General features: G+C 45.9%; 4 non-coding genes across 4 annotated transcripts; 1 reads left to right on the top strand and 3 right to left on the bottom strand.

Moving 5' to 3' along the window:
- Window positions 1-29,092: 29,092 nt before the first annotated feature.
- Window positions 29,093-29,174, bottom strand: trnas-gcu (transfer RNA serine (anticodon GCU)). The gene has a single exon. It is a non-coding gene; the product is annotated as a tRNA-Ser (tRNA).
- Window positions 29,175-40,723: 11,549 nt separating this feature from the next.
- trnap-ugg (transfer RNA proline (anticodon UGG)) lies at window positions 40,724-40,812 on the top strand. The gene is given in 2 exon segments: window positions 40,724-40,759; window positions 40,777-40,812. It is a non-coding gene; the product is annotated as a tRNA-Pro (tRNA).
- An 11,610-nt stretch (window positions 40,813-52,422) lies between these two features.
- On the bottom strand, window positions 52,423-52,505 carry trnal-cag (transfer RNA leucine (anticodon CAG)). The gene has a single exon. It is a non-coding gene; the product is annotated as a tRNA-Leu (tRNA).
- Window positions 52,506-56,220: 3,715 nt separating this feature from the next.
- Window positions 56,221-56,303, bottom strand: trnal-uaa (transfer RNA leucine (anticodon UAA)). Its single transcript has one exon. It is a non-coding gene; the product is annotated as a tRNA-Leu (tRNA).
- Between the last annotated feature and the right edge of the window lie 15,786 nt (window positions 56,304-72,089).

The following is a 72,089-nucleotide window of genomic DNA, read 5'->3' as shown; positions in this document are numbered from 1 at the left end:
TTATCTGTTTAATCTCACAACCTGAAATAGGAACTATCCTTTTTTTATCTTAGAGCTTTAATATCTTGCGCTAGGGGGAGTTTGAGGATTGGCTGCACTCACTTTTGCTCTGTCTCATGCTTTCCCTGTGTTATTACTATTCCCAAATAAGAAACCTTTTCCTTCATTATCGGTGCCATTTTCAGCCTAACTTTCACTCTGACCTTCTGAAGGAAGGTGGAATATCGATGGATTATTATAAAATCCCTGGGAGAGACACGTCCAGATGTACTGTTGTCCCTTGAACTTAAACGCAAATTTATATTGACACTCTAGTGCCAACTGTATGGACCAGAACCCATTACTAATGTTCAAACACTGATTTTGTTATTTTCTAAAACTTTGATTGTCCTCTTAAATATCAGATAGATTTCCCTTTGAGTGCTTTAAATAACCACTCATATCAATTAAATTTTGTTTATTGATTCCAATTTCTTATGCCCAGACTTGGTTGTGCTTTTTGTACGTTAAGGACAGAAATGCTTGCAACTATCTTTCCTTCTCAAGCATTTTGTCTCATTGATAAGGATGCTGTGATATTTAATGTCTGCAATTAAGTTTTAAATTCTCAAAGCTGCTGGATCTCTTGTTGTGGCATCAGTTCTCATGTGGCCATGGAACCTGCCGTCACCTGCTTAAAAAGAATCCATTGTGCTTCTGCCCCTGAGCCCAATGGGTTAATTTGTCCAATTCTATCTGGCAACTTAGAAATGTAAAATTTGGCAATGTCCAATATGTATAAATTTGACTCTCAGCAATGCAAAAAGCTGCAGCGGGTTAAGTTCTTTGTTTGTCTCCAAGGGGGCGGAGCAAAACATTCTCAGCTACGTCACTTTACGAAAAAATAAATTTGATCAAAAAGAACTATCCATTTTAAATTTTTTTCAATCCTTTTGGTATCCTTAGGGTTTTTAAACAACAAAATCATGTGTAACATTTTCAACTTCAAAGGAAAGCATCTCCATCAGGAAAGACAGCATTTTTAGATTAAACTCCAATTGTTTCCAAATTCCAATTCACTGCAATAAATATTTTTTTAAAAAATCAAAACTGCCGATGTTACATGAGTGAGTCCCACGTCCGGAACTTAAGACTCCTCCAAAACATGACATAATAAACTTGAAAGTTCATTGTTGCAACAAATGAAATTTCCAGTTCTTCAACTTAAACAGGTCAATTAACCTTAACAGTATTAATTCAATTCAGACTTATTAACTTATAATACTTATTAACTACACACAACAGAACAGAATAGCACGTGCCTATTTTAAAAGATAGGTAAATTACGTCATTTTTCTTGCTCTTTCTTCAGGTGCCAGCCTGTAATAAAACCAAAAACTAAAGAAAAAGTTATTTAATATTCTTACAACAAAAAATTTAACACCAGCTTTTTAAACAGACAGAATCTTTCCTATATCTCCTTTGTTTATTTATCTCTCCTTTAAACAATATAACAGTCAATAAAACATGTCTTCAAATTAAGACTGTAAAATAAAACAATAGCAAAGTTTCCAATTAAAACAATGTTCCAAACCCCAAATTAGATTTCTGCCGGACATCTTCAGACCTTCAAGGCCGAAGCTTATCCCTCAGAAAATTGTTCATTGCCTTTTCACAGTTGCAAAAACAACTAAAAATAAAACTTTAACTTAAAATATAATTCAATTTTATATCCCAGTCCTGGGTGCACAATCCTAAATCGAAATGAACACACTCAACAATCACTTTTCACACTCATTCAATTCCAAACAACTTAATAGACTCATGCTTTTAACATTAAAGCCAGACAACAAAGAGTTAACGACAGTCAGTTTTGCAGAACACAAACTGTAAAATCCAGATATTCAATTCATTCGCGGAAGCTTCCTACATTCTCACAGTCGCATCAAAGACACAGTTACTTGTTTTACTCTAAAACATACCTATCTTTAAAACACATATTTACCGTGGCGCTTCTGCGTCTTCTTCGAGGGGGGAAACGGACGTGGGTCGCCTTTCTCCAGAGGACATGGAATACTCGTCCCTGGGGGCAACCCTTCCTTCTTGGAAGCCATTGAGTCCACTCTTACTTCTACTTTCTCAAAACCTTCTAATTTTATGAGTTAATTTCTATGGAATAAACAGCATTAACACAAGGAGACAAACAGGCGCAGTTAATGTTAAATTCTCAAGGTCAGCTAACCGGCTCATCCCTGTCTCTTCAGGTCAATGGTATTTTCGTTCTCCAACTCTTGTCACCCGCATCTTTCTCTAGGGCCTGATCAGCGGGTGTACTCAGGAGCCCCGAAAATGTGCCTGTTGGGTCAATTTGGTAATTTAGTTACAGCCCCAGTCATCTCTGTCCCATATCTTGTCACCATATTTTACTCACTTCCCATGTGTGAGAGTTAACTTCGTATACTCAATGGGATCAGGTATTAGCCCCAGCCGACTATGCCTGATTCCTAAATTTACTGCATTTTCCACTTATCTACTTTTCAACTTCCCTTCGCAGAATTACTCACTTCCCATGTGTGAGCTTAACTTCCTCAATTTTAGACCTTTGCTGATCAGGTTTCAGCCAATTCTTCCTTGACCCCTTTGTTCCCTTCGCCCATTTAATTCCTGGCCTTCACGTGGGACCCAATTGTCCTCTTAATTCCGGCTCAGGCTGGGTGATTGGGATATCAGGGATGCAGAAAGGTTGACTTACCCCTGATCCTGTTGATTATTTTTTCACTAGGTTCTTTTGGATCCCGTGAACTCAGGGATCCTGCCAACTACGCCAAACTGTTGGAGAAAATCCAGATTGTGCCCAATTGTTGAACAAATTCTCCGGACTCAGACGTTGAGAACTAACACTTTATTGCATGATGTCATGGGATATAACACCTTACCTAAAGGCGGTCCAGTGCTACTCCCAAAAAGCTACAGATCGCCGTGGACTTATATAGTATAAAAGAGGCAGAGCTAACAGTTTCACAATTAGATAAGCACCCACAAGACTGCCTACGTAACGGTGCACCATGCAGGGTCCGAGGTCAGCAAAACATCAGTTTCAACAATAACAAGCTAGTTCCTTAATTCAATGCCCACTTCAGACACCATATCTGGCCGTAACGTCTGAGTGTGGTTAGCTGCTCTGTCTACATTTTACGACCGTTGGTTGTGGTTAGATTAGCTACAAGCTGTCTCCTGCTTTTCTGCTTCTACAAAGTTAAGTAATAATTAGCAAAGCTAAGAACATTTCTCCAACATGTCACAAACACAAAAAAAAACCTCTTGGGCTGTTTCCTTGCTCATTTTTGAAGAAAACATCAGATGAGATACGTTGCTCCAAAATTGGAATACAGTCTAACTTCTGAGTATAGGTAGACAGGTCACTAGGGTATTTTAGAACAGTTCTTTTCAGAAGGCATTGAGAATTAATTTGAGCAGGCATTCTTCAAAGACATGCGATAAGATGAATTAACTCAGTGGACTTCTCAGGGTCTTTTAAAGATTTTCTGGAAAACAAGCTGGGTTGTGGTCTTCTCTCCTTCCTTGACACTTCTTCAGGCTAACTTTATCAGCTGCTCACTCCAGCAGGTAAAACACACTGACTCTACAACCAAAAGCTTGTGAGTTTTCTGCTGTCTAAGGTGTACGCTGCTGCTGCCGAGCTTGTCCAATCAAGGGGTGTGAATGACTTCACGAACCACATCTCCCTGTTACCATGGTTTCTGTTCTATATTTAACTTGAATTATGTGACAAACAGTAAACATAGTTGCCAAATTGGCTCTTTTGGTGCTCTCTTGAAAAAGAACTGGTCCTACATTTATTCCGTTTGATTATGACTTCTTCAAAAAATATTTTAACAGAAGAAACAGAATCACTTCCATAACAGCATGTACTTTCCCTGAGCTACAGGTTATTGTAAGACTCTCTGGCTGTGTTTATTTTAGGTGATTTTGTATTCAGGTTCTTTCTGAATCCATGTGTTTGCAGATCTTTGTGAGTGAGAGATGTGGAGATATGCTTAAAAAATTTCCCTATAAATTATTCATATCTCCGTCTTTCCCCGAACTTTGTGCAAACACATTAATGAGGGAATCACACACATCAAGCCGTCAAACCTGTCTGCTAAACATTGAAAGGTGACAGTGTTTATTGTAACGGGGTTCCATTTATTCAGACACATCTTGATGATTCACACATGTAATGTATTTGTATATTATATTCATGACATAATGGCGTAAATAAACACTTCCTTGCACTTGCCATGCTTGGTGAACATTTTCTCTGCTGATGCCCCCTGAATATATTAGAGAACATGGTGACGAGGTTGAGATAAAAGTCTGTAAATATAGGCAGCAAACAGCAGCAGGGACTGCAGTGAACAAAATTTACGTGACATATTTGTGCTTCTATTGGTGGGTGAAATAAGATAGTAAACACACAAAATCCTACATTTGAGCTCGCTTATAAGATTGCTCTGTCTATGGAGATAGCATCAAAGAATGCTCAGGAATTTTGTCCTATGCCAGTGATAGTAACACACTTCAGGGGAACTTAAAAAAAACTGGTAAAATCGGCTTTCACATAACAGATGAAATTTTGCACAGAGAAGTGTGAAGTGGTACAATTTGGAAGGAAGTATGAGGAGAGGCCAGATAAATGAAACATTACAATTCTAAAGTGGGTGCAGGAGCAGAGAGACAATGTACACCAATGTAAGAAGGATTGAAAAGGTAACTAAGAGCAAACAGGACACTTGGCTTTATTACTAGAGGCATAGAGTAAAAGCATATAAGTTATGCTAAACCTTTATAAAATGCTGGGAATGAATGGCCTCTTCCTGTACCTCCACAGAAAGTTTCCATTCCAGGTTTACACACACTCATCAGGATCACTCTCCACAGATCCCGCCATTCCAGGCTCGGATACCCGCTTCAGGATCACTCTCCACAGATCCCGCCATTCCAGGTTCGGACACCCACTTCAGGATCACTCTCCATAGATCCCAGCACTATGGGCTCGGAGACCCTCTTCGGAGATCCTAACACTCCAGGCACAGACATCCTTTGAGGACCACTCTCCACAGATTCTGCCCTCCAGGCTCAGACATCCTCTTCAGAATCACTCTCCATGCATCCCACCGCTCCACGCACTGATATCTCCCTCAGGATCAGATCAAAGAATGTTGCTTGTCACTTATCAGCTCAAGCCTGAATGTTGTTCAGGTCTTGCTGCTTGCAGGCACAGACTGCTTCAGTATCTGAGGAGTTGTGAATCATCTGAGAACATTCCCACTTCTGACTTATGTTGAAGAGAAAGCCATCAATGAAACAGCTGAGGATGGTTGGGCCTAGGGCACTGCCCTGAGAAACTAGGTATCCAGTCATGAAAGGTGGAGGACAATTAAATAACGAACCAGATGAGGAGGCTCCAAAAACATCCCTATCCTCAATGTTGGTGGAGCCGAGCACGTCAGTGCAAAAGATGAAGCTGAAGCATTTGAAACCATCTTCAGTCAGAAATTGCTCAGTGGATGATTCACCTCGGCCTCTTGAGGTCCCCAGCATCACAGCTTCCAGTTTTCAGCCAATTCGCTTCACTCCACATGATAGCAAGTAACAGCTGAAGGCACTCGATACAGCAAAGACTATGGGCCCTAACAACATCCCGGCTCTAGTACTGAAGACTTGTGCTCCAGAACTACCTGCGCTCTCAGCCAAGCTGTTCCAGTCGAGCTACAACACAGGCGTCTACTCAACAATGTGGAAAATTGCCCAGGTGTGCCCTGTCTGTAAAAAAGCAGGACAAATGCAATCTGACCAATTGCCGCCCCATCAGTCTACTATTAATCATCAGCAAAGTGATGGAAGATGTCACCAACAGTGCTATCAAGCACCACACACTTAACAATAATCTGCTCATCGATGCTCAGTTTAGATTCTGCCAGGGTCTCTCAGCTCCAGGAAATAATTTGGCAGATAGAGTAGAATGTGGGAAAATGTGAGGTTATCCACTTTGGTAGGAAGAATAGAACAGGAAAATATTATTTAAATTGTGAGAGATTACAGAATGCTGCGGTGCAGAAGGATCTGGGTGTCCTCGTACATGAATCACAAAAAGTTACCATGCAGGTACAGAAAATAATTAGGAAGGTAAATGGAATGTTACCCTTTATTGCAAGGGGGATGGAGAATAAAGTAGAGAAGTGTTGCTGCAAATGTACATGGTGCTGGTGAAACCACACCTAGAGTAGTGGGTACAGTTTTGGTTTCCTTATTTAAGGAGGGATATACTTGCATTGGAGGCAGTTCAGAGAAGGTTCACTAGATTTATTCCAGTAATGAAGGGGTTGTCGTATGAGGAAAGTTGAGCAGGTTGGACCGATACTCATTGGAGTTGAGAAAAATGAAAGGAGAACGTATTGAGACATATAAGATTCTGAGGGGGCTTGACAGGGTAGATGCTGAGAGGACGTTTCCTCTCGTGGTGGAATCTAGAACTAGGGGACACAGTTCCAGATTTAGGGGTTTTTCATTTAAGAAGGAATTTCTTCTCACAGAGGGTCATTAGTCTTTGGAATTCTCTACCGCAGAGAGCAGTGGAGGCTGGGTCATTGAATGTCTTCAAGATTTGTATCTACAAGAGAGCCAAGGGTTATGTGTGCAGGCAGGAAAGTGGAGTTGAGGTCATGATCAGGTCAGCCATGATCCTATTGAATGGCGGAGCAAGCTCGAGGGGCCAAATGGCCTACTCCTGCTACTAGTTCTTCTGATCTTCTGTTCTTATGATCTCATTGCAGCTTGGTCCAAACAGAGACGAAAGAGTGGAATTCCAGAGGAGAGGTGAGAGTGATTGCCCTTGAGTGAGTGTGGCATCAAGGATCCCTAGCAAAATTGAAGTCAATGGGAATCAGGGGGAAAACTCTCCACTTGCTGGAGTCGTACCTCGCACAAAACAAGATGGTTGTGGTTAGTGGAGGCCAATCATCTCATCCCAGGACATTGCTTCAGTAGTTTCTCAGGGTAGTGTCGTAGACCCAAACAAACTCAGCTGTTTCATTGACGACTTTCTCTTCAAAATAAGTCAGAAGTGGGAATGTTAGGTGATGATTCACAACTCCTCAGTTGAAGCAGTCTGTGCCTACAAGCAGCAAGACCTGAACAATATTCAGGCTTGAGCTGATAAGCGACAAGCAACCTTCTGGACACACAAGTGCCAAGCAGTGAACATCTCCAATGAGAGAGAGAAAAAAATCTACCTTTTGATATTCAGAAGCATTATCATCATTGAATCCCCCACCATCAATATGTTGGGGGTTACCATTGACCAGAAACTAAACGGGACCAGTCACATCTATGCTGCGGCTATAAGTGCAGGTCAGAGATTAGGAATTCTGCAGCAAGTATCTCACCTCCTGATACATCGAAACCTGTCCACCATCTACAAGGCACAAGTCAGGAGTGGGATGGAATACATCCCACTCAACAACACTCAAGCAGCTCAATTCCATCCAGGACAAAGCAGCCCACTTGATCGCCACCTAACCCACCACCTTAAACATTCACTCTCTCCACCACCAGTACACAGTGGCTGCAGTATGTACCATCTCTATATGCACTGCAGTAACTCGTCAAGTATCCTTCAACAGCACCTTTCAAACCCTTAAACTCTACCACCTCGAAGGACAAGGGCAGCAGATGCATGGGAACTCGCCATCTGCAGGTTCCCCTCCAAGTCACTCACCATCCTGACTTGGAACTATATCGCCATTTCTTCACTGTTGTTGGGTAACAATCCTGGAACTCCCTCCCCAACGGCAGTGTGGGTGTTCCTGCACCACATGGACTGCAGCAGTTCAAGACGGCAGCTCACCACTACATTCTCAAGGGCAATTAGGGATGGGTAATAAATGCTAGCCTTATCAGCGATACTCACATCCAAGAATGAATAAAAAACAAATCACTCTCCACAGATTCCCCACAATCTGGGCTTGGACATTCGCTTCAGGAGCACAGAACTTTATATAACTGCAACATGAGTTCCAAACTTCATATTCCGTTCGCTTTTCCCATTATTTTTCTACCAGTCCACTAGCTTTTAGTAATTCTGTATTCGGGTCTCGGCTCCTCCACAGTTTCTAACATCTCACCTCTTACAAAAAAACACTCTGATCTATCTTTCGTCGGTACTACATGACCCCACATTTTAAACTTCATCTGTCAAAGCATTGCTCATTCACTTAATCTATCAAGAAGATTTGAAAATAAATTTCTTGCCAAAGGATAATGTTCTGCTTCTGCTCCCTCGCCGTTTGCTTTTCCCGTTAGTCTTTCACTTGGTGTAAATCCACAGAAAGTAAAGATGGAAGGATGGGAGGGAGGGAAAATCTTGCTCCGTTTCGTGATCCCAATTTGATCTTCATTCCAGTCCAATTTGGGTGAAGAATCCCAATTGTCTGTCTCAATTTTAATAAAGTATAAACAATTCTGGAATCACCATCTGGAAATTGACAAGAACAGGTTTCCAGGCTGACTTTATGCAAAAAGTCCCCCATTGGAAACAATGCACCAAACAGCTCACAAACTAACAACAAGGATGCGATTCAAACCCATGCGTGCAGAACACAATGGATTAGCCATCGATTGCCTTAAACTTGCAAACACCTTAACAGTTGCACAAGCATGGCTGTCACCTTCAGTGCAACTCCTGGCTGTGCAGCCAGCTGCAGTGACCTAATGATTCAGGCATCTGAGTGATGTTAATCATAATGTGATCAAATGATTGCATGTTCCACTCTTTCCGTGGTGGGTTTGCACACTGAGTGGAAACGTGTTGGACATGGTCTGGAAATTTTTCACACCGCTCCATTCCCTGTTTCATTTACTTACAGAAGGTATATTTCCATCATTACACAACCCATAAGATGAACTTTTTTCAAAAGACTTCAGTGTATTTAACTCTGTGTCCAACACTGTGAGGCAGCTTTCTGTGTTTATAAAGAGTGTATTTTATTGACTGGTCTCTTGGATCTTGGATCAAACAGGGTAACAGACAGAGGTATGTGTGCAGAGGGTTTGGAGGTGAGCTCTGATTCCTCACCCTTTCTGGATTGTGAGGAATAAAGAATGAATGAGAGAGAGGGAATGTGGGAGAAGGGATGATGGAAGAATTTTTCCATGAACCTGAATGAAAGTGTCTCAAACACAAGATATCAAGAGCAGAACATTAACATAATCTGAGTTCCGCGATCTGGTCGGGTCCCATTCCCCTGAAGTGAGGAATGAACGCGTGAGGAAATTCCGCCTGGAGTTAGATTTGTCTCCAATGAAGATGAGTTCACAGTGAGGATGGAATAGCTCAGTTGGGAGAACACTAGATTGAAGAACCAGGATACAATCCCTGGTTTCATCAGTTTTAATTTGGTGTCTCCATCAATTTAAGTAGAGAGAATCAGAGGGGAGATTTTCCACTCTTGACCCCATGGGCTGAATTTTAAACTAACGGTGCGGCTCTCGGCAGAGACACCATGAGTGGGTGTCGTCACCACACAAGTGAAATGTGGCCGACCGACCCCGATCATGGAGCAGCCGACCAATTAATGAAGGGGAGGCGTGGGGCCCATGTAAACAAGGACCAGAGGTAGGGAACGAGGTGCCGATGGCACCGACATCTGACACAACGGCAGGTGCTGGCACCATATTTAAAGGGCTGCCAGCCCTGCATTCACTGCTGCCTGGTTTAAAGGAGTGTCTTCCTGAGAGCCCTCTGCTGTCCCAGAACCCGTTCTGCTGCCTCTGCTGTCCCAGGACCCATTCTGCTGCCTCTGCTGCCCCAGGATCCGTTCTGCTGCCTCTGCTGTCCCAGGACCCGTTCTGCTGCCTCTGCTGCCTGTTGAGTAAGGAGCTGAATGCGAGCCTGCAGTGACCATGGTCCCACGGTTTAGCGATGCTTCCCTGCAGGTTCGCCTCCAGGTGGCAAGAGAAAGGTGGAAGATCCTCTTCCCAAGGGATGGGAGGTGGAGACCTGTCCACCAGACCAAGCAAAGCTAGCTGGAGATAGTCGGTGAGGTCAGCAGACGTGGGGTCACCCCCAGAACATGGATCCAGGACAGGAAGTGGGTCAATGACCAGATCCGGGTTGCTCAGGCGACAACTCAAAACACTTTGGACCCTTTGGACATTGCATGTGGCAGAGTGAGAGGGAGTGTTTGGTGGAAAGGGAGTGACCACCCAGTCATGTGTATTGGGGAAGGGCAGCAGGACATGCTGCCTGAGGCTTGGCTGCATTTCGGTGAGAGGCGCACGTCAGTCATTGTATAACCTCACACAGTCCCTTGAGAGGGGCCACATGCAGGAGGAATACGTGTGTCCCCATCATGGACTGCTGGATATCACCATCAGAGATGTTGGGTTTGTCCCCGCTGGGAGACTAACTTTGTTCATCATTGTGGCTGCAGGAGAAGACATCCCACAATTGGAAAGAGCGTGTCAAGACTGGCGGTGGAGTGCCTTATCTCCATGTCCTCATCCCGATGGAGGAGGAGGCCATAGAACTGGCTGGGCAGCAAAGCAGCTGCTCCACAGCTGATGGAGAGACAGGGTCACCTACCCAAGAGAGTGAGTGAACATCTCCTGGGGCACAAGGGAGCATCCTCTGCAAAGGAGCCACACTGCTCATCTGTTCACCACTGCATCAATGGAGCTGCACAGTAGGGGTGGTTGGAATGTCGTGATGGGCAGACCCTAACATTTCAATGTCCCTGTTTTCACATGCAGGCCCGGATGAACGACAAAAGCAAAGAGCTGGAGAGACTGGGGGACAGCCGGACACGTCTGAGGAGGAGGAGCAAGCCTCAGAGGGTGCACCATCACCTCATTCCCCTGCACCCTCCACCAGCACAGAAACCCTCATGTTGGTGGGTATCCGTTCGCGGTTAGATTCTGGCATACAAACTGATGAGCACACCACAGACAGGCCCGGGCAGCTGGCGGAGGCTGTGACAGCCGAGGCCACTGGGAGTTGGTGGTCTGTGGGAGGCCAGGCCCATGCTGTGCCCCAGGCTGATGACGTGCCTGTGGTGTCACCAGCAACACGGGAAATGCTGCAGCTGCAGTGAGAGGTCAGGCAACATCTGGCAGAGTTGCCGGAGGTTATGTGTACCCAAGTTCGGATGATGGAGGAGTCCATCCAGGCCTTGCATGCTGTACTGTCTCTGATGGGGGTGTGTCTGGCTTCCTTCCTTGAGAGATTGGTGACTCTGATGGAGAGCCAGATCCAGCCGACCAATCAGTGGCTGCCGGAGATGTGCGCAGACCTGCACTCCATCACTTTGTCCATGAGCTCCATCCAGCGGTGACAAGGTGAGAGGAGGGACGAGGCACCTGAACTCTTCACCAGGTCCACATCCCTCTCAGGTCAGCAGGGAGGTACAAGTGTGTCTTATAAGGGGGAGGAGCAGCTGGCTGCTACATCTGGGGTCTCCTCTCAGGGTGCTCCTGGTGTGGACAGTAATTCCAAAGTCCCTCTGCCAGTGACACCAGTGATGCCAGCACCTCCATCATCCTTGATGACAGAGGGGGTCCCTGTACCTGTGCAGGAGGCGCTCAGTGTGCCAGGGCCCTCCAGGCCTCAGGCAGCCAGAGGACGGTCGCCAATGTCATCCCAAGCCATGGAGCAGCAAGGTCAGCAGCCTGTCTCCACCTCAGCTGACAGAGCAGGGGGAGCACCACGTAGGAGCACCCGGAAAAGATTTAAGAAGAGCACCTAGATTCACTAAGGGGTTCACGGGTGAATGTACATTCCAGATGGATAGGGTTGTGTTTGGTGTCACACAGAATAAAGAAATGATGTTCTCTCACTATGTCTCCTTCCTATTGTTGATGCCCTTTGGGACTTCATTTAAACCCTTCCTCCCAAGGGGCTGGAAGTGAGGGACCAAGCCCTGAGTTCACAAAGCTTCAGCCTTGCCAGTGTGCGATGTGTACCTGGGCACTGTAGTGTGGAAGGAAAGAGGTGACAACAGGGCTGCTTAAAGCTCAGGCTTTATTGCCTTGGTTCCAGAAGGTGGTAAGGCTGAAAGGAAACGTGAATGTATAAGGGTGTCTCGTGTCTCCCTTGTGTGTATCTCATGGTGGCTTTCCTGCTGTGCCTGAGGTCCTTCATCTGGCACTGCCTGAGCAGCATCCTCCTCCACATCCTCATCATCAGAGGAGCCATCACGCTCCATGATATCCTCACGAGTCAACACCTCACCCCTCTGTAATGCCAGATTGTGCAGTGCACAGCAAAACACCACGATATGCGAGACCCTCGCCGGGACATACTGAAGGGCACCACAGGAACAATCTAAGTGCCTGAATCTCATCTTCAGGAGACCAATGGCCTCTTTGTTGGTCGCTCGGGTTGACCCGTGGCAGGTGTTGTACCTCTCCTCTGCATTCTTGTGTGGGTTCCTCACAGGCGTCAGTACTCATGTTCTCACTGGGTTGCCCTTGTCTCCAAGGATCCATCTCAGAAAGCGCATGGGGCCACGGAAAAGTTCTGGTACCTGCGACTGCCTTGGTATGCAGGCGTTGTGACTGCTTCCCGGGATTTGTGCAAACACCTATGGGATCCATTTGCAGTGGTCGCAGACCAATTGCACACTGAGCAAGTGGAAGCCCTTCCTGTTGAAGGCTGCTGGCTGGTCTGCGGGAGCCTTTATGGTCACATGGGTGCAGTCAATGGCATCCTACACCTGGGGGAATCCAGCGATGGCCACGAATCCTGTAGCCCTTTCAGCTTGACTGTTTGGATCAATGTGCACATCGTCACCGGCCCTCCTGAACAGGAGATTGGTGACCTCCTTGATGCACTGATTCACCACAGACTGTGAGATTCCACACATATCTCCAGTGGATCCCCGCAATGATCTGCTGGTGTAGACGTTCAGTGGCACGGTGACCTTCAGTGACACTGGCATCAGGTGCCCACCAAGTCCCATCATGGCAGAAAGATCAGTGACAACCTCCGTTGAGAGGCGCAGTCTGTGGAAACACTCTCACTCGGACATCTGCAGGTAGTTGAACCTCGGCTGACGTGTTCCTCTGCCTCCTTCTCCAGCCTCCTGTTCGAGGCTGGCCCTCCTGTGGGCCCCCAAGCTGCTGTGGTGTCCCTGCTGGTGCCTGCACCTCCCTCCCTCCCTCTCTACTCCTCCTCCTCTTCAATGGGAGCCTCGAATCCAGGGTGAATGAGGGCCATGACAGGTTGCCCCTCCCTGAGTGCAAGGCCTTTACAGTAAACAACACCCAGCCACATTTACCTCACTTGTCACCCTCAATGAAGTGGCACTGCCCCAATGGCACCCTGGTGTTGTTCCCTCTGCAGAGCTGGCACATTGGCCCCCACTCCTGACAGTGTTTCCCGATGCCCTTTCCCCCTCCACCCTTGCTGCCAAGTTACGCTGCCTCACCCGATAGCTTCCCAGTGAAGCCAACACTCAGCTCCCACCTCCCAGTCACCTCCTTTAACCAGGCGAGGCTCTGAAGCCCCAGGGTTCCCGTGTGCTATTAGTTCAATTGGATCCAGTGAATAAAATTGCTGACAATTGGACTCATAAATACTTGAAATGCCTTCTTGCCGTGTGGATGTGCGAAGCCTGCCCTCCATGTCAGCCGCCGACAGAAAAATCCGGTCCGACGTCTTCCATCCCTATTTTATACACCCCCCTCCCCCTCCCCAGCCTCCATTCCCGTCTCCAACGGTCCCTTAAAATTCTGGCCCATGTCTCTAAGACTAATGGGAGTGAAACTACATCTGCTCCTTAGACTGAACAGGGAGAGCTGCTCTCTCTGTGTTTAAAGTGAATGAATCTGATCTTTACCTTGTCTTACTGGAACGTTCACTGTCTGGAGATGTCTGTTTGAAAATGTTTTCCTGTTATATTAATGGAGCAGAGGAGCAGATGTGAGGTACTGTTGAACAGAGAGGTTTGGAAGTGGGTGAAGGGGTGGAGTGACGGTGTGTGTGAGAGGTGCAGTGAGTTGGCCATTCTCAATAGAGTGTCAGGAATGAAGGTCAGAGGAACAGACCAGGCTGGAAACACAGAAAGAGCGAGGAGAAGCTGGTGTGAAAAACAGAGATTAAACAACAGGCTTGTTCAGTTGGTTTGGGTCTGGTGTTTAGAATACCCGGAATCTGGGTTCACTTCCCTTCCAACTCAAGCAATTGTACCAACATTATGTTCATAAAACCATAGAATGATACCCAAAGAAGGAGACCATTTGGTCCATTGTGTCAATGCTGTCTCTTTGGTTGTGCTATGCAATTAGTTCTGATGCTCAGCTTTTTCCTGTAATCTGTACATTTTCCTTCCAGTATTTATCCCTATTGCTTTTCAAAGTTACTACTGAATCTGCTTTCAAGTCCTGATCAGACAGTGCATTCCAGATCACAACACATCACCGGATAAAAAAATAATTCCTCATTTCGCCTCTGGTTCTTTTCTCAATCACCTGATAAATACATCCTCTGGTTACTGACCCTTTTGCCACTGGAAACAATTTCTCCTTATTTAACTTATTGAAAACCTTCTTGATGATGTCACATACTGGACTGCCAGTAAAACTGAAGCCCATGGAATAAAAGGGACAATGACAGCATGGATATGAAGTTTACAGACTGATCGGAACATAGGAGCAGGAGTAGGCCATTCAGCCCATTGAGCCGACCCCGCCATTCAATATGATGATGACTGATCGTCCACTTCAATGCCTTTTTCCCACACTATCTCCATATCCCCTATGTCATTTGTATTTAGAAATCTGTCAATCTCTGCTTTAAACATACTCAATGACTGAGCTTCCACAGCCCTCTGGGGTAGAGAATTCCAAAGATTCACAACCCTCTGAGTAAAGGAATTTCTCCTCATCTTTGTCCTAAGTGACTTTCCCCTGATTTTGAAATTGTGTCACCTGGTTCTAGATTCCTCAACCGGAGGAAATAGCTTCATCTACCTGTCTATCCCTTTAAATACATGGTCAGTTTCAATGAGATCACCTCTCATTCTTCGAAACTCTAGAGAATACAGGCCCAGTTTCCCCAAAATCTCTTCATAGGACAGTCCCGCCACCCGGGGAACAAGTCTGGTGAACCTTCGTTGTACTCCCTCGATGGCAATGATATTCTTCCTAAGGTAAGGGGACCAAAACTGCACACAGTATTCCAAAGTGCAGTCCAACCAAGGTTATATACAATTGAAGCAAGACTTCACTACTCCTGTACTCAAATCCTCTTGCGATAGAGTCTAACATGTCATTCGCCTTCCTAATTGCTTGCTGCACCTGCATGTTAGCTTTCAGTCACTTACTGACAAGGACACCCAGGTTCCTTTGTCCATCTACACTTTCTGATCTCTTACCATTTAAGAAATAATCTGCACATCTGTTTCTCCTACCAAAGTGGACAACTTCACATCTTTTCACATTATATTCCATGTGCCACTTTCTTGTCCACTCACTAAGTCTGTCCAAATCCCCTTGAAGCCGCTTTGCATCTTCCTCACAACACACATTCCCACCTAGTTTTGTGTCATCTGCAAACTTGGAAATACTACATTTGGTCCCCACATCCAAATCATGTGAACAGCTGGGTCACAGTATGGTGGTGAACAGTTGTATTTCTGTCTGGAGGAAGGTTTACAGTGGGTTCCCCATGGTTCCTCATAACCTCAGTTATGTGCAGAGACTGGAAAAGCTGGGGTTGTTCTCCTTGGAGCAGAGCAAGTTCAGAACAACTTTGACAGAGTTAGAATCAAGGAATCAAATGGTTACAGTACAGAAGGGGACCATTCAGTCCATCATGTCCATGACAGCTCTTTGCAAGAGCAAATCAGCTAATTCCACTCCTCTGCCCTTTCATTGTAACCCTGCAAATTTTCTCTATTCAGGTGTTTATCCAATTCCCTTTTGAAAAGCACGATTGAATCTGCCTCCAGCACACTCTCAGGCAGTGTATTCCAGATCCGAACCACTCTCTCTGTCCCACACCCCTGGTACCATTGCAGAAAATCTCTTCTGTTCATTTCATCCCTCATAAATAATTGAAATGAAATGTTTATTCGGAAATGCACAACATAAAAAGGAGAGAGAAATAAATGCTGAGCAAAATATAAGTTAATGTTTGGAAGGTAAAAAGAGCAAAAGATGTAACTTTTATTCTGGTTGAGTGAGAGGAATATATCACACTTTGGGGCTTTTGTAAGAGGATTTATTGATAAACCTGGGATTTGAGAGGAAGCTGGTTCATGGTTTACAGAACAAATTCAGCCCCTGGGATGGAGCCAACAGCTGCACTGTCCAATAACAGACAGGACAGGGACACTGTCTCAGGCATGGTGAGCTCAGTCAATGAAAGCATGAAACTCTGAATCTCAAGTTTTTGGGTTTGAGCCCCACGGTGGGTGTCTTTTATTTCCTTTGTAGGCTGATTTTACAGTCATTCTCCATCTCTGAATTCTTCGGCAGAGAGTTCAAGGAGTGTTTGAAATGAGATTCAACAGCAGGATGAGAAAGTCTCTCCTTGATTCAGGACTCTTACCTCTCTGCAGCATCTCGCTGCTGAAGTCTGAACTTTGTCTCATTTCATTCTCAGCTCAGGGTCAGTGTGGACCAATGGGACTTCTGGCTGTCTCCCACTTCACAATCCATCAGTGCTGAGAAAGCAATGGGGAATATTACTCACATGTTGTAATGTTTTATAAATACTTGAATGTATTTCACACCGTGTCTAACAGTGTGAATCTCCCCTGGTATATCAGCTCACCAATAGTTCAACAGAACATTCACATAATGTGAGCTCTGAGATCTGTTCGGATCCCATTCCCAACACCTGGAAAGTGGGATTGGGCTGGATCGCTCTTTTTCAGCTGGCACAGACACGATTGCTAAATGGTCTCAGTCTGTGCCATAAATTTTCTCCATTTTCTTTGTTCTGTGAAGTGAGGTGTGATTGGGAGGGGCAATTCCACAAGGGTTATATTTTCTGCCAAAACAATGACACAAGGGATACTTCACTTTTTTATTCATTCATTCATGCGATGTGGGCGTTGCTGGCTAGGCCCGCATTGACCGCCCATCCTTAATTGCCCTTGAAAAGGTGGTGGTGAGCTGCCTTCTTGAACCACTGCGGTCCATGTGGGGTAGGTACACCCACAGTGCTGTGAGGAAGGGAGTTCCAGGATTTTGACCCAGCGACAGTGAAGGAACGGCGATATAGTTCCAAGTCAGGATGATGTGTGGCTTGGAGGGGTACTTGCAGGTGGTGGTATCCCCTGCATTTTCTGCCTTTGCCCTTCCAGGTGGTAAAGGTCGCTGGTTTGGAAGGTGCTGTCGAAGGAGTCTTGGTGCATTGCTGCAGTGCATCTTGGAGACGGTACACACTACTGCCACTGTGCGTCGATGGTGGAGGGAGTGAATGTTTGTAGATGGGGTGCCAATCATGCGGGCTGCTTTGTCCTGGATCATGTTGAGATTCTTGAGTTGGAATTGCACCCATCCAGGCAAGTGGAGAGTATTCCATCACACTCTTGACTTGTGAATTGCAGATGGTGGACAGCCTTTGGGGAGTCAGGAGTCATGGATGAGTGAGAGGAATATATCACACTTTGGGGCTTTTGTAAGAGGATTTAATCATAAACCTGGGATTTGAGAGAAGCTGCTTCATAGTTTCCAGAACAAATTCAGCCCCTGGGGTGGAGCCAACAGCTGCACTGTAATTACTCACCTCAGGATTCCAAGCCTCTGACCTGCTCTTCTAGTCACGTTATTTGTATGGCTTCCCATTGTAACCCCCATGATGTTGATAGTGGGGGATTCAGTGATTGTAATGTTATTGAATGTCAAGGGGAGATGGTTAGATTCTCTCTTGTTGGAGATGGTCATTGCCTGGCACTTGTGTGGTGCGAATGTTACTTGCCACTTATCATCCCAAGCCTGTGAGACTGAAATAGCTCAGTTGGGAGAGTGTTCGACTGAAGATCCCTGGTTCAATCTGGGGTTTTGGCAGTTCTCCTTTATTCTGCATCGCCATTTAGTTTTGACTCTCGAATTGCACAATTTACACTGAAATTATTTACCCAACTCTGAAGGTTGGATTGGAATAGAGAGATATCAAGGATGGGAGATATTTACATTGTCTGCTTTAGCTTATTCTCTATCTCCTTGTGTCCTTTTCCCCAGTTTTTGACTCTCTCGGGGCAGGGTGAACATTTGATTTGCTGCATTTGTCCCAAACTGAAGCCTTTTCCACATCTCTGGGGGGTCAGACTCACTCTGTCTGTTTTTGCTGCTCGTGACCATGAACGAGAACAGGCCACGAGTTCAACGTTTATCAGCAAACGGAAGATAATTGGAAAGAATTCTGTGTTACTCCAGACCAGTGACAAAGATACAATGGATGTTATTCAAAATAAGTTTCCTCTGACATTTTATGTAAACTTGTTTGCATCTAAAAGTTGGATTTTAAGTGTTACAAAAATGTGTCAAATTAATGACTGACCATGTGACAGCGCACATGGGGATCAAATCCACAGCCTTGTTGTTATCAACACTGCGTCCTAACCAACTGAACTAAGCGGCCTATAGACAGAGCCAGGTATGGGTTTGAGCCGCACGCTGGGCGGTTTGTGTTTTATTTCTCACGCTGGGTGACAGAGCGATTGTACAAACAATGGACACATCACATCCCTGAAACATTGTTCTGATATAAAACAGTGTGAAATAAGAACTGAGCATGGAAATGGAACGGAACCAGAAATCAGGACTTTAATCTATTAAAGTTGATCTTGAAATTCAAACATTCACTGAACATTCCAATAGAACGAACTTTCTTCTGAGATAAAATCCAGGAACTTGAGCTGCTGTAAAACATAACTGAGCCTGATGTGATTTGAACACACAATCTTCTGATCTAGAGTCAGACACGCTACCGTTGCGTCACAAGCTCACAGATAAAGCAAAGTCTTCCATTCCTGACAGATTTACTTCTTGTTTAGATTCAGTGATTGAAATTAATTCAATCCTCATCTGACCTCCGCTCTGGAAAGGCCTGCTACCCGACCTGAACCCGACGGGACCCGACGACCTGTGTCGGGTTCGGGTCGTGTCGGGTCGCTCTTCCGGGCTTTCAGGTTCGGATCAGGTTGGGTCAGGTTCAGGTCAGGCTGGGTCCAGGTTAGGCTAGGTCCGGGTGTGACACACACAGTAAGTATTAAATTTTGCTCTGCTGGGAAGTTGAGTTTAATAAGTGTCAAAAGTTGAAAAGCCAACCTCAGCTGGGAGTCTGGGACGTCAAGGAGGGAAAGTCTGAGTCTGCTCAGTGAGCAAGTGAGCATCTCTATGATGTCATTGCGCTCATGCTGCAGCTTCCTGTAGATTCGGAATCGGGAGGTAGGTAAAGTGAACATTCCGGTGGTCGGGTAAGGCTCGGGTTAGTTTGGGCGTGGGAATAAATGGAGATACTCGGGCCGGGTCGGGCTCGGGTCCAATGTGGTTCTGTCAGGTTCGTGTCGGGTTTTTTTCCTGACCTGAGCAGGCCTTTACCGCTCTGTCAGTTCAGTGCCTTATTTAAACTATTACTTGGAGTTCTGTTTTACAGGGTCTCGGCTGTTTAAGTGTTTCCCAGACCCACTACTCTGATTAATCAGACATTTTGCTGCTAAATGCTGCTGCTACAATTGAAATGTAAAAAAGAATTTCCAGTGACCTGCAACCAAAGGGCAAATACATTTCAGAAAGATAAAGCTCATTCACCAATCCACAAATGTGTCTTTCTGCTTCTATTTATAAACAACTCCTTCTCTCCACTATGAGAACTATACAATCACTACAGTTATTTGAAAGTTAGTATAAGATGTTCCAGTTCATCAATTTTAAAACTGCAGCAGGTATTTTCCAGAAAACTTCTCTGTTGGAACCTCAGTCCCATTTAGATTGAAAGTGGACAATTAATGTATTCACTTGTTCATTGTGGACAGGTGTCTGACTTAGAATAAATCTCATTAACTTTCAATGAGGTGGCAGTATTTCTGTGCTCCCATTTTACACAGTCTGTCCTGTTCATGCACCATGTTTTTATTCTCCTCTCCCATTCGCCACAGGATACAGATTACAAGCATCATCAATCTAGCTGTTGAAAAGCATTGGAAGAATCTGGTCACACAGGTATTGAAACATTCATTATCTGCCATTTTACAAGTTGGTTGCTTTAAACACAATACAATGTGCAATCATCTTGAAAAGAGATTCTCTTCAATATCCAATACAAATTGAATTACAAACCTGACAGACAAACACAGGAGAACAAGTGACGAGTGAACAGAAACCTCATGGTGCTCATTTTCAGATTTATTGCAGTCATCTTACAAAACAAGTGAAAGAATATTCCTGTGAAATGATTTGGAACGTAGGTGTGACTTTTGTTGGTGCCTTTCTTTGCTCTGTTGGTGAAACTTTCTTGCACCTGACTCCTGTTCATGTCTCTGTTTCCTCTATTGAATGAGGAAGGAGATATTTGATCAGAAATCAACTGGATTGTGTACCTTTGAGAGGGGATTTCTGCACCATCAGGGCTGGAAACAGGAGTGAGTGAAAGACAATGTGTGGAGTTTGATTTTGTACAGAGGGAGAGCAAATCTAACAGGGCTGTGAGACATTGGCCTGGATTTTACAGCCCCATTGGCGGCGAACACTGAGACTTTCACTGCTATTGAGGGTCTGAACAGCACTGCAAATGCCGGTACATGCACACACTAACACCAGCATCTGGAAGTTGTGGTGGTGCGAAATGTGCTCAGAAGGAGCCTCTGATCATAATCGCACCAGCCCACTCTTTAAAGTGACAGGGACCTGTAGTTCAGCAATTTGGGCTCATTGCCCACAATGAATCCTGATTTTTACCTTGGTTGGATTGGAGCCGGTACCAACAGGCTCAGGGCCTGTTCGGGAAGGACTTTTCTGTTGACACAACAGCTCCACTATTCCAGGAGGACACCGGTAGCAGCAGGGGTCAACTTTCAGAGGGAGTTCAGACATTTTAAATGTTGTATTTTGTTTCTTAGTTGTATGTAACTTTTTAGCATTGCCTTATCAGAGTTCTTAAATTTATATCTGACTTTTTATTAACAAGATTGAAGTGCTTTTAAAAGATCTCGAAATGTATATGCGTTTTCATCAAATATTTACCTGGCTTCTTTGTAAAGACTCGAGTAAGATTGAAGTGACTTTTAAAAACTACATCTTATCCTTTAAAATCCCGCTTCCATGTAGATGACATTGGAAGATGGCTTCAGAATAACTTCGACTATCTTTCTAACAGGTACTGCAACAGCTTAAGTCCTACTTTCTGCAAAAGCTGGTGAATTACGAAGTAACAATGTATTGGACATTTTATAAACTGTTGATGCAGATGGGATTCAAACTCATACATGTAAAACAGATGGAATTAATAATCCATCATCTTAACCTCTCAAACACCTCATCACCCAGCTTTGTGCCAGTAACCCATCACATGTCTTTTTTGCCTCTTTGGAAATTTGGGCAGGACGGTCACCTTCAGCTCAGATCCTGACTGTGCAGCCAGATGTGCAATGATGGAAATGTAGCTTCTGTAAGTAAATGGAATTTCCATCACATCAGGTGATGGCCTGTTGGGAATGGAGCGGTGTGAAACATTTCCAGACCATGTCCAACACGTTTCAACTAAGTGTGAAAACCCACCACTGAAAGACTGGAACATACAATCAATTCATCACATCATGATTAACATCACTCAGACACCTGAACCATGAGGTCACTGACGAAGTCATGATAACTTCTAATTTCTCATGAAATGACAACTGAACTAACTGACTGGAAGAATTGCTTTAACTCCACGTGATCAGAGAGGCACAGCCTCAGACTGACTTGGGAGATGAATATTGATTGAATAATTTCAGTGTGAGGAATGTTCCAGCATCATAAACCAGGGGAACGTTCTGACTGAGCTGTGTCTTCATCTCTTCTGGGCAGTCGGACAGTTCACCCTTCATTCTGCTCTGATTCACTTTCCCAAAGTGGATCTACAGATTCTCAAATCTGGAGACTGGGTTTTCTTATTTTGTTCCTTTTGATTTTTCTTGCTCCTGAATGATAATATATTCTAAACCTCGGATCAACCCACCCCTTTGCGTCGTGTTATAGTCTTGGTTAAAAGAGACACAAAACGACACAAACACTCTGAAACATACAACACGGTCACACTTTCCTTCAGTGAGATTAATGTTGAGCTGTTTTCCAGGTTAAATGCAACTGCAAATACATTGCTCTCAAAGAAATTGTAGCGGATTGAGTTGCCGTTGAAATATTAGCACTGAACATCTGTCCGAGCAGGAACAGCCATTTCCAACTCACATCCTTCACAAAGGCAACCACTGAGCTGTTTTCTTTTGTGAATAAAATTCATAAGAAAAGTTAAAGTTCACAAGAAAACATATGTAAACGATTGACAGCTAAACTTTTGAAGCAAGGATATGAATCCAAGATTTTCTGATTATTAGACAAACACTCGAACCAATTAAGCTACTGAGCCAGATCACAAATGCTGTGACAACTAAGGGCAGAGGAGGGCACTCTTTATTCTCATCCCACTTCTCCACAGGTCACAACATCTATTTTAACTTTTCCCACTTACTGATACAGTCAGTCATGTACTCTATTTTTCCCAGAATAGAAGACACTGACCAGATTTCTTTAATGAACAACAAAATTATCCATTTATTGTCGAATAAGTTTTAACTAGTCATGAAGTGAAGCATAAACACACAGGTGGAAATTTTAAAAGTTCCTTTTTCACCTTGAACAACTTTTAAAGTCCTTTTTTTTGTCTTCGAGCCACACGCACACACACACACACACACACACACACACACCGGATAGCTGAAAAAATAAAAGGGATTTTTTTTTTAATTCAGCACTCTGTTGCAGACAAAAACAACCTCTTGGGCTGTTTATTTGCTCATTTTTGAAGAAATCATCAGATGAGATAGGTTGCTCCAAAACTGGAATACAGTCTAACTTCCGAATATACGTAGACAGGTCACTAGGGTATTTTCGAACAGTTCTTTTCAGAAGGCATTGAGAATTAATTTTAGCAGGCCTTCTTCAAAGACATGCGAAAAGATGAATTAACTCAGTGGACTTCTCAGGGTCTTTTAAAGATTTTCTGGAAAACAAACTGGGTTGTGGTCTTCTCTCCTTCCTTGACGATTCTTCAGGCTAACTTTATCAGCTGCTCACTCCAGCAGGTAAAACACACTGACTGCTTCAATCAAAGGTTGTGAGTTTTCTGCTGTCTTCGGTTTGCGCTGCTGCTGCCAAGGTTGTCCATTCAAGGGGCATGACTGACTTCACTAACCACATTTCTCCCGGTTACCAGGGTTTCTGTTCTATATTTAACTTGAATCATGTGACAACCAGTAAACATAGTTGCCAAATTGGTCCTTTTGGAGCCCTCTTGAAAAAGAACTGGTCCTACATTTATTCAGTTTGATTATGACTTCTTCAAAAAATATTTTAACAAAAGAAACAGAATCCCTTCCATAACATCATGTACTTTCCCTGAGCTGCAGGTTATCGCAAGTCTCTCTGGCTGTGTTTATTTTAGCTGATTTTGTACTCAGGTTCTTTCTGAATCCATGTGTTTGCAGATCTTTGTGAGTGAGAGATGTGGTAATATGTTTAAAAGATTTCCCTGTAAATTATTCGTATCTCCATCTTTCCCCGAACTTTGTACAAACACATTAATATGGGAATCACACACATCAGGCCGTCAAACCTGTCTGCTAAACATTGAAAGGTGACGGTGTTTATTGTGACGGGGTTCCATTTCTGAAGACACATCTTGATGATTCACACATGTAAAAATTTGTATATTATGTTCATGACATAATGACATAAATAAACATTTCCTTGCACTTGGTGAACATTTTCTCTGCTGATGCCCCCTGAATATATTAGAGAACATGGTGAAGAGGTTGAGATAAAAGCCTGTAAATATAGGCAGCAAACAGCAGCAGGGACTGCAGTGAACAAGATTTACGTGACATATTTGTGCTTATATTGGTGGGTGAAATAAGATACTAAACACACAAAATCCGACATTTGAGCTCGCGTAAAAGATTGCTCTGTCTATGGAGATAGCATCAAAGAATGCTCAGGAATTTTGTCCTATGCCAGTGATAGTAACACACTTCAGGGGAACTTAAAAAAAAATGGTAAAATGGGCTTTCACATAACAGATGAAATTTTACACAGAGAAGTGTGAAGTGATACAATTTGGAAGGAAGAATGCCATATAAATGAAACGTTACAGTTCTAAACTGGGTGCAGGAGCAGAGAGACAATGTACACCAATGTGAGAAGGATTGAAAAGGTAGCTAAGAGCAAACAGGACACTTGGCTTTACTAATAGAGGCATAGAGTAAAAACATATAAGTTATGCTAAACCTTTATAAAATACTGGGAATGAATGGCCTCCACCTGTACCTCCACAGAAAGCTTCCATTCCAGGTTTACACCCACTCATCAGGATCACTCTCCACAGATCCCACCATTCCAGGTTCGGACACCTACTTCAGGATCACTTTCCATACATCCCAGCACTATGGGCTCGGAGACCCTCTTCAGAATTCCTAAATCTCCAGACACGGACATCCTTTGAGGACCACTCACCACAGATTCTTCCCTCCAGGCTCAGACACCCTCTTCAGAATCACTCTCCATACATCCCGCCACTCCACGCACGGATATCTCCCTCAGGATCAGATCAAAGAATGTTGCTTGTCACTTATCAGCTCAAGCCTGAATGTTGTTCAGGTCTTGCTGCTTGCAGGCACAGACTGCTTCAGTATCTGAGGAGTTGTGAATCATCAGCGAACATTCCCACTTCTGACTTATGTTGAAGAGAAAGCCATCAATGAAACAGCTGAGGATGGTTGGGCCTAGGGCACTGCCCTGAGAAACTAGGTATCCAGTCATGGATGGTGGTGGACAATTAAATAACGAACCAGATGAGGAGGGTCTAAAAACATCCCTATCCTCAATTTTGGTGGAGCCGAGCACGTCAGTGCAAAAGATGAAGCTGGAGCATTTGAAACCATCTTCAGTCAGAAATTGCTCAGTGGATGATTCATCCCGGCCTCTTGAGGTCCCCAGCATCACAGCTTCCAGTTTTCAGCCAATTTGCTTCACTCCCCATAATGGCAAGAAACAGCTGAAGGCACTCGATACAGCAAAGACTATGGGCCCTAACAACATTCCGGCTCTAGTGTAATTCTGAGTTATATTTGCCTTCAGTCTGGTTCAGTGAATATACTGAGTCGGATGTGTAGGTAAAATCAATTACTTTATTTGCGCATTTATCCGGCTGACTTACTCTAATGCAACGACACTGACTCCACCCAGAGTCTGTCTGGTCCACTAGAGTAAGTGAAGTTTTTTGATACGGGTACTACTGTTTATACATTAAGATTCATGCTATACCCCCTTGTTTAACCAATCAGTGCGATACAATTCGACTTCACCCACGTGGTGACATGCAGTACATCTGTTACTGAGGTTACAATACACTCCATTCTCAATACATACTTGTTACTAATAAAATATTGTTTTGTTCCAGCAAGATAAAACAAAGCAGACAAGCAAGCTAATCAGCAAGAGCATAGGAATCATTTATAATCATTCGAGTCTCACTCCCTACATGGATCATGAGTCTGTCTCTACCTTGTGACAAGTAATTGCGGCGCATCCTGCTATCTCTGTTAGGTGTACATTCCTGAGTGTTTCGTGCAGTCTGCAGCTACATCAAGTAGCGGCAGTTCACGAAGATAAGAGGGGCCCAGCACTCCTTATCACTCACACAGGGATGGACATCATTTGATTCACAGGAGTCCATTTGTTCCAAACCACAGGGAGTCACACAATCAGGCCATAAAGAACAGATGTCTTTGCAATTACCAGTGTCGGCTAGTCTTTACAGTCTCACACGCTCTGCCTTTACTTTTAACTATTTCATTGTGATTTCTGCCACTTAAAATCAAAGCTCAGCAAAGCTACTATTCCTAACTTGGCTAGATTTCCCATTAAGCATAGTGCCATGCCTTTCTGCTCACTTCCACACTCGTACTGAAGACTTGTGCTCCAGAACTAGCTGCGCTCTCAGCCAAGCTGTTCCAGTAGAGCTGCAACACAGGCATCTACTTGACAATGTGGAAAATTACCCAAGTGTGCCCTCTCCATAAAAAAAATGCAGGACAAATCCAATCTGACCAATTGCCGCCCCATCAGTCTACTATCAATCATCAGCAAAGTGATGGAAGATGTCACCAACAGTGCTATCAAGCACCACACACTAAGCAATAATCTGCTCATCGATGCTCAATTTAGGTTCTGCCAGGGTCTCTCAGCTCCAGGAAATAATTTGGCAGATAGAGTAGAATGTGGGAAAATGTGAGGTTATCCACTTTGGTAGGAAGAATAGAAAAGGAAAATATTATTTAAATTGTGAGAGATTACAGAATGCTGCGGTGCAGAAGGATCTGGGTGTCCTCGTACATGAATCACAAAAAGTTACCATGCAGGTACAGCAAATAATTAGGAAGACAAACGGAATGTTACCCTTTATTGCAAGGGGGATGGAGTATAAAAGTAGAGAAGTCTTGCGACAAATGTACATGGTGCTGGTGAAACCACACCAAGAGTACTGTGTACAGTTTTGGTCTCCTTATTTAAGGAGGGATATACTTGCATTGGAGGCAGTTCAGAGAAGGTTCATTGGATTAATTCCTGTGATGAAGGTGTTGTCTCATGAGGAAAGTTGAGCAGGTTGGACCGATACTCATTGGAGTTGAGAAAAATGAAAGGAGAACGTATTGAGACATATATGATTCTGAGGGAGCTTGACAGGGTAGATGCTGAGAGGATGTTTTCTCTCGTGGTGGAATCTAGAACTCGGGGACACAGTTTCAGATTTAGGGGTTTTTCATTTAAGAAGGAATTTCTTCTCTCAGAGGGTCATTAATCTTTGGAATTCTTTACCGCAGAGAGCAGTGAAGGCTGGGTCATTGAATGGCTTCAAGATTTGTATCTACAAGAGAGCCAAGGGTTATGTGGGCAGGCAAGAAAGTGGGGTTGAGGTCATGATCAGGTCAGCCATGATCCTATTGAATGGCGGAGCAAGCTCGAGGGGCCAAATGGCCTACTCCTGCTACTAGTTCTTCTGATCTTATGTTCGTATGACCTCATTGCAGCTTGGTCCAAACAGAGATGAAAGACTGGAATTCCAGAGGAGAGGTGAGAGTGATTGCCCTTGAGTGAGTGTGGCATCAAGGATCCCCAGCAAAATTGAAGTCAATGGGAATCAGGGGGAAAACTCTCCACTTGTTGAAGTCATACCTCGCACAAAACAAGATGTTGTGGTTAGTGGAGGCCAATCATCTCAGCCCAGGACATTGCCTCAGGAGTTTCTCAGGGTAGTGTCGCAGACCCAAACATCCCAGCTGTTTCATTGACGACTTTCTCTTCAACATCAGTCAGAAGTGGGAATGTTAGATGATGACTCACAACTCTTCAGATACTGAAGCAGTCTGTGCCTGCAAGCAGCAAGACCTGAACAACATTCAGGCTTGAGCTGATAAGTGACAAGCAACCTTCTGGCCACACAAGTGCCAAGCAGTGAACATCTCCAATGAGAGAGAGAAAAAATCTACCTTTTGATATTCAGAAGCATTATCATCGTTAAATCCCCCACCATCAACATCTTGACCAGAAACGTAACTGGACCAGTCACATCAATGCTGTGGCTATAAGCGCAGGTCAGAGATTACGAATTCTGCAGCAAGTATCTCACCTCCTGACACCCCAAATCCTGTCCACCATCTACAAGGCACAAGTCAGGAGTGGGATGGAATACATCCCACTCAACAACACTCAAGAAGCTCAACACCATCCAGGACAAAGCAGCACACTTGATCGGCACCTAACCCGCCACCTTAAACATTCAATCCCTCCACAACCAGTAAACAGCGGCTGCAGTGTGTACCATCTCCATATGCACTGCAGCAACTCGCCAAGTATCCTTCAACAGCACCTTCCAAACTCGTGACCACTATCACCTCGAAGGACAAGGGCAGCAGATGCATGGGAACTCACTACCTGCAGGTTCCCCTCCAAGTCACTCACCATCCTGACTTGGAACGATATCGCCATTTCTTCACTGTTGTTGGGTCACAATCCTGGAACTCCCTCCCCAATTGCACTGTGGATGTTCCTGCACCATATGGACTGCATCAGTTCAAGAAGGCAGCTCTCCACCACCTTCTCAACGGCAATAGGAATGGGGAATAAATGCTCGCCTTATCAGCGATACTCACACCCAAGAATGAATAAAAACCAAATCACTCTCCACAGATTCCCCACAATCTGGGCTTGGACATTTACTTCAGGAGCACAGAGCTTTATATCACTGCAACATGAGTTCCAATCTTCATATACTGTTCACTTTTCACATTATTTTCGACCAGTCCACGAGCTTTTATTAATTCAGTATTCGGGTCTCTGCTCCTCCGCCGTTTCTAACATCTCACCTCTTCCAAAAAAACGCTCTGATCTATCGTAGGTAGTAGATGACCCCTCATTTTAAACTCCATCTGCCAAAGCATTGCTCACTCAATTAATCTATCAAGAAGATTTGAAAATAAATTTCTTGCCAAAGGATAATTTTCTGCATCTGCTCCCTCACCATTTGCTTTTCACATTTGTCTTTCACTTGGTGCAAAGCCAGAGAAAGTAAAGATGGAAGGAAGGAGGGGAAGAAAAATCCTGCTCCGTTTCGTGATCCCTATTTGATCTTCATTCCAGTGCAGTTTGGGTGAAGAATTCCAAATGTCTGTCTCAATTTTAATAAAGTATAACCAATTCTGGAATCACTATCTATACACAGACAAAAACGGGTTTTGAGGCTGACTTTACACATAAACTCCCCCAACATAAATAGTTTATAAACAAGCGACAAAGATGGGATTCGAACCCACGCATGCAAAGCACAATGGATTAGCAGTCCATCGCCTTAACCTCTCGGCCACCTTGTCAGTTGCATAAGCATGGCTGTCACCTTCAGCACAGCTTCTAGCTGTGCAGCGAGCTGTGTCATGATGGAAATATATCTTCTGCAAGTAAATGAAGTTGGGAATGGAGCGGTGTGAAACATTTTCAGACCATGTCCAACACATTTCTACTCAGTGTGAAAACCCACCACGGAAAGACTGGAACATACAATCATTTCATCACATCGTGATTAACATCACTCAGACACCGGAACCATGAGGTCACTGACGAAGTCATGATGACCGAATTTCTCATAAAATGACAACTGAACTAACTGACTGGAAGAATTGCTTTAACTCCACATGTTCAGAGAGACACAGCCTCAGACCAACTTGTCGGGTGGTGTAAACAGATATCATTGCTTCTGATCTTCACCAGAACAGAGAGTGAGATGTGACATTGATCATCAAACAGACTGTGAGAGAATACAACAGAATAAAACACATGGAGAGACACTGTGGAATAACAAATAGATTTGATTGGAATGTTGAAATTTTGATTGGAATGGATAAAACACCAGAAACAGCAGATTAAATTGGGATTCTCATCATTATATTGATCTGGGACAGAAAAGAGAAACTGATGGAAAGAAGAGAAGAAGGAAGAAAAGAAAGGATGGAACTGTTCCATTTTTTCAGTTTTTTCACTCACCCATCAAAGCTGATAAAAAAAGTTGCAAATAACAGAGAATTTCACCAAAAAGGGAGATTAAATGTTGCTGAAACCTTGGATCGAAGGATGCCCCAACAGATCACCTGTTTAACTGTCTCCTCACTGGGAGATTTCAATCAGTGAGCAATATTATTCTCTACTTTTTTTGTTAATTGGTCCCAGAACTGTCACTTGGAATTAATATCAGTGTTCTGACTCCTGAATAATAAAATTGTGAGTTTCTCGATATTTTCTGGACACATTTCCTGCTGAAAGAACAAAGAACTCTTTTCTAATTTACACAATACAAAATACACACTCATCAAGCCTGCTAAGCTAGCATCCTTGGTGCTGCTCTCTCTTCTCCCGAACTTCATCTCATGTGACTGTTACATTATCACTCTGACATTGGGAGGGGTTGATCCCACCATCTTCAACATTAACCCTTTACATCCTTATACCACACTGTCTGTCCAAAAAAAATGGGTGGAGGGAACTTCCTTCATTTATCAAAGCACCAACAGCAGCACAGTGGCGCAATGGTTAGCACCACAGCCTCACAGCTCCAGTGACCAGGATTCAGTTCTGGGTACTGCCTGTGTGGGGTTTGCAAGTTTTCCCTGTGTCTGTGTGGGTTTCCGCCGGGTGCTCTGGTTTCCTCCCACCTCCAAAAGACTTGCAGGTTGATAGGTAAATTGGCCATTGTAAATTGTCCAAAATGTAGGTACGTGGTTGGAGAATGGTGGGGATGTGGTAGAGAATATGGGATTAATGTAGGATTAGTATAAATGGGTGGTTGCTGGTTGGCACAGACTCGGTTGGCCGAAGGGCATGTTTCAGTGCTGTATCTCTAAATAAGAAAAGTAAAATAAATGCTACCAGTCGTAAATCAACTCAAACCCATTAGAGAGATAGAGGGAGACTGTCAGAGAACTTCCTGCATCCAGTCCTGACCCTGTCACACTCAGCAGCTTCTCACCCAGACCCCACTCTCATCAAAACTGAACATTGTTACCGAGACCCTTCAAATACTGTTTATAAAAGGTAGAAAAATTCAAACTTCATCACAGCTAGATTGAATAGAACAAAGTTTAATATCTTCTCGTCGTCACCCGGTAACCACATGAAACAGTCCTTAAATCAGTAGCATAAATTATCAGCTGTAAGAATGTTTGTCATTGGGTTGAATCATTTCTGTGTGATGAATGTTCCAGCATCATAAACCAGGGGAACGTGTTGACTGAGCAGTGTCTCCATCTCTTCTGGACAGTTCACCCTTCATTCTGCTCTGATTCACTTTCCCAAAGCGGATCTACAGATTCTCAAATCTGGAGACTGGGTTTTCTTATTTTGTTCCTTTTGATTTTTCTTGCTCCTGAATGATAATATATTCCAACCTCGGATCAAACTTGCCCTGTCTCCCAGTCTCGGTTAAAAGCGACAAATAATGGCAACAACATTCTGAAACAAACAACACGGTCACATTCTGCTTCAGTGAGATTAATGCTGAGGCAGTTTCCGTGTCGAATGCGATTGTGAACAAATTTCTCTCAAGGAAATTGTGAGTGATCAAGTATTTGCACTGAATTTCTGTGCAAGAAGGGACAGTTTCAAACAGTCATTCCTAAATCACTTCCTTCACAAAGAAAACGACTGTGCTGTCTTAACGTGTGACTCAACTTCACAAACAAATTTGAACTCGAAGTTCAGGAGAAGACAGAGATGTGAATGATTGACAGTGTAATCTTTAAATCATAATTTTCCGTTTCTTCGTTGAAGTGAGGCTCAACCCTAAGCCACTAGAGATCGCGGAAAGCTACAAACTTGGATCCAGAAATCAGAAAAGTAGTGAAACAGTTGGTGAGTACATTGTGACACTGAAGAATTTATCACCACATTGCAACATTGGCACATTCTTAGACCGTACATTATGAGACAGATTTGTGCTTATATTGGTGGATGAGGAAAGATACTAAACACACAAAATCCCACATTTGAGCTCGTGTGTAAGATTGCTCTTTCAAAGGAGATAGCATCAAAGAATGCTCGTGAATTTCGTCCTATGCCAGTGACAGTAACACACTTCAGAGGAACTTAAACACACTGGTAAAATGGGCTTTCACACAACAGATAAAATTTTACACAGAGAATTGTGAAGTGATACAGTTTGGGAGGAAGAATGAGACAATGTCCACCAATCTTTTTTGATCAAGGTTTGAAAAGGTTGCTAAGAGCAAACAGGACAATTGGCTTTATTAATAGAGGCATAGAGTAAAAGCAAATAAGTTATGCTAAACCTTTATAAAACACTGGGGCTGAATGGCCCACTCCTGTACCTCCACAGAAAGCTTCCACTCCAGGATCAGACACCCTCTCCAGGATCACTCTCCATACATCCCGCCACTCCACGCACGGATATCTCCCTCAGGATCAGATCACAGCTCCACAGTCCTGCCACATCCAGTCGTGAATGGTGGTGGATAATTAAATAACTAACAAGATGAGGAGGCTCCAAAAACATTCACATCCTCAATGATGGTGGTGCTGAGCAAGTCAGTGCAAAAGGCAAAACTGAAGCATTTGCAACCATCTTCAGTCAGAAGTATTAAGTGGATTTGATCTGTGCTAATTTCAGCTCCTCATGCTCGCTGGTGCCTTGGTTCTCTGGTGCTAATTTCAGAGTAAATCAAACAGCTTGACAATTGGAGCCAAAGAAAAAGACACAGGAGAGTTTGAAAGTGCCAAAACTTGGTATTGAACCAAAAAGTGTTCAACTGTTAGTACAGCACGAACTCAACAAAGCTATTTCAACAACACACGAAAGCCACCATTCTGTCACTGCTTTGGAAGACAATATATACATTAAAGTGTTTGTAAAAAGTTACAGAACACAACATGTGAGTAATATTCCCCATTGTTTTCTCAGTACTGATGGACTGTGAAGTGGGAGACAGCCAGAAGTCCCACTGTGCCACACTGACCCTGAGCTGTGAGTGAAATGAGATAAAGTTCAATCTTTAGCAGAGAGATTCTGGAGAGAGGTAAGAGTCCTGAATCAAGGAAAGACTTTCTGACACAATAAAAGCAAAATACTGCAGATGCTGGAAATCTGAAATAAAAACAAAAAGTGCTGGAAATACTCAATAGCTCTGGCAGCATCTGTGGTGAGAGAAACAGAGTTAACATTTCCGGTCTGTGACATTTCATCAGAACTGACACAGGTTAGAAAATAATTAGTTTTTAAACAAGTGAAGGGGAGGGGCATGTGGGAGAGAACAAAGGGGAAGGTGTTTGATAGGGCAGAGGGCAGGAGAGATTAAATAACAAAGCTGTCCTGGGACAAAGTGTGTTAATGCTTGTGGTTGCCTGACACCAGTCATGCTCTGATGTTATTGAACACAATGTTCAATCCACAAGGCTGTAGAGTGCCGAATCAAAAGGTCAGGTGCTGCTCCTCGAGCTTGGGTCGATTTTCACTGGAACACTGGAGCAGGCCAAAGACAGAAATGTTGACATGAGAGCAGGGGGGAGTGTTGAAATGGCAAGCAACCAGAAGCTCAGGATCATGCTTTCGGCCTGAGCAGAGGTGTTCCACCTAATCTGCTTTTGGTCTCCCCAGTTTAGAGGAGCCCGGATTGTGAGTAGTGAATACAGTATACATAATTGAAAGAAGTACAAGTAAATCGCTGCTTCACCTAAAAGTAGTGTTTGGGGCTTTAGATAATGAGCAGAGAAGAGGGAAAAGGGCAGGTATTATATCTCCTGCGATTGCATGGGAAGGTGAAGAGGTGTTGGGGTAATGGAGGAGTGGTCCAGGGTGTTGTGGAAGGAACAATCCCTTCGGAATGCTGACAAGGGAGGGGAAGTTGCGTTTGGTGGTGGCATCACGCTGGAGGTGACGGAAATGGTGGAGGATGATCCTTTGGATGTGTTTATGTTTAGAGATACAGCACTGAAACAGGCCCTTCGGCCCACATGGTCTGTGCCGACGATCAACCACCCATTTATACTAATTCTATACTCCTACCGCATCCCCACCTGTCCCTATATTTCCCTACGACCTACCGATACTAGGGGCAATTTATAATGGCCAATTTACCTACCAACCTGCAAGTCCTTTGGCTTGTGAGAGGAAACTGGAGCACCCGGAGGAAACCCACACAGACACAGGGAGAACTTGCAAACTTCACACAGACAGTACCCAGAATTGAACCTGGGTTGTTGGAACTGTGAGGCTGCAATGCTGACCACTGCGCCACTGTGCTGCTGTGGAGGCAGGTGGGTGGAAAGTGAGGACAAGGGGATCCCTGTTGCAGTTCTGGGAGGGAGGGGAAGGGGGAGGGCAGAGGTTGAAGGTCCATTCAACTACACTGGGAGGGGGGAGTTGAAATCTGGTGATGTTGTTGAATTTAATTTCAAACACCCCTTGAACTCTCTGCCGATGAAGTCTGAAAAAGGGAAGAACAACCACACAACATGGGTCTCAAATCGAAGACCCTGAGATTAAAAGTCTCATGCTCTGAGCTAACAAGGCCTGATACAGTACTTCTACTCTGTCTGTTATTGGACGGATGCAGCTGTTGGCTCCACCCCAAGGGCGGGAGTTTGTTCCACCAACCATGAAGCAGCTTCCTATCAATTCCCAAAATTATCAGTAAATCCACTTACAGAAGCCCCAAAGTGTGATATATTCCTCTCACTCATCGATAATAAAACTTATAAATCTTTTTACCTTGCAAATGCTGCCATCTATTTTGTCAGTATTTATTTCTCTCTCCTTTTTGTTTAGTACATGCATTCTTTTGGAATTTTTTTCCAATTATATCTGAGGGAAGAAATGAACATATCTGGCAACTCAAAACTGGGCATCCATGAGGCACTGTGGGCCATCTGCAGCAGCAGAATTGTATTTAAACACAATATGTTACCTCATAGCCTGACATATCCCTCACTCTACCATTACCATCAAGCCAAGGGAGCAATAGTGGTTCAATGAAGTGTGCAGGAGGGCATGTCAGGAGCAGCACCAAGCAGACCTAAAAATGAGTGAAGCTACAACACAGGATTACTTGCATGTCAAACAGTGGAAGCAGCATGCAATAGACAGAGCTGAGTGATCTCACAACCAACAGATCAGATCAAAGCTCTGCAGTCCTGCCACATCCAGTCCTGAATGGTGGTGGATAATTAAACAATCAACAGGAGGTTCCACAAATATCCCCATCCTTAATGAAAGGGGAGACCAGCATATCAGTGCAAAATACAAGGTTGAATAATTTGCAACCATCTTCAGCCACAAGTATCAACTAAATGATGCATCTCGACCTCCTCCTGATGTCCCCAGCATCGCAGATGCCAATCTTCAGCAAATCCACTTCACTCCACATGATATCAAGAAATGGCTGAAGGCACTGGATACTGACAACATCCCGGCTGTAGTGCTGATGACTGATGCTCCAGAACCAGCCGCGCCACTAGCCACGCTGTTCCAGTACAGCTCCAACACTGGCATCGACCCAGCAACATGGAAAATTGCCCAGGTATGTCCTGCAAACAAAAAGCAGGACAAATCCAACCCTGCCAATTACTGCCCCATCAGCCTCCTCTTGATCATCAGTAAAGTGATGGAAGGTGTCATTGACAGTGCTATCAAGCAGCACTTACACAGCAATAACCTGCTCATCAATGCTCATTTTGGGTTCTGCCAGAGCCACTTGGTTCCTGACCTCGTTGAAGCCTTGACCCAAATTTGGACAAAAGAGCTGAACTCAAGAGGTGAGGTGAGGAGACAGTGACTGCTCTTGCCAAGGGCATCAAGGAGCCCTTGCAAAATTGAAGTCAATGGCCACCAGGGAGAAAACTCTCCACTAGAATTCTTTGAGGATGTGACAAAGTTGATTGATGAGGGAAGGGCTGTAGATGTCATATACATGGACTTCAGTAAGGCGTTTGATAAGGTTCCCCATGGTAGGCTGATGGAGAAAGTGAAGTCGCATTGGGTCCAGGGTGTACTAGCTAGATGGATAAAGAACTGGCTGGGCAACAGGAGACAGAGAGTAGCAGTGGAAGGGAGTTTCTCAAAATGGAGACGTGTTCCACAGGGATCCGTGCTGGGACCACTGTTGTTTGTGATATACATAAATGATTTGGAGGAAAGTATAGGTGGTCTGATTAGCAAGTTTGCAGACGACACTAAGATTGGTGGAGTAGCAGATAGTGAAGGGGACTGTCAGAGAATACAGCAGAATATAAATAGATTGGAGAGTTGGGCAGAGAAATGGCAGATGGAGTTCAATCAGGGTAAATGCGAGGTGATGCATTTTGGAAGATCCAATTCAAGAGTGAACTATACAGTAAATGGAAAAGTCCTGGGGAAAATTGATGGACAGAGAGATTTGGGTGTTCAGGTCCATTGTTCCCTGAAGGTGGCAACGCAGGTCAATAGAGTGGTCAAGAAGGCATACGGCATGCTTTCCTTCATCGGACGGGGTATTGAGTACAAGAGTTGGCAGGTCATGTTACAGTTGCATGGGACTTTGGTTCGGCCACATTTGAAATACTGCATACAGTTCTGGTCGCCACATTACCAAAAGGATGTGGATGCTTTGGAGAGGGTGCAGAGGAGGTTCACCAGGATGTTGCCTGGTATGGAGGGTGCTAGCTATGAAGGGAGGTTGAGTAGATTAGGATTATTTTCATTAGAAAGCCGACTGTTGAGGGGGGACCTGATTGAGGTGTACAAAATCATGAGAGGTATAGACAGGGTGGATAGCAAGAAGCTTTTTCCCAGAGTGGGGGATTCAAATACTAGGGGTCACGAGTTCAAAGTGAGAGGGGAAAAGTTTAGGGGGGATATGCGTGGAAAGTTCTTTACGCAGAGGGTGGTGGGTGCCTGGAACGCGTTGCCAGCGGAGGTGGTAGACGCGGGCACGATAGCGTCTTTTAAGATGTATCTAGACAGAGACAGGAATGGGCAGGAAGCAAAGAGATACAGACCCTTAGAAAATAGGCGACATGTTTAGGTAGAGGATCTGGATCGGCGCAGGCTTGGAGGGCCGAAGGGCCTGTTCCTGTGCTGTAATTTTCCTTGTTCTTTGTTCTTTAGTTGGAGTCATCCCTAGCGCAAAGGAATATGGTGATAGTTGTGGGCGGCCAATCATCTCAGTCCCAGAACAGCACTCAGGAGTTCCTCAGGGTAGTGTCCTAGGCCCCAACCATCTTCCGTTGCTTCATCAATGACCTTCCCTCTATCATAAGGTCAGAAGTGGGGATGTTCGCTGATGATTGCAAAATGTTCAGTAGCATTAGCAACTCCTCAGCTACTGAAGCAGTCCGTGTCCACATGTAGAGAGACCTGGACAACATTGGGCTTGGGCTGATAAGTGACAAGGAACATTCAACCCACAAAAGTGCCAGGCAATGAACATCTCCAACAAGAGAGAATCTAACCATCTCCCCTTGACATTCAATGGCATTACCATTGCTGAATCCCTCACTATCAACATTCTGGGGGTTACCGTCGAGCAGGAACTGAATTGGATCAGCCACATAAATACCGTAGCTACAAGAGCAGGTCAGAGGCTGGGAATTCTGCTGTGAATCACTCACCTCCTGTCCACCATCCACAAGCACAAGTCAGGAGCGTGATGGAATACTCCCCATTTGCCTGGATGAGTGCAGCTCCAACAACAATCAAGAAGCTCAACATCATCCAGGACAAAGTAGCTCGATTGATCAGCACCCCATCCACCACCTTAAATATTCACTCCCTCCACCACCAGTGAACAGTGGTAGCAGTGCGTACCATCTACAAGATGCACTGCAATAACTCACCAAGCCTCCTTCGACAGCACCTTCCAAACCCTTGACCTCGACCACCTAGAAGGACATTGGATGCATAGGAACACCACCATCTGCCAGTTCCCGTCCAAGCTACACACCATCCTGACTGGGAACTATATCACCGTTCCTTCACTGTCACTGGATCAAAATCCTGGAACTCCCTTCCGAACAGCACTGTGGATTTACCTACACCACATGGACTGCAACAGCTCAAAAAGGCGGCTCACCACCACCTTCTCAAGGGAAGTTAGCAATGGGCAATAAATGCTGCCGTTGCCAGCGATGCCCACATTCCGTGAAAGAATAAAAAAGAGATTTGCCACAATGGTAGCAGGGTGAGGGACTTCAGTGATGTGGAGAGATTGGAGAAGCTGGGGTTGTTCTCCTTGCAGCAGAGAAAATTCAGAAAAGATTTGACACATTTGTTCAAAATCATGGAGGTTTTCAATAGTTTAAATAAGGAGAAACTGTTTCCAGTGGTAAAAGGGTCAGTAAGCAGAGGACACAGATATCAGGTGATTGGCAGAAGAACCAGAGGTGACATGAAGAACCATTTTTTACACAGTAATGTGTTGTGATAAAAAAGAAAAGACTTGCATTTATATAGCACCTTTCCTGACCACTGGATATATCAAAGCACTTTGTTGACAATGAAATACTTTTGAAGTGTAATCACTGTTGTAATGTCAGAAATGCAGCAGCTAATACCCACAAACAGCAATGTGATAATGACCAACTGATCTGATTGAGGGGCAAATATTGATCACAACACCAGGGAGAATTGCTCTTCACTTGTTTGAAATTGCAGCATGGGATCTTTTACATTCACCCAAACATGCAGACCAGGTCTTGGTTTAACATCCCACCTGAAAGGCAGCACCTTCAACACCCTCAGTGCTGTACTGGAGTGTCAGCTGTGAACTCTGAACCCAGAAGCTTGTGATTTCGAGGTGAGAGTGACCAACTGAGCCACAGCTTTTACCTGAGTCTCAATCCTTCTACCAACAGTTTCTCTCTACCGGGTCTGTCACGACCCCTCATGATTGTGAACACCTCTATCAAATCTCCTCTCTAAGGAGAACAACCCCAGCTTCTCCAATCTATCCACATAACTGAAATCCTAACCATACGTTGCAGAAAGGAATTTTTCCTCAAGTTCTTTCCAGTTTTGTGAGTCACATTAAATCTGTAACCTTCGGTTATTGACCGTTCAGCAGTTAGAAACAGTTCCTCAGTATTTACTCTACCTCAAACCTTCAAGGAAGCTCTGCAAAGTAACTGAAAATCAAGTTGTCAGAAGTGGGATTTAAACACATGCCTCCAGTGAAAGCTGCAATCTGAACAGAGAAGCTGAAACCGCTCAGTCACCTCAACTGTTCAGAAATATTGCGAGAGTGGTTAGCAAAGCATGTGGGATCTTGGGCTTTATAAATAGAGACATTGAGTACAAAAGCAGGGTTGTTATGCTGAACTCTGGTTAGGCCCCAATTGGAGTGTTGCATCCAGATCTGCTCACCAATCTTTAGAAAGGATGTGCGGATTCTTGAGAGGATGCAGAGGAGATTTACCAGAATAGTTCCAGGGATGGAGGGTTTTAGTTTCAAGGTTAGGTTAGAAAAACAGGGTTTTTTCTGCCTGTATCAAAGGAGATTGAGGGGAGAATTGATAGAGGTGTCGAAGGCTATGACAGTTTTAGATAAGTTGGCAAGGAAAAATTGTTCCCATTAACTATTGGTACAAGGACTAGGGGATTCAGATTGAAGGTTTTGGAGAAGAGATGCAGGGGGAATGTGCGGAAGAACTTTTTTACACAGTGATTGGTAATGATCTGCAACTCGCTGCCCCTGTGGGCGGAGGAAGTGGAGACAATCGTTGGTTACAAAAGGAATTTCGATGGGCATTTGAAGGAAATAAATTTACAGGGCTAGGGGGATCGAGCAGAAGAGTGGGACTGACTGGATCGCTCCATGGAGAGCTGGCCTGTACTCGATGGGGCGAATGACCTCCTTCTATACCACAAATGACCCAATGACTCGATGAGTCGATGTCACTCTCAGAATCAAGACAACAGAGTGACAGATTTAACACAACATTATAACATATGTTTGGTTTGACAAATTCAATAATAACTCGTCTCCACTCCTAGTATTTCTAAATCCCACACATTCACTATAATGTGAACAATTATTTCCTGTTGTGTCTCTCTCACATTTGTTAACTTCACTATATTGGAGTGAGGTGACATCTACTGGCGGGAAGCAAGAACTGCAATCAAGCAGCAGAAACTCCACAGTCTGTCAGGGTGAAAGAAACATTGCAATATGAGGAAATAGTGAAGGGGTTTGATCGGGTTGATGGAAACATGATTCCACTTGTGGTATCGTATGAAGCAAGGGCCGGAAATATAAAATTGTCGTTAATAAATGAAATGAGGAATTCATGAAAAATGCATTTGCTTAGAGAATGGTTATAGAGATATACAGCACTGATATAGCCCTTTGGCCCACTGAGTCTGCACTGACCATCAACCACCCATTTATACTAATCCTATGTTAACCCAGAATTCCCTACCACATCCCCACATTTCTCCTATCACCTACCCTAGGGCCAATTTGCAACTGTCAATTTATCTATCAACCCACAAGTCTTTCGTTGTGGGAGGAAACCAGAGTACCTTGTGGAAGCCCACATAAACAACTTGCAAACTCCACACAGGCAGTATACAGAACTGAATCAGGGTCACTGAAGTTGTGAAGCTACAGTGCTCACCACTGCACCACCCTTAGAATGTGGATAGAGTAAAAAGTGAAATTGGATGGACAGAAGCAGTCTGAAAAGATGGCTCAAACAAAAGGTGAAAACCCTGAAATGTTAACTCTGTTTCTCTCTCCACAGATGCTGTCAGAGGTGCTGAGTATTTCCAGCACTTTCTGTTTTTATTTCAGCTTTGTAGGATATTGTTTTGATCTGAAAAAAATGCATGATCGGCTGTGGGTGCCAGTGAAATTCCACAGGAGCGAATAAAAACTATGCCAACGGTGGCTCGTTGGTCTAGGGGTATGATTCTCGCTTTGGGTATATAAATGATTAATATGTGAGAGGTCCTGGGTTCAAATCCCAGACGAGCCCTTCTCTGTTGCCATTTTTAGTTTAAGGTCATCGATTGCTTTCAGCCTTCCAGAAAGCGGAATCGATTTCCAAACTGAGCCTGCTTGAGGACCGGGGAACTGGATTCAAAGAGCTTGTCGACAAAATTGAAATGAACAAAATATACAGATTGTCAAGTGGGAATATAAGGTTGCAACAGTAACTAAAGGCCTGCTCGGGTCAGCAAATGAAACCCGACCCAAGCCTGACAGCACCGCATCCGACCTGGTCCGAGTCCTTTAATTTTTTTCCCGTGCCCGAACTGACCACCAGAATGTTCAGTTAAACTTGCTTCCGTTTTTCACTTTTTATGCTTGTGCAGGTAAGGCAACAAAAACTGTAACTGGACTTGAAAGGTTGTTTAAATGTACATTAAGATTAGAGCTACGTACCGGAGGTGATGAGCTGAAGATTGTTACCATAGAAGTTAGTGATTGTGAGGTCACTAGTTCAAGAGAAACTCGTGGAGTTGTGCCCAGACAGGTTGTCCCACACTGTATTGATTAAAATATTGCCCGAAGGCGAGAAAATATCATTATACATTCCCTGCTTTACAGGTTGAAATACTTTCTGCAAGTTTATCCAGAGAGCAGCTGAGATGCAGAGACCAGGAAGGTCTTGAGTGATTAATTATTATAAAATATACATTCTTATATTAAGGAGATTATGCTCTACCTTCGATGGAATCGCTCACTGCAGACTAGTGCGGAGTGTTTCCCGCCTTGACGTCCTGGCTGTCACTGGATCTTGAGTCCAGGCCTCTGGATTACTGGTCCAGTAATCTTTGAAATTTCTCCCTTGATCTAATATTTTAATCTGGTAAGTCAGATTTTACAAAAAAAAATTCAATGATTTAAGACTGCTTCATGTTCAGCAGTGCCAAATGAATAAAGAAATTCAAATATATTCAAAATTATATATCAACTATTAAATACTAATGCCCAGCTTTGAATACAAAAAATGCCTCTAACTGTGTTCTGGTTTGGAATGGAATTCTTCAGTGTTTCTGTTTAGCTTGGATTGACTCATCGATTTTCTTGTTTTTCACTTTGTCGATGCCTTTGAATAATTGTGGATCCTTCTTCAGGGAGTCTTCTTTCACCAGGTAGTTCTGACCTCTGATGATGTTGATCGTAATCAGCTTCAATTTGTTGATAGTTTTGGAAGTGAGCAGATTTCCTTTGCTTGAGTTTACAACAAGGAACTTAGTCTGACGTGTGGACCCATGGGAGGATTTGAAAGCTGCCCTTGCATTGGAGCATACAGTTGCATCCATCCAAACAGAGGAACAGTAGAAGTGACATATTCAGTTCAGTCTGTCGATCATGGGACTTTTAATCTCAGGGTTGTGAGTTTGAGCGCCATTTAGTTTTTCCATTTTTTAGGCTCCATTAGCAGAGAGTACAAGGAGTGTTTGAAATGAAATTCAACAACAGTATGAGAAACGCTCTCTTTCATTCCGGACTCTTAACTCTCTGCAGCATCTCGCTGTGAAAGATTGAACTTTACCTCATTTCTTTTTCAGCTGGGAGTCAGTGCGGCTCAGTGGGACTTCTGGCTGTCTCCCACCTCACAATTCATCAGTGCTGAGAAAGCAATGGGAAATATTACTCATGGCTGAGTAAGCAGAGGACACCGATTTCAGGTGAATGGGAAAAGAACCAAAGGCAACATGAGGAAAAACCTTTTTTATGCAGCAAATGGTTAAGATCTGATATGTACTGCCTGAGAGTGTGACGGAGGAAGATTCAACCATAGCTTTCAAAAGGATATATGATAATTATCTGAAGGGAAAAAAAATCAGCTTTTCATGGAATACATGAGGATGTGGCATGAGCTGAGTTGCTTGTGCAGAGAGGCAGCACAAGTACGATGAGCTGAATCCCTCCTTTTGTGCTGTAAGTATTCTGTGATCTATGATTCTATACAAAGTGAAACCAACACTCACATATGAGAAACTGACAGGTACAGTGTAAACCCCACACTAACAAACCAGCAAATGCCAGGGACAGAGTAAAACCAACAGTCCTAGACAAGAAACTGACAGATACTGTGTGAAACCCAAAAATCACTTATCAGGATTTGGCAGTTAATGTGTAAAAACCTCTCTTCAATATCCATCCTGCAAGGTACAAAGAAAATTAGGTACAAACCCAGGCTCATACTTCGAAGACTGAGAGATAAAGAGCAAAACACAGACTCACCTACAAGAGGCTGACAAGTACAGAGAATAAAATAGAGGGGGTGCAGATTAGAAACACATGCATGTAACGGATACTGATAGGGATAGAATCAAACCCTTTCTCACACATGACACGAAGATTGGTGGTGTCGTAATTAGTGAGGAGGAAAGCCTTAGATTACAGGCCAATATAGATCGTCCGAGGCAGAGAATATAAGAGCAGGGAGGTTATGACGGAGCTGTATAAAATGCTAGTTAGGCCACAGCTGGAGTACTGTGTACTGTTCTGGGCACCACACTATAGGAAGGATGTGATTGCACTGGAGCGGGTACAGAAGAGAGTCACCAGGATGTTGCCTGGGCTGGAGCATTTCAGCTATGAAGAGAGACTGAAAATGCTAGCGTTGTTTTCCTTAGAGCAGAGAAGGCTGAGGGGAGATAAGATTGAGGTTTACAAAATTATGAGGGGCATTGATGGGTTAGATAGGAAGAAACATTTTACCTTAGCGGAGGGGTCAATAACCAGGTGGCATAGATTTAAGGTAAGGGACAGGAGGTTGAGATGGGATTTGAGGAAAAAAATTTACCCAGAGGGTGGTTGGAATCTGGAACGCACTCCCTGAAGAGGTGGTAGAGGCCGGAACCCTCACAACATTTAAGAAGTAACTTATTCGGATTTGGAATGAATTGTCTGACAGGGTGGTGGAAACAGATTCAATTATAACTTTCATAAAGGAATTGGACAAATATTTCAAAGTGAATTTCTCCAGGACTATGGGGAAATAGGCAGGGGGTTGGACTAATTGCATCATTTTTTTCACAGATTCAGCACAGGCACAAAAGACCGATTGGCCTCCTTCTGTGCTGTTTGATTCTATGAAATAGTGACACTCAGGGCAAGTCTGTATAAGAAGGAGAAATGGAGACAGGTCAGGGAGAGCACATCACCAAAACTGGAGATACTACATTGGACAGGGAGGGTCGGAGGGGGAGAGAGCATGTACATACAGTCAGAATCAGCACCTTCAGGGGAGGAGAGAGAGAGGAACCAGTGAGTGTAGAACTGAACCCAGCCAGAGTCAACCTGCTGAAACACCAGTGAGTTCACACTGGGGAGAGATCATTCACCTGCTCCGTGTGTGGGAAGGGGTTCACTCAGTCATCCAACCTCACTGAACATCAACTTGTTCACACTGATCAGAGACCTTTTCAATGTCCTGACTGTGAGAAGAGCTTGAAAAGCAGTAATGATCTGCTGAAACACCAACACATTCACTCTGGGGAGAGGCCGTTCCCCTGCCATGTGTGTGGGAAGGGATTCACTCAGTCATTCAGTCTGCTGCAACATCAGCAAGTTCACATGTAACTGCAGGGGTTGGATTCTGCTGTTGTTGCTGCTATTCATCACTTTCAGAGACAAAGTTGGGTCTTACTTTATAACCAGTGTAGTCCAGAGCAAAAGCGTCTTCTTAATGTTGAGATAAACGGGAGAAGAAACCGGGAAGTGGCGGCGAGGATGGGGGAGGTGCTGCACCATCACTTTAATGGTGCACCCTCCCTCCCCCGGGGTCCTCGCTGCACGTCCGCCAGGCCTGGTGGCTCTGACTGGGGTCCTGAGAGCCCCTGAGACTCGGTGCAGCTGAGGCTGCGCTCACCCCCGCTCAGCTCTGTTGTGATATTTAAAATACGAAAGGCCTGTTGGACTGAGAGCTGATCTGGAATTCAGAAAGCAGCATTACTGGAGGCTCATTGCTGCTCAGCACAATCTCACCCCCGATCCTGGGAATTGTTGATTCTGCACCCTGTAGTTCAGTTCTGCAATTAACTCGAGGGGGAGATGTGTGAGCAGAAAAACAGAGCGAAATGAAAACACAGCTGGACAGATGTGCAACAGGTCAATCCACTGTTACAATAACTCCATCTCTGACTCCCTCCTGACAGTAACCAGCCCTTTCACAGAGACTGTGGGTGGCTCTGAAAAGAGCCTTTTGTTTATTAGATGTCATTTTGGCCGCTTTACTTTTTCTGGGAGCTCTGAGCGCTGGTTTTCTTGCGCAGCAGCACGGCCTGGATATTAGGCAGCACCCCGCCCTGAGCGATGGTCACCCCTCCCAGCAGCTTGTTGAGCTCCTCGTTGTTGCGGACGGCCAGCTGCAGGTGTCTGGGGATGATGCGGGTCTTCTTGTTGTCCCGGGCCGCGTTACCGGCCAGCTCGAGGATTTCAGCGGTCAGGTACTCGAGCACAGCAGCAAGATAGACCGGGGCTCCAGCACCCACACGCTCAGCATAGTTACCCTTTCTCAGGAGCCTGCGAACACGGCCCACCGGGAACTGCAGTCCAGCCCGGGAGGAGCGAGACTTGGCCTTGGACCGAGCTTTCCTGCCGGTCTTTCCTCTTCCAGACATTTCCACAATCTCACAAATACTTTCACAAAGAATGGATAATTTCTCAGCTTTTGTCGTAAGCTTGAAACAGTCAGGATGGCGGAGTGGTCTAAGGGGCTGTGTTCAGGTCGTAGTGTTTTCTAGAGGTGTGTGTTCAAATCCCAAATCTACCAAGTTGTGTTTTGACTGAACTGGAGGGATTTGGGAGCAGCGGTGAAGGGAAAGCATGGAAGATTATTGACAAGGAAAATGAAAATGGACCCTAAGATGTTTCTTCAATACATTAAGGTGAGAGGCAACTAAGGAAAGAGGAGTGCACTGAAAAGACCAAAAAATCACAGTGATTTTTGACATCCTGCCAGGAGTGAGTGGCGCGTGCACGGGATGATGTCATTTTGCAGCGCCAACATCATCACATTTCCGCAACAAATCCATCTTCGTGCACGCGTGATAAAGCGTCATTGGGTATCTAGCCACCCCATCCCCCCACCACTTGGCTGGTGGAAGTGGCTGAATGGGAGATTTTGAAGCTGTAGCTCTCCCCCCTCGGCAACTCACTCCAGGCCTTGACGATTCCCCCCCTCAGCCGCTCGCTCCAGACCTCGCTGCTCCCCCACCCCCCCACTCCCCTGGCCAGTTGTTCCTCGCTTCGCACTACCCCACTCTCTGACCACTCGCTCCAGGCCGCGCCGCTTCCCTCCTCTCAGCTACTCACTCCTCCGTCGCCCTGTCACTCCTTGCGGCCCTCCTGCTTCTACAGGTGGCGCCTGGTGAAGAAATGTGGGAGCGAGTGTCACGGCCAGAGCTAGCAGCTGAGGGCTGGGCTGGGACAGGGTGGGGGGTGGGGGTGCGGAGAGCGAACAGCCAGAGTGCGGAATTTCGCCAGTAGGGAGGAGGGGGAGAAAGCGAGTTGCAGAGTGGGGAGAGCGGTCAGTGAGGTGGGAGCTAGTAGCTGCGTTCGGGTGAAGTCAATCCTGGTCAGTTATATAAACAAATCACAATAACGAATTGGCAGCACATTTTATCCTCTGCCCAATTTTGCTTTCCATCGATCGGGGTGCTAATTCACTATCTTCCAATGGAAATTCAATCATAAAATTCCTTTTGTATTTCATAGGATTACTGAAATGTTAAATGGATCTGAGGATTACAGTTCGTATTAGCAAACACACCCGAGTGAATTAGCACCCCAATCGATGGAAAGGAAAATCGGGGAAAGTATAAAATGTGCCGCCAATTTCGTTATTTGGATTCATTGAGTAATTCGATTCTGCCCAACACTGAAATTGGCGGCTTTTTTGAATTCAACCTTTCTGCCAGGACGTCAATTTAAGCCAATGATTTGCTGTATTTTCTAATTCGAGGCTCGGCAATTGGTTAAGACATGCGAATGGGAAGAGGGTGACCAATCAGAAGTGGGCTCTGGATAGCGCGGGCTCAAACTGTGGGAATTCCAGGTCCCTGAATGACTGAGCTGAAACTGATCAGTTTCACAAACCCTGTCAGTTTCAGTGCAGGAAACACCGTCTCGGGGGAAATAACATCACAAGTGGGTCTGGTTCCAGCGACCGATTCAACGGCTGCTGCAAAACTCCCGGATTCCCTCATTGCAGCGAAATCATTTTGAAATTCTATGAAAACAATGAGTGATTCTGGAGGAGTGATGTGGCTTTTCACTGAGGGCATGTGTCGACTGGAGAAATAACAAACTGAAGAGCCTCAGGCGCTGTTTACACAGCCCGTTCAGAAAATCAAATCCACTGCATATCCTTGCTACAAATTAAATGTCAAATTTGGGGATTCTAGTTTTGTATCCCGAACACAGCACAGATTTATTCCAGACAGTTCTAAACAGCCTATCCCAGCTCCCGTTTCCAGGTCACTGCTCTCTCTGTGAGGCGGTGGGTGGCTCTTAGAAGAGCCTTTGTTGTGTTTGCTGGAAAGGGTCGAGTTGTTCAGCCGCTGAATTCGTAGAGAGTGCGGCCCTGCCGTTTCAGAGCGTACACCACATCCATGGCAGTGACCGTCTTGCGCTTGGCGTGTTCAGTGTAGGTGACCGCATCCCTGATCACATTCTCCAGGACAACCTTCAACACCCCGCGAGTCTCCTCATAGATCAAACCCGAGATCCGCTTGACCCCGCCACGGCGAGCCAGGCGGCGGATTGCTGATTTGGTGATGCCCTGGATATTATCACGAAGCACTTTGTGGTGCCGCTTTGCTCCGCCTTTGCCCAGTCCTTTCCCTCCTTTACCTCTGCCAGACTTTCTTTTATTAATTTCCAAAATATACTTTATTCATTAAAATCTGTAAAATAAAATACATTACAAAACAGTTCCCAAAAGCACCAAGTCAAACAATACAAAGAGTGCAAAGGAGATCAGTTTACTTCAATACAGGAGTGAGTTGCCTCACAACCCTTCCATTTCATTGTCATGCCATGTACATTTTACAGCAAACAAATATTTTCTGGCTACAGTTCGAGTGGTTTCCCATGGATCCGGCCCCTCAGTTCAGCTTGGTGAGGGGACCTTACACAGTGGTCTTTCCACATTGAGCCTTTGCTGCGGCTGCCCCAAGTTTTAATGCGTCCCTCAGCACATAGTCCTGGACCTTGGAACGTGTCAGTCTGCAACATTCGGTCGTGGACAACTCTTTGCACTGGAAGACCAGCAAGTTTCGGGCAGACCAAAGGGCATCTTTCACCGAATTGACAGTCCTCCAGCAACAGTTGATTTTTATCTTGGTGTGCGTCCCTGGGAACAGCCCACAGAGCACAGACTCCTGTGCTACAGAGCTGCTTGGGATGAACCTCGACAAAAACCACTGCATCTCTTCCACACCTGCTTTGCAAAGACACATTCCAGAAAGAGGTGGGCAACGTCTCTTTTCCACCACAGCCACCTCGAGGGCCGCGTGTGGATGGGGTGAGACTTCGGGTGTGCAGGAAGGATCTGACAGGGAGGGCTCTTCTCATCATCAGCCAGGCTACATTTTGGTGCTTGTTTGAAAGTTCTGTTGATGAGGCATTCTGCCAAATGACTTTGGACTTCTGCTCAGGGGACCATCCGACAGGATCCACCATCTCCTTTTCCCGTAGGGCCTTGAGGATATTCCGTGCAGACCACTGCCTGATGGATTGGTGGTCAAAGGTGTTTTTCCACAGAAACTTTTCCATGAAGGATAGGTAGTACGGCACAGTCCAACTGGATGGAGCATTCCGCGGCAATATGACCAGGCCCATCCTTTGCAACACCGGGGACAGATAGAACCTCAGCACGTAGTGACACTTGAAGTTTGCAAACTGGGGATCTACACACAGCTTGATGCAGCCGCACACAAAGGTAGCCATAAGGATGAGGGCGACGTTGGGTACATTTTTACCGCCCTTATCCAGAGGTTTGAACATCGTGTCCCTCCGGACTCGGACCATTTTGGATCCCCAGATGAAGCGGAAAATGGCTCAGGTGATCGCCACAGCGCAGGAATGCGGTATGGGCCAGACCAGCACCACGTACAGCAATGTGAGCACCTCGCCCTTGATGACCAGGTTCTTACCCATAATGGAGAGAGATCGCTGCTCCCACATGCTCAGCTTATGTTGTACCCTGGCTACTCGCTCCTTCCAGGTTTTGGTGCACGTCCCAGCCCTTCCAAACCATATCCCCAGCACCTTCAGGTAGTCTGACCTAACGTTGAAGGGGACAAAGGATCGGTCAGCCCAGTTCCCAAAGAACATGGCCTCGCTCTTGCCGTGTTTAACATTGGCTCCCAAGGCCAGTTCGAGCTGGTCGCAGATGCTCATCAGTCTGACGACAGACAGTGGATCCGAGCATAAAATGGCGATGTCATCCATGTACAGGGAGGTTTTCACCTGAGTGCCTCCGCTGCCTGGGATTGTCACCCCTCTGATGCTCGCATTCTTCCTAATAGACTCTGCAAAGGGTTCAATACTGCAAACAAACAAGACAGGGGAGAGAGGACAGCCCTGTCTGACTCCAGATTGGATCGGGAAACTTTCTGATTCCCACCCATTGATTGAGACTGCACTACTGATGTTTGTGTAGAGTAGTTTGACCCAATTGCAGATTCCCTCCCCAAACCCCATTTTGGAATGCACATCCATCATGTAAGTGTGCGATATCCTGTCAAAAGCCTTCTCCTGGTCCAGGCTGATGAGGCAGGTGTCCACCCTCCTGTCCCGTACATAGGTGATCATATCCCTGAGTAGCGCAATGCTATCAGAGATTGTCCTGCCTGGTATAGTATAGGTCTGATCAGGGTGAATCACCAACTCCAGAGCAGACTTGAATCGACTGGCTATGACTTTTGACAGAATCTTGTTGTCAGCATTAAGCAGTGAAATGGGCCACCAATTTCTTATTTCTGTCCTCTCCCCCTTCCGCTTGTCGATGAGGGTGATGATGCCTTTCCTCATGGATTCTAACATACTGCCAGCCTGGAGCATACTCTTGTTTACTGCCAGACAAGTTGATTCTTGCCTCACATCGGTGCACAATAAAAGAGACTGATTCCGTCAGGCTCCTTTTTATACAGGCCACCCGGACCTGGCTGAGAATGGCAGAGAGAGAGCAGGAAGGGGAGGAGACAGAGTGAAGATTGAACAGAGAGCAAATGGGGAGGAGACACCCAGAGTGACAGACGGAGAGAGAACGGCCCCTCATCTTTCAGCTCCACCTCCAGTTTCCTCCGGGCTGCCAATTTCAAACCCTTTATTAACAGTGGAACCGAAACCCAGCTCTCCACACAAACCCTTCCAGACTCAGTCTTCATAGTCAAGGCTTTCCAGAAAGCCGGAGCTTTTAAATATGGTCCCGATGCAATTAACGCTCAGTAATATTCCCACCTAAACACAGTCCATTCTATACAAAGAAACCTCCTCAGTAACATCACCATTTCCACACACATCCCCTTCCAGCAGTTTGCAGCACCTTACTGCAGCTGCTTGGGGAATCTCCTGTGTTAAGATTGGAGTTGGAAAGCGGCCTTTACCCGGCAGTGTTATTGTCTCACACTGAATCTGCGAGACATCCTGTTCTCTTTAATGCGAGAGAGAAAGCACGGATTTAGGAAATGTTCATTTGAAATGATCTCTATTGAGAACGAGCCCGGCCGTGGGACAGGTATTCCAGTGCAAAGAGCTGTCCATGACCGAGTGTTGCAGACTGGCACATTGCAACGTCCAAGACTATGTGCTGTGGGACGGCATTAAAGCTTGGGGAAGCCACCATGGAGACTCAATGGGGAAAGGCTGCAGTCTAAGGCCCTAGTAGGCCACAGTACAGTGAGGGGCTGGAACCCGTGTAAAACCCCTCGGGCTGTTTGCACCAGAGAATGTTTGATGTGTAATGTAAATACTGTAAATATAACCTGTGCAGGCAGGGATAGTGAGATACATCATGTACATTATTGAAGGAAACTGATCTGTATTGTACCTTATGTAATATTAAATTTGAACTGCTTTGCAATGTAATTGCACAAATTATACGAATAAAATACATATTGTGCAAAAGAAAGCAGCTTTCCTGTCAACACACACCTTGTCTCAGGGCACAACTTTCCTGTGATCTTGTCATACCCAACTTCGCTCTATATCTTCTGACACACACACTTTACAGTCTGTCATTTCCAAAAACAAGCATTCTAAAATCAAAAGACCTTTTGTTTATTTCTCCTTTCTTTTCATTTCTCCTCTATTCTTCTCAATCACTCCCTTCAACAGTCCTATTCAGATCAAGGTGGAATGTGAATAGTGTCACAACTCACCTGACACTATTATTACCCTTCTTTTCTCTTGTCTCATTCAATGGGAAAGTTTTATTCACCAGTCTGTTGCTGTTTTACACTCTTGCCATACCATCTGGTATTGCATCCATCTGAATTCTGTGCTTTCATGGCCTTACATATCTTTTCCTCTTCTGGATGATTTGTTTGCTTCTGTTCCATTCAACCAGGCTGGACCACAGGGAAGCTTAGAACCTTTGCCTTGGATGGGTCCACGTTGATCCATTACATTCAGAATCACCTCCTTGAAATAACTCCATCGTACAACTACAGAAACCACACAGAATCTGCTTCAAACACTCCTCCTCATTTTATCTGTTCTGACTGTCAACACCTCCAGCTCTTTTGTTTAAGTGGAACCCATCAGGTTTGTATAGGCTCCTTCTATTCTGAAAGCTGTAGCATTGGTTCAGGGAATTCAGCCCTGTTTCTCTACTCGAAAGGATCAGCCATGCTTGATCTGCCTCGTATTTTGCTTTTATTGCAACGTTACAAGACCTCTAATCCTCTGGCACCACACCTGTATCCAGTGAGGGATTGGAAAATGATGGTCAGACCTTCCACTATTTCTTAAATGCAAAATACTGCGGATGCTTGAAATCTGAAACAAAAACAAGAAATGCCGGATTCACTCAGCAGGTCTGGCAGCATCTGTGGAAAGAGAAGCAGAGTTAACGTTTCGGGTCAGTGACCCTTCTTCGGAACTTCGGAGTTCCGAAGAAGGGTCACTGACCCGAAACGTTAACTCTGCTTCTCTTTCCACAGATGCTGCCAGACCTGCTGAGTGAATCCGGCATTTCTTGTTTTTGTTCCACTATTTCTTCCCTGGCTTCTTTCAACAGCCTGGGGTACATTTCATCTGGTCCTGATGATTTATCCACATTCAAGGATGCTCATCCCATTAAGACTTCCTCTCTCCTTAAGTTATCACGTCCAATACTTCACACTCCTCCTCCTTTAAACAATATCTGCATCACCCTCTCATTCGGGAATACAGTAAAGTATTCATTAAGGATATTGGCAACATCTTCCACCCCGATACAAAGGTTACATTTTTGATCTTTTTTGTGCCCTGCTGTTTGTTTAGTTGCCTCTGACTCTAATGTTTTAATGCAACATCTTTGGGTCCATTGTTATTTTGTTTGTCCATGTTCTTTCATGCTTTTACTTTGCTTTTTGCCGCTGCTCCCAAACGCCTCCAGTTCAGTCAAAACACAACATGTCAGAAGTGGGTCTTGAACCCACGCCTCCAGTGGAAACTGCGACCTGAACGCAGCGCTTTAGACCGCTCAGCCATCCTGACTGCCTGCGATGTATTATCAATGCTAAGGAAATTATTCATTCTTTGTGAAAGTATTTGTGAGATTGTGGAAATGTCTGGAAGAGGAAAGACCGGCGGGAAAGCTCGGGCCAAGGCCAAGTCTCACTCCTCCCGGGCTGGACTGCAGTTCCCGGTGGGCCGTGTTCACAGGCTCCTGAGAAAGGGTAACTATGCTGAGCGTGTGGGTGCCGGAGCCCCGGTCGATCTGGCTGCTGTGCTCGAGTATCTGACCGCTGAAATCCTCGAGCTGGCCGGTAACGTGGCCCGGGACAACAAGAAGACCCGCATCATCCCCAGACAACTGCAGCTGGCCGTCCGCAACGACGAGGAGCTCAACAAGCTGCTGGGAGGGGAGACCATCGCTCAGGGCGGGGTGCTGCCAAATATCCAGGCCGTGCTGCTGCCTAAGAAAACCAGCACTCAAGAGCTCCCAGAAAAAGTAAAGCGGCCAAAATGTCATCTAATAAACCAAAGGCTCTTTTCAGAGCCACTCACAGTCTCTGTGAAAGGGCTGGTTACTGTCAGGAGGGAGTCAGAGATGGAGTTATTGGAACAGTGGATTGACCTGTTTCACATCTGTCCAGGTGTGTTTTCAGTTCCCTCTCTGGATTTCGCTCTGTTTCTCTGCTCACACATCTCCCCCTCTAGTTAAGTGAAGAACTGAACTACAGGGTGTCAGAATCAACAATTTAATAAATCCCGCTGCCTTCGATTTGCTAAATCCCGAGATTATCCCGGTACATTAACGGGAACTGGTTCGGAGCTGATGAATTAATTTAATAATGGAAGTGTCCGGGTTAATTCTCTGTGTTTCATTTGGACAGTTTGAATTGTGTTTTTTTTTTCTCTCTGGTGATCTGAGCGCCGCTTCTCAATGAGAATCTGCTCCCGGAACAGAGTAAATGCAGGAAGGAAGAGGCCATTCTCGGGCTGTGTGTTTCTCTCCTAACCTGATCTGTTTAGACCGCACTGTTCCCAGAGGACGGAATCAGTGAGAGTTGTGCACACACAGGAGCTGAGTCCATTGCAGCGCTTTAATATGTGCCTTCCCCCCGGCCCTCCCTATTCTCCGGACACAGAGCTGTCTGTTACCCCCGGCGGCGGGATAGAGTCGGGGATTCTCTCCCCGCAGTGTCAGGGTCTGCAACCCCGGGGAACTGGCGGTTTCAGTCAGAGTGACCGAGCTGCCTTACATATCCTGTGTACTAATCTCCAATGGATTCAAATATTAGTGAACTCATTGGGTAATGTTAGTAAATAACCCTCATGTGAACGGACCCGGCTCCATGAATGCCTTCCAAATAAAACTGGGATCCATTTCTTTTCCCCAAATGCCAGCTAACGGATCCCAGGAGCGGGGTTGAGATTGTGCTGAGCAGCAATGAGTCTCCGGTAATGCTGCTTTTTAAATTCCAGATCAGCTCTCAGTCCGACAGGCCTTTTGGGAAAGTGATGTGACAAAACAGAAACCATGTGGCCGCCCCTCCAATCTAATGGGTTTGATGATGAACAGAGATGGCAGCTCTTTCCTTTGCTGATTTGGTGGCTCTGAAAAGAGCCCTTGTTACACTTGTTACTGAAGCTAGGTTTCAGGTGCGTTCCCCGCGGATGCGGCGGGCCAGCTGGATGTCTTTGGCCATGATGGACCGGGATCATTCTGGTGAATCTGCTCATTTTCCGGCAGAAGCATCAGTCGCTGTTTGAACTGTTTAAAGTCAGGGGTGTATTAGCAGCCAGAAAGTGAAGGGCAGTTCATTGCTCCCTGCAGCATTATCCGCCTCTTTCAGGAGAAAAGATCAGAAACCGCTCGTTTCTGTCAGTCCCCGAGAAGCCTGTGAGAGGCGGTTAGTCGCTAATTTGTTCCTTTTACAGAGTGGAAGCTGATATTTGTCTCGTTTTAAATTGCTGAACCGGACCTTCCTCCCGCCGCTGACAGTTAACAGATTGACAAATGAAAACGATTCCTAAAATCGCGTCAGGATTTTGTGACGGTACATACAGTAAAACAGAACATAAAATGAGAGGTTTTAAAATTGTTGCTTGAAAATTGAAATTTTCCATCACTTCAATTCCTTCCTGCTCTGGAATTGCCAGGCTTTTTCCAATTGGAAAATCTAAGCCAATGAGAACTTCTATTTACTTATATGTGATTCTCCTATTGGTTAAGAATTGGATTGAGAAGCGGTGACCAATCAGAGACAGAGTCAAACTGCGGGGATTCCAGGCCCCCAGTAACTGAGCTGAAACTGTTCAGATTGACAAACCCTGGCAGTAGCTTCACACATTGGACACTTCACACTGAGTCATTCAAGGGCTGGTGTGAGAGAAGCTTCAGATCCTGTCATTACTCTCTGACTCATTATTCATCTCGAACCAAACAATTAATAAATGTGAAGCAGTGAAGAGACTTTTCATTCTCACTGCAGAATGTGTCATCTGGGGAAATAAGGAACTATTGTTTTCGGAGATTCCAGGTACATTCCTCCCTGAACAAATCCATTCCTAACATTCCCGATCACAGCCTATCCCAGCTCCTGTTGTCACCCGACTCCAGCTGAATTGGAGAAACTCATGCGTTGGGGTTTGATTTGTGAGGTGGGGTTTCTCCGCCAGTGTTACTGTCTTACAAACTCTCCCCCTGAATTTGTGAACTGAGACTGCACCGAACACATCCCCAGTTAGAGTGAGGGCCGGACATCCCTCTGTTTTATGACAGAGAGTGGGGAAAGGGCTGGGTGGAGGGGAGTCACCAGGGATCCTGGATTTACTCCAAATCATTTCCATGTGGAATCTGCAGGCGGGGCCTGGACAGGGATCATTTGATCAGGGGATCAGCTCTTTCCTGAGAGATGTGGGTGGCTCTGAGAAGAGCCTTTGTGTTCAGATGTTTACAAGTTTCCCGCGCTTTCACTTCTTTCCACACCCTGCTTTCTGAGACTTCGCTGCTTTCGGCTTGACCTTGCTCTTCCATGTCTGCACTTTCTTCAGCGCCTTTCCGCCCGCCGCACTCTTGCCTTTTTTGACCTTCTTCGCAGGAGACTTTTTCTGAAGCGCTGCTTTCTTCACCGCCTTATTTGGCGTTGCCGCCGCCTTGCTGCTCGTTTTCTTGGCTGTTACTTTCTTTGTTGTCACTTTCTTGTCTTCTGGTTTCTTCACCAAAGATTTCTTGTCTGCTGGTTTCTTCACTAAAGATTTCTTGGCTGCTGGTTTCTTCACCTTCTTTCCCACTTTTCCCTGGGTTTTCCTTCTTGCTGATTTTGAAGGAGCCGGAGGCGCCCTGTCCCTTGCTCTGCACCAGGGAGCCTTTGTTCACATTCCTCTTGATACTTTGCTTGATCTGGGTCTTGAGCTTCTCCTGAGCGGTGGCAGACCTGCAAGGAATCAACTACCAGCTAGCGTACAAAGCGAGACCAAGGCTCAGGGCCTTCAGTTACCTGGAGGGGAGTCGGAGAGGCAGCGGATCCTGTGAGGAACCACAATCCAGGAAGGATGAGAAGGTCATTGTCAGGGTACAGAGGAGATTAAGTTAAAGATTTACCAGTTTATAAGCAAGCGCAGAGCCAAGGAACGGTGCTGGGGCAGATCAAATAATAGGAAGCTGTGATCAGTTGGAAGGCAAGAGTGATTAAATGACAGAAGAGATGATGATGCAAGGCAAAAGTCAGGGAAAGAATAAATAACATTTTATAAGCACAGATACCAGGAGTGGGGTTTGAACCCACGCAGACACATGTCTATTGAATCTTAAGTCCAACACCTTAACCACTCGGCCATCCTGGTACGTTAGCCCACCACTGAAAATGAAATTTAATGTGATCCGGGTGCCATCTGGCCTTTTCCAATAAAAAGTTATGACTCCTCTCCCATGCTAAATTGGACCCTTCATTATTTATGAACCTCAATCGGATCACCCCTCAGTCTAGGTTTCTCTAAGGTGTAGGGTCCCAACTCTTTTAGTCTAACTTGATAACCAAGATGTCTTATACTGGGAATTCGTCGAATGTCTCTCCTCTGTACCCTTTCCAAAGCCTCAATATCACCCATCATGTGAGGAGACCAAGACTGGATACAATATTCCAAGTGAGTCCTGACCAAGGTTTCATAAAAGGACAAATTCATGACATCTCAGATACTGAAGGAGTCCGTGTCCAGAAGCAGCAAGACCTGGACAACATTCAGACTTGGGCTGCTAAGTGGCAAGTAACATTCACACCACATAAGTACCAGGCAATGACCATCTCCAACAAGAGAGAATGTAACCATCTCCCTTTGACGATCAACAGCATTGCCATCGCTGAATCCCCCCACCATCAACATCCTGGGGGTTACCATTGACAAAAGCATAACTGGACCATTCATATACATACTCTGGCTACAAGAGTAAATCAGATCGTGGGAATTCTGTGATGAGTAACTCAGCTCAAGGCACGTGGTGAAATGCTCATTAGGAGAGCTGGAGAAATGGACTGGTCAGGTGGGCAGAAAAGTGGCAAATGGAACTCAACTTGGAGAAGTGTGAGGTGATGCCTTTGGTGAGGTCAAACACAGCAAAGGAATACACAATTAATGGGTGAATGCTGAGAGGTGTAGAGGAAGTGAGGGACCTTGAAGTGAATGTCCACAAATCCCTGAAAGTAGCAGGACAGGTTGATAAGTTGGTTGAGAAGGCTTATGGAATCCTTTCCTTTATTAGCCGATGTATAGAATATAAGAGCAGGGAGGTTATGCTGGAACAGTGTCAATCATTAGTTAGGCCACAACTTGAGTTCTGTGTGCAGTTCTGGTCACCTCATTCCAGAAAGGATGTAATTGCACTAGAGAGGTTACAGAGGAGATTTACGAGGATGTTGCCAGCTCTGGAAAAATGCAGCGATGAGGAAAGATTGGATCAGCTGGGGTTGAATAGAGGAGGCTGAGGGGAGATTTGATTGAAATGTACAAAATTGTGAGGGGTCTGGATAGAATGGATGGGAAGGGTCTATTTACCTTAGTAGGGAGGTCAGTGACTAGGGGGCATAGATTTAAAGTGATGTGTTGAACAATTAGAGGGGAGATGAGGAAAGGTTTTTTCACCCAGAGGGCTGTGGGAGTCTGGAACTCACTGCCTGTAAGGGTAGCTGAGGCAGAAACCCTCAACTCATTTAAAAGGTGTCTGGATGTGCACCTCAAGTACCTGAACCTGCAGGGCTACGGTCCAAATGCTGGGTAATGGGATTCAGCTGGGTGGCTCGTTTTTTTGGCCTGCCTGTGCTGTAAACTTTCTATGTTCTATGATTCTATGCAGACACAATTGGCCGAATGGCCTCCTTCTGCACTGCAATAATTTTGTGATTTTTGACTCTCCAGAACTTGTCAACCATCTAGAAGGCACAAACCAGGATGAGTGCAGCACCAACAATACTCTAGAAACTCGACACTGTCCAGGACAAAGCAGCCGCCTTGATTGTCACCCCATTCACCACCTGAAACATTCACTCCCTTCATCACTGACGCTCAGTGGCAGTAGTGTGTACCATCTGCCAGATGCACTGCTGCAACTCACCAAGGCTCCGCAGACAGCACCTTCCAAACCGAAGACCTCCACCACTTTGAAGGACAAGGACTGCAGATGCATGGAAACACCACCATGTGCAAGCTCCCCTCCAAGTCACACACCATCTGATCTGCAAATATATCGCTGTTCATGCACTGATGCTGGGTCAAATTCCTGGATCTCCCTTCCTAACAGAACTGTGGGTGTACCTACACCACATGGAGTGCAGCAACTCAAGAAGGGAGCTCACCGCCACCTTGTCAAGGACAATTAGGGATGGGTAACAAATTCTGGCCTTGCCAGTGTCGCTCACATCCCATGAAAGAATATGCCTCATTTTATACTCAATTGTCCTCTGAATGCAGCCCAACCCTCTATTTGCTCCAACTATCACTTCACAGCATTGCTGCTGTACCTTTAGAGATCTGTGCACTAGAACATGCAGATCTCTGCTCAAAATTATTTTCTTTTTTCCACCTACTTTAATGTTTTTCCCTGAAGGGTGTATGAATGTTGAGCATTCGCCCTGTCCTCATGAATAACACTGCACTTACCCAAATTAAACATAATTTACCAGTCATGAACCCAATCTCCCAACACATTAAGATCAGCCTGAAATAGTCGAGTATCGTCTACAGTCTGAACACTCGCACAGATCTTCAAATCATCTGTAAATTTACAGATGGTGCCCCCTACACCTACATCCAGATCATTAATAAAAATAGTAAAGAGCAACAGTCCCAACACCGATCCCTGTGGGACACCACTAGTAACTGGTCTCCAAACAGATCCAGATCCATCTGTAACTACTTTCTGCCTACGTCTGCCAGTCAGTTCCCAATCCAGATCAATATTTTACCACTGATACCAGGGACTTTAATCTTATAGAGAAGCCTCTTGTGTGGAACCTTATCAAAATCTTTTGACTGAGATCTGCGAATTGAACACAGGCCGGGGATAAGGCCTAGGCCTGTCCTGCTTTGTGTGTGGGTCTCAGGACCACACAAGGTGAGATCAGCTCACTGAGCACAGGCCCATCCTGCTCTATATGGTGCTCAGTACCTCACCAAATGAGAATAACTAACACACCAAAGGCCATGGAGCCTCGGCCCATCCTTCCCTGATTGCGGTTCAGTGCCAACCAGGTCAGATCAGCTAATTCAGCACAGGCCGGAGATGGAAGCTGGATCTTTCCTGCTCTGGGGACTCCGTACCATACCAGGTGCGATGAAGTAAAATACCACAGGCCGGGGATGGAGCCTGAGATTTCCCTGTTCTGTGTGGGGCTCTGGACAACAACGTGTGAGAAGAACTATCATCCCTCAGGCTGAGGAAGGAGCCTGGGCCCATTCTGTTCTGTGTGGCTCCTACCACACTGAGTGGGATCAGTTAACACAACACAGGCCATGAATACAACCAGGCCCTTTCCTGCTCCGTGTGGCTCAGTATCACACCAGGTGGCATCAGCTAACACAGCACAGGCTGGGGCTGGGGCTGGAGCCTGGGCCCGCCCTGCTCTGTGGGCTCAGTAACAACCCGTAAGATGAACTTTTTTCAAAAGACTTCAGTGTATTTATCTCTGTCCAACACTGTGAGGCAGCTTTCTGTGTTTATAAAGAGTGTAATTTATTGACTGGTCTCTTGGATCAAACAGGGTAACAGACAGAGGTCTGTGTGCAGAGGGTTTGGGGGTGAGCTCTGATTCCTAACCCTTTCTGGATTGTGAGGAATAAAGAATGAATGAGAGAGAGAGAATGTGGGAGAAGGGATGATGGAAAAATTTGTCCGTGAACCTGATTAAAAGTGGCTCAAACGCAAGATAATATTAAGATATCAAGAGCAGAACATTAACATAATCTGAGTTCCGCGATCTGGTCGGGTCCCATTCCCCTGAAGTGAGGAATGAACGGGTGGGGAAATTCCGCCTGGAGTTATATTTGTCTCCAATGAAGATGAGTTCACAGTGAGGCTGGAATAGCTCAGTTGGGAGAACACTAGATTGAAGAACCAGGATACAATCCCTGGTTTCATCAGTTTTAATTTGGTGTCTCCTTCATTTTAAGTAGAGAGAATCAGAGGGGAGATTTTCCACTCTTGACCCCATGGGCTGAATTTTAAACTAACGGTGCGGCTCTCGGCAGAGGCACCGGAAGTGGGTGTCGTCACCACACGAGTGAAATGTGGCCGACCGACCCCGATCACGGAGCAGCCGACCAATTAATGAAGGGGAGGCGTGGGGCCCATGTAAACAAGGACCAGAAGTAGGGAACGAGGCACCGATGGCACCGACATCTGACACAACGGCAGGTGCTGGCACCATATTGAAAGGGCTGCCAGACCTGCATTCACTGCTGCCTGGTTTAAAGGAGTGTCTTCCTGAGAGCCCTCTGCTGCCCCAGAACCCGTTCTGCTGCCTCTGCTGCCCCAGGACCCATTCTGCTGCCTCTGCTGTCCCAGAACCCGTTCTGCTGCATCTGCTGCCCCAGGATCCGTTCTGCTGCCCCAAGACCCGTTCTGCTGCCTCTGATGCCCCAGGACCCGTTCTGCTGCCCCAGGATCGGTTCTGCTGCCTCTGCTGCTCCAGGACCCGTTCTGCTGCCCCAGGACCCGTTCTGCTGCCTGTGATGCCCCAGGACCCGTTCTGCTGCCCCAGGACCCGTTCTGCTGCCTCTGCTGCTCCAGGACCCGTTCTGCTGCCCCAGGACCCGTTCTGCTGCCTCTGCTGCCCCAGGACCCGTTCTGCTGCCCCAGGACCCGTTCTGCTGCTCTGCTGCTCCAGGACCCGTTCTGCTGCCCCAGGAGCCATTCTGCTGCCTCTGCTGCCCCAGGACCCGTTCTGCTGCCTCTGCTGCTCCAGGACCCGTTCTGCTGCATCTGCTGCCCCAGGACCTGTTCTGCTGCCTCCGCTGCCCCAGGACCAGTTCTGCTGCATCTGCTGCCCCAGGACCTGTTCTGCTGCCTCTGCTGCCCCAGGACCTGTTCTGCTGCCTCCGCTGCCCCAGGACCAGTTCTGCTGCATCTGCTGCCCCAGGACCTGTTCTGCTGCCTCTGCTGCCCCAGGACCAGTTCTGCTGCTTCTGCTGCCCCAGGACCAGTTCGCTGCATCTGCTGCCCCAGGACCTGTTCTGCTGCATCTGCTGCCCCAGGACCAGTTCTGCTGCATCTGCTGCCCCAGGACCAGTTCTGCTGCCTCTGCTGCCCCAGGACCAGTTCTGCTGCATCTGCTGCCCCAGGACCTGTTCTGCTGCATCTGCTGCCCCAGGACCTGTTCTGCTGCCTCCGCTGCCCCAGGACCTGTTCTGCTGCCTCTGCTGCCCCAGGACCTGTTCTGCTGCATCTGCTGCCCCAGGACCTGTTCTGCTGCCTCTGCTGCCCAGGACCCGTTCTGCTGTCACTGATGCCCCAGGACCCGTTCTGCTGTCTCTGCTGCCTGATAGGTAAGGAGCTGAATGCGAGCCTGCAGTGACCATGGTCCAATGGTTTGGCGATGCCTTCCTGCAGGTTCGCCTCCAGGTGATAACAGATAGGTGGAAGATCCTCTTCCCCAGGGATGGGAGGTGGAGACCTGTCCACCTGACCAAGCAAAGCTGCTTTGAGATAGTAGGTGAAGTCAGCAGCCGTGGGGTCACCCCCAAGACATGGATCCAGTGCACGAAGTGGGTCAATGACCGGATCCGGGCTGCTCAGGCGCAAACTCAAAACACTTTGGACCCTTTGGACATTGCGCATGGCAGAGTGAGAGGGAGTGTTTGGTGGAAAGGGAGTGACCACCCAGTCATGTGTATTGGGGAAGGGCAGCAGGACATGCTGCCTGAGGCTTGGCTGCATCTCGGTGGGAGGTGCACTTCAGTCATAGTATAAACTCACACAGTCCCTCGAGAGGGGCCACATGCAGGAGGAATATGTGTGTCCACATCATGGACTGCTGGACTATCACCATCAGAGATATTGGGTTTGTCCCCGCTGGGAGACTAACTTTGTTGATCATAGTGGCTGCAGGAGAAGACAGCCCACAATCGGAAAGAGCATGTCAAGACTGGCAGTGGATGCCTTATCTCCATGTCCTCATTCCGATGGAGGAGGAGGCCATGGAACAGGCAGGGCAGCAAAGCAGCTGCTCCATAGCTGATGGAGAGACAGGGACACCTACCTAAGAGAGTGAGTGAACATCTCCTGGGGCACAAGGGAGCATCCGCTGCAAAGGAGCCATGCTGCTCATCTGTTCACCACTGCATCAATGGAGCTGCACAGTAGGGGTGGTTGGAATGTCACGATGGGCAGACCCTAATCTTTCAATGTCCCTGTTTTCACATGCAGGCTGGGATGAACGACAAGAGCGAAGAGCTGGAGAGACTGGGGGACAGCCAGACACCTCTGAGGAGGAGGAGGGAGCCTCAGATGGTGCACCATCACCTCATTCCCCTGCACCCTCCACCAGCACAGAAACCCTCACTCGGTGGGTATCCACTTGCTGTTAGATTTGGGCACACAAGCTGGTGAGCACGTCACAGACAGGCCCGGGCAGCTGACGGAGGCTGTGATAGCCGAGGCCACTGGCAGTTGGAAGTCTGTGGGAGGCCAGGCCCATGCTGAGTCCCAGGCTGATGACGTGCCTCTGGTGTCACCAGCAACACGGGAAATACTGCAGCTGCAGCAAGAGGTCAGGCAACATCTGGCAGAGTTGCCAGAGGTTATGTGTACCCAAGTTCGGATGATGGAGGAGTCCATCCAGGCCTTGCATGCTGTACTGTCTCTGATGGGGGTGTGTCTGGCTTCCTTCCTTGAGAGATTGGTGACTCTGATGGAGAGCCAGATCCAGGCGACCAATCAGTGGCTGCCGGAGATGTGCGCAGACTTGCACTCCATCGCTTTGTCCATGAGCTCGATCCAGCGGTGACAAGGTGAGAGGGGGGACGTGGCACCTGAACTCTTCACCAGGTCCAGGTCCCTCTCAGGTCAGCAGCGAGGTACAAGTGTGTCTTATAAGGGGGAGGAGCAGCTGGCTGCTACATCTGGGGTCCCCTCTCAGGGTGTTCCTGGTGTGGACAGTAGCTCCAAAGCCCCTCTGCGAGTGACACAAGTGATGCCAGTGCCTGCCTCCATCATCCTCGATGACAGAGTGGGGTCCCTGTACCTGTGCAGGAGGCCCTCAGTGTGCCGGGGCCCTCCAGGCCTCAGGCAGCAAGAGGACGGCCACCAATGTCATCCCAAGCCATGGGGCAGCAAGGTCAGCAGCCTGTCTCCATCTCAGTTGACAGAGCAGGGGGAGCACCACGTAGGAGCACCCGGAAAAGATTTAAGAAGAGCACCTAGATTCACTGAGGGGTTCACGGGTGAATGTACATTCCAGTTGGATAGGGTTGTGTTTGGTGTCACACGGAATATAGAAATGATGTCCTCTCACTATGTCTCCTTCTTATTGTTGATACACTTTGGGACTTCATTTAAACCCTTCCTCCCAAGGGGCTGGAAGTGAGGGACCAAGCCCTGAGTTTACAAAGCTTCGGCCTTGTCACTGTGCGATGTGTACCTGGACGCTGCAGAACAGAAGGAAGGAGGTGACAACAGGGCTGCTTAAAGCTAAGACTTTATTGCTGTGGTTCCAGAAGGTGGTAAGGCTCAAAGGAAACTTGAATGTATAAGGGTGTCTCATGTCTCCCTTGTGTGTATCTCATGGCCCCTTTCCTGCTGTGCCTGAGGTTCTTCATCTGGCACTGCTTGGGCAGCATCCTCCTCCACATCCTCATCATCAGAGGAGACACCACACTCCACGATATCCTCACTAGTCAACACCTCACCCCTCTGTAATGCCAGATTGTGCTGTGCACAGCAAACCACCACGATATGCGAGACCCTCGCCGGGACATACTGAAGGGCTCCACTGGATCGATCTAGGCACCTGAATCTCATCTTCAGGGGACCAATGGCCTCCTTGATGGTCGCTCGGGTTGACACGCAGCAGGTGTTGTACCTCTCCTCTGCATCCGTGCGTGGGTTCCTCACAGACGTCAGCAGTCATGTCCTCAGTGGATAGCCCTTGTCTCCAAGTATCCATCTCTGAAAGCGGATGGGGCCGCGGAAAGGTTCTGGCACCTGGGAGTGCCTTGTTATGCAGGCGTTGTGGCTGCTTCCCGGGATTTGTGCAAACACCTATGGGATCCATTTGCAGTGGTCGCAGACCAATTGCACACTGAGCAAGTGGAAGCCCTTCCTGTTGAAGGCTGCTGGCTGGTCTGCAGGAGCCTTGATGGTCTCATGGGTGCAGTCAATGACACCCTACACCTGGTGGAATCCAGCGATGGCCCCGAATCCTATAGCTCTCTCAGCTTGACTGTTTCAATCAATGTGCACATAGTCACCGGCCCTCCTGAACAGGACATTGGTGACCTCCTTGATGCACTGATTCACTACAGACTGTGAGATTCCACACATATCTCCAGTGGATCCCCGCAATGATCTGGTGGTGAAGAAGTTCAGTGGCACGGTGACCTTCAGTGACACTGGCATCAGGTGCCCACCAAGTCGCATGGGGCACAGCTGCATCATGGCAGAGAGATCAGTGACGACCTCCGTGGAGAGGTGCAGTCTGCGGAGACACTGTCACTCGGACATCTGCAGGTAGTTGAACCTCGGCTGACGTGTTCCTCTGCCTCCTTCTCCAGCCTCATGTTTGAGGCTGGCCTTCCTGTGGGCCCCCAAGCTGCTGTGGTGCCCCCGCTGGTGCCTGCGCCTCCCTCCCTTCCTTTCTACTCCTCCTCCTCCTCCTCAATGGGAGCCTCGAATCCAATGAGAGCCTCGAATGAGGCCCATGACAGGTTGCCCCTCCCTGAGTGCAAGGCCTTCACAGTAAACAACACCCAGCCACATTTACCTCACTTGTCATTCTCAATGAGGTGGCACTGCCCCAATGACACCCTGGTGTGGCTCACCCTGCAGAGCTGGCACATTGGCCCCCACTCCTGACAGTGTTTCCCGATGCCCTTTCCCCCTCCACCCTTGCTGCCAAGTTTTGCTGCCTCACCCGATAGCTTCCCAGTGAAGACAACACTCAGCTCCCACCTCCCAGTCACCTCCTTTAACCAGGCGAGGCTCTGAAGCCCCGTGGTTCCCGTGCACTATTAGTTCAATTGGATCCAGTGAATAAAATTGCTGACAATTGGACTCATAAATACTTGAAATGCCTTCTTGCCGTGTGGATGTGCGAAGTCTGCCCTCCATGTCAGCCGCCGACAGAAATATCCGGTCCGACGTCTTCCATCCCTATTTTATACACCCCCCCTCCCCCTCCCCAGCCTCCATTCCCGTCTCCAACGGTCCCTTAAAATTCTGGCCCATGTCTCTAAGACTAATGGGAGTGAAACTACAGCTGCTCCTGAGACTGAACAGGGAGAGCTGCTCTCTCTGTGTTAAAGTGAATGAATCTGATCTTTACCTTGTCTTACTGGAACGTTCACTGTCTGGAGATGTCTGTTTGAAAATGTTTTCCTGTTATATTAATGGAGCAGAGGAGCAGAAGTGAGGTACTGTTCAACAGAGAGGTTTGGAAGTGGGTGAAGGGGTGGAGTGACGGTGTGAGTGAGAGGTGCAGTGAGTTGGCCATTCTCAATAGAGTGTCAGGAATGAAGGTCAGAGGAACAGACCAGGCTGGAAACACAGAAAGAGCGAGGAGAAGCTGGTGTGAAAAACAGAGATTAAACAACGGGCTTGTTCATTTGGTTTGGGTCTGGTGTTTAGAATACCCGGAATCTGGGTTCACTTCCCTTCCAACTCAGCGAATTGTTTCAACATTATGTTCATAAAACCATAGAATGATACCCAAAGCAGGAGACCATTTGGTCCATTCTGTCAGTGCTGTCTCCTGTAATCTGTACATTTTTCCTTCCAGTATTTATCCCTATCGCTTTTCAAAGTTACGACTGAATCTGCTTTCAAGTCCTGATCAGACAGTGCATTCCAGATCACAACACATCACTGTATAAAAAATCATTCCTCATTTCGCCTCTGGTTCTTTTCTCAATCACCTGATAAATACATCCTCTGGTTACTGACCCTTTTGCCACTGGAAACAATTTCTCCTTATTTAACTTATTGAAAACCTTCTTGATGATGTCACATACTAGACTGCCAGTAAAACTGAAGCCCATGAAATAAAACGGACAATGACAGCATGCATATGAAGTTTGCAGACTGATAGGAACATAGGAGCAGGAGTAGGCCATTCAGCCCGTCGAGCCCACCCTGCCATTCAATATGATGATGACTGATCGTCCACTTCAATGCCTTTTTCCCACACTATCTCCATATCCCCTATGTCATTTGTATTTAGAAATCTGTCAATCTCTGCTTTAAACATACTCAATGACTGAGCTTCCACAGCCCTCTGAGGTAGAGAATTCCAAAGATTCACAACCCACTGAGTAAAGAAATTTCTCCTCATCTCTGTCCTAAGTGGCTTTCCCCTTACGTTGAAATTGTGTCCCCTGGTTCTAGACTCCTCAACTGGGGGAAACAACTTAGCTTCATCTACCTGTCTATCCCTTTAAATATGTTGTAAGTTTCAATGAGATCACCTCTCATTCTTCAAAACTCTAGAGAATACAGGCCCAGTGTCCCCAATCTCTCTTCATTTGACAGTCCCGCCATCCCGGGAACAAGTCTGGTGAACCTTCGTTGCACTCCCTCTATGGCAATTATATCCTTCCGAAGGTAAGGGGAACAAAACTTCACACAGTATTCCAAAGTGCAATCCAACCAAGGTTATATACAAATGAAGCAAGACTTCACTACTCCTGTACTCAAATCCTCTTGCGATAGAGGCTAACATATCATTAGCCTTCCTAATTGCTTGCTGCACCTGCATGTTAGCTTTCAGTCACTTATTGACAAGGGCACCCAGGCCCCTTTGTACATTCACACTCTTACCACTTAACAAATAATCTGCACATCTGTTTCTCCTACCAAAGTGGATAACCTCACATTTTTACACATTATATTTCATGTGCCACTTTCTTGTCCACTCACTAAGTCTGTCCAAATTCCCTTGAAGCCACTTTGCAACTTCCTCACAACACACATTCCCACCTAGTTTTGTGTCATCTGCAAACTTGGAAATACTACATTTGGTCCCCGCATCCAAATCATGTGAACAGCTGGGTCACAGTGTGGTGGTGAACAGTTGTATTTCTGTCTGGAGGAAGGTTTACAGTGGGTTCCCCATGGTTCCTCATAACTTCAGTTATGTGCAGAGACTGGAAAAGCTGGGGTTGTTCTCCTTGGAGCAGAGCAAGTTCAGAACAACTTTGACAGAGTTAGAATCAAGGAATCAAATGGTTACAGTACAGAAGTAGCCCATTCAGTCCATCATGTCCATGACAGCTCTTTGCAAGAGCAGATCAGCTAATTCCACTCCTCTGCCCTTTCATTGTAGCCCTGCAAATTTTCTCTATTCAGGTGTTTATCCAATTCCCTTTTGAAAGCCACGATTGAATCTGCCTCCAGCACACTCTCAGGCAGTGTATTCCAGATCCGAACCACTCACTCTGTCCCACACCCCGGTACCATTGCAGAAAATATTTTCTGTTCATTTCATCCCTCATAAATAATTGAAATGAAATGTTTATTAGGAAATGCACAACATAAAAAGGAGAGAGAAATAAATGCTGAGTAAAATAGAAGTCAATGTTTGGAAGGTAAAAAGAGCAAAAGATGTAACTTTTATTCTGGATGAGTGAGAGGAATATATCACACTTTGGGGCTTTTGTAAGAGGATTTACTGATAAACCTGGGATTTGAGAGGAAGCTGGTTCATGGTTTACAGAACAAATTCAGCCCCTGGGGTGGAGCCAACAGCTGCACCGTCCAATAACAGACAGGACGGGGACACTGTCTCAGGCCTGGTGAGCTCAGTCGATGAAAGCATGAAACTCTGAATCTCAAGTTTTTGAGTTTGAGCCCACGGTGGGTGTTTTCTATTTCCTTTTTAGGCTGATTTTACAGGCATTCTCCAGCTCTGAATTCCTCGGCAGAGAGTTCAAGGAGTGTTTGAAATGAGATTCAACAGCAGTATGAGAAAGTCTCTCCTTGATTCAGGACTCTTACCTCTCTGCAGCATCTCGCTGCTGAAGATTGAACTTTTTCTCATTTCATTCTCAGCTCAGGGTCAATGTGGATCACTGGGACTTCTGGCTGTCTCCCACTTCACAATCCATCAGTGCTGAGAAATCAATGGGGAATATTACTCACATGTTGTAATGTTTTATAAATACTTGAATGTATTTCACACTGTGTTCAACAGTGTGAATCTCCCCTGGTATATCAGCTCACCAACACTTCAACAGAACATTCACATAATGTGAGCTCTGAGATCTGTTCAGATCCCATTCCCAAGACCTGGAAAGTGGGATTGGGATGGATCACTCTTTTTCAGCTGGCACAGACACGATTGCTAAATGGTCTCATTCTGTGCCATAAATTTTCTCCATTTTCTATGTTCTATGAAGTGAGGTGTGATTGGGAGGGGCAATTCTACCAGGGTTATATTTTCTACCAAAAGAATGACACAAGGGATACTTCACATTTTTATTTATTCATTCATGCGATGTGGGCATCGCTGGCTAGGCCAGCATTTATTACCCATCCCTAATTGCCCATGAGAAGGTGGTGGTGAACTGCCTTCTTGAACCGCCGCAGTCCATGTGGGGTAGGTACACCCACAGTGCTGTGAGAAAGGGAGTTCCAGGATTTTGACCCAGCGACAGTGAAGGAACGGCGATATAGTTCCAAGTCAGGATGGTGTGTGGCTTGGAGGGGAACTTGCAGGTGGTGGTATCCCGTGCATTTGCTGCCCTTGCCCTTCTCGGTGGTAAAGGTCGCTGGTTTGGAAGGTGCTGTCGAAGGAGTCTTGGTGCATTGCTGCAGTGCAATTGTAGACGGTACACACTGCTGCCACTGTGTGCCGATGGTGGAGGGAGTGAATGTTTGCAGATGGGGTGCCAATCAAGTGGGCTGCTTTGTCCTGGACGGTGTTGAGATTCTTGAGTTGGAATTGCACCCATCCAGGCAACTGGAGAGTATTCCATCACACTCTTGACTTGTGAATTGCAGATGCTGGACAGGCTTTGGGGAGTCAGGAGTCATGGATGAGTGAGAGGAATATATCACACTTTGGGGCTTTTGTAAGAGGATTTATTGATACACCTGGGATATGAGAGGAAGCTGCTTCATGGTTTACAGAACAAATTCAGCCCCTGGGGTGGAGCCAACAGCTGCACTGTAATTACTCATCTCAGGATTCCAAGCCTCTGACCTGCTCGTCTAGTCAAGTTATTTGTATGGCTCCCCATGGTAACCTCCATGATGTTGATGGTGGTGGATTCAGTGATTGTAATGCCATTGAATGTCAAGGGGAGATAGTTATATTCTCTCTTGTTGGAGATGGTCATTGCCTGGCACTTGTGTGGTGCGAATGTTACTTGCCACTTATCATCCCAAGCCTGTGAGACTGAAATAGCTCAGTTGGGAGTGTGTTAGACTGAAGATCCCTGGTTCAATCTGGGGTCTTGGCAGTTCTCCTTTATTCTGCATCGCCCTTTGGTTTTGACTCTTGAGCTGCACAATTTACACTGAAATTATTTACCCAACTCTGAAGGTTGAATTGGAATAGAGAGATATCAAGGATGGGAAATATTTACATTGTCTGCTTTTGCTTATTCTCTATCTCCTTGTGTCCTTTTCCCCAGTTTTTGAATCTTTCGGGGCCGGGTGAACATTTGATATGCTGCACATGTCCCAAACTGAAGCCTTTTCCACATCTCTGGGCGTTCAGACTTGCTCTGTCTGTTTTTGCTGCTCGTGACCATTAACGAGAACAGGCCACGAGTTCAATGTTTATCAGCAAACGGAAGATAATTGGAAAGAATTCTGTGTTACTCCAGACCAGTGACAAAGATGCAATGGATGTTATTCAAAATAAATTCCCTTTGACATTTGATGTAAACGTGTTTGCATCTAAAAGTTGGATTTTAAGTGTTACAAAAATGTGTCAAATTAATGACTGACCATGTGACAGCGCACATGGGGATCAAATCCACATCCTTGTTGTTATCAACACTGCATCCTGACCAACTGAACTAAGCGGCCTATAGACAGAGCCAGGTATGGGTTTGAGCCGCACGCTGTGCGGTTTGTGTTTTATTTCTCACACTGGGTGACAGAGCAATTGTACAAACAATGGACACATCACATCCCTGAAACATTGTTCTGATATAAAACAGTGTGAAATAAGAATTGAGCATGGAAATGGAACGGAACCAGAAATCAGGACTTTAATCTATTAAAGTTGATCTTGAAATTCTACCATGCACGAACATTCCAAGAGAACGAACTCTCTTCTGATATAAAATCCAGGAACTTGAGCTGCTGTAAAATATAAGTGAGCCTGACATGATTTGAACACACAACCTTCTAATCTGGTGTCAGACGCACTACCGTTGCGCCACAAGCTCACAAATAGAGCAAAGTTTTCCATTCCTGGCAGATTTACTTCTTGTTTAGATTCAGTGATTGAAATTAATTCAATCCTCATCTGACCTCCGCTCTGAAAAGGCCTGCCACCCGTCCTGAACCCAGCGGGACCCGACGACCTGTGTCGGGTCCGGGTCGTGTTGGGTCGCTCTTCCGGGTCTGGCTTTCGGGCTCGGGTCAGGTCGGGCCAGGTTCGGGTCGGGCTGGGTCCAGGTCGGGCTGAGTCCGTGTCGGACACACACAGGAAGTATTACATTTAACTCTGCTGGGAAGTTGAGTTTAATAAGTGTCAAAAGTTGAAAAGCCAACCTAAGCTGGGAGTCCGGGTCGTCAGGGAGGGAAACTCTGAGTCTGCTCAGTGAGCAAGTGAGCATCTCTATGACGTCATTGCGCTCATGCTGCAGCTTCCTGTAGATTCGGAATCGGGAGGTCGGGAAAGTGAACATTCCGGTGGTCGGGTAAGGCTCGGGTCGGTTCGGGCGCGGGAATAAATGGAGATACTCGGGCCGGGTCGGGCACGGGTCCAATGTGGTTCTGTCAGGTTCGTGTCGGGTTTTTTTTCCTGACAGTTCAGTGCCTTATTTAAACTATTACTTGGAGTTCTGTTTTACAGGGTCTCGGCTGTTTAAGTGTTTCCCAGACCCACTACTCTGATTAATCAGACATTTTGCTGCTAACTGCTGCTGCTATAATTGAAATGTAAAAAAGAATTTCCAGTGACCTGCAACCAATGTACAAATACATTTCAGAAAGATAAAGCTCATTCACCAATCCACAAATGTGTCTTTCTGCTTATATTTATAAACAACTCCTTCTCTCCACTATGAGAACTATACAATCACTACAGTTATTTGAAAGTTAGTATCAGATGTTCCAGTTCATCAATTTTAAAACTGCAGCAGGTATTTTCCAGAAAACTTCTCTGTTGGAACCTCAGTCCCATTTAGATTGAAAGTGGACAATTAATGTATTCACTTGTTCATTGTGGACAGGTGTCTGACTTAGAATAAATCTCATTAACTTTCAATGAGGTGGCAGTATTTCTGTGCTCCCATTTTACACAGTCTGTCCTGTTCATGCACCATGTTTTTATTCTCCTCTCCCATTCTCCTCAGGATACAGATTACAAGCATCATCAATCTAGCTGTTGAAAAGTATTGGAAGAATCTGGTCACACAGGTATTGAAACATTCATTTTCTGCCATTTTACAAGTTGGTTGCTTTAAACACAGTACGATGTGCAATCATCTTGAAAAGAGATTCTCTTCAATATCCAATACAAACTGAATTACAAACCTGACAGACAAACACAGGAGAACAAGTGACCAGTGAACACAAACCTCATGGTGCTCATTTTCAGATTTATTGCAGTCATCCGAGAAAACAAGTGAAAGAATATTCCAGTGAAATGATTTGGAAAGTAGGTGTGACTTTTGTTGGTGCCTTTCTTTGCTCTGTTGGTGAAACTTTCTTGCACCTGACTCCTGTTCATGTCTCTGTTTCCTCTATTG

This window comes from Heterodontus francisci, unplaced genomic scaffold (assembly GCF_036365525.1).
Source record: "Heterodontus francisci isolate sHetFra1 unplaced genomic scaffold, sHetFra1.hap1 HAP1_SCAFFOLD_167, whole genome shotgun sequence".
In the NCBI taxonomy this organism is placed as follows: domain Eukaryota; kingdom Metazoa; phylum Chordata; class Chondrichthyes; order Heterodontiformes; family Heterodontidae; genus Heterodontus; species Heterodontus francisci.
Note: the sequence above shows the minus strand (reverse complement) of the source record. Positions and strands in the feature narration are given on the sequence as shown.